Consider the following 61,391-nt stretch of genomic DNA (forward strand, 5'->3'; position numbering starts at 1 on the left):
TTACAAACACCTCTGGAATGGAGGTTGTTCGTAACTCTGAAATGTTTGTATTCTGATCAAAGCATTATGGTGGTTCTTTCAAAAGCTTACAACTGAACATTGACTTAGTACAGCTTTAAAACTTTACTATGCAGAAGAAAAATGCTGCTTTCCTTTATTTATTTTTATTTAGTTTACATTTAACACAACACTGTTCTGTATTCACCTTTTTTGGGGGTCTCTACAGCTGCCTGAGTGTGTACTTCCGGTTCCAAATGAGGTGTGTGGTTGACTGGTCAGTTGGTAACTCTGGTGTTCATAACTCTCAGGTTCTACTGTAGGTCCTAAGAACCTAGGCAGATGGGGTTAGAAAATGTTCTTGTATGTGTAAATGATCCTGCACATCCGGTGTGTGTGAGTTCATGACCTCGTTCGTATGGTGTATGAGAGGTTGCGCTGTGCAGAGGACACCATTTTGTAGAGCTGGTCTGCTGCGGGGACAAATACGTTCGGGGACCACATAGAATGGCCCATGAAACTGGCCCATGGTCCTGCCGGTGAATCTGGCAGATATGCAGATGTCAAAGTTATGAGTGGGGATCTAAAGTGGGAACTTCAGCCCTGAATTCACAAGCCCGACCCCTTGCCTTAAAGCAGTGACTCCTTTGAGCTGTCATCAGTAGGAGCCAAATTTAAGTGAAGACACTTCCACAGCTTGGACGCTGAGCCCTGTGCTCTGGGCTGTGAGGACTTCACCTTGGGGAGATGTTACTGGGAGGTGGAGGTGAGGGATGGGAGATACTGGGCTGGGGGCTGGCCAGAGAGTTTATGAGGAGAAAGGGATGGATCAGGTTTAACCCTGCAGAGTGGATCTGGGCTCTGCGGCAGTGCAAGGTTAAGTATTTTGTTCTCACCTCCCCTGAGACCTGTCTGCATCTGAGCAGGAACCCCGGTAACATCCCGTTTCTCTGAACTATGAGGGGAGGCAGGTGGCATTTTATGATTCTTATAGTGAGGTTCCGATCCTCACCTTGTCCCTGGCCTCTTTCACCGGGGAGAGAATCCTCCCTTGGCTCCGGGTGGGGCCAGGATCCCAGCTCCGATTGTAGGCATGTAGGCGTTGCTAACTGCACTGGAGCAAGTGCGGCCTAGCACAAAAGGCTGTTGAGTTACTGCTGCGTGTGCTCACTGCGGTCATGTTGGCTGGAGTGAAGGTGAGGGCAGAGATGACCCGTGCCTGTCAATTGTGGAGGGACACAGTGAGGGCGGCCGGCTTCAGCAGTGTTACTGTGCGTGCTCACTCTGGGTGAGCATGTTCAGTACAAACTGAACAGGAAATTGGAGGGGAGAGGGAGACACGTGACCCCATATGCTCCCCCCCACCACGTTGCCTCTGGATGGGGGCATATCCCTTGGTTCTCAGCACTGCGCTATTCCAAGCCACTCCTTCCCAACCCTCGCAGTAGGGTTGCCAACTTTGTAATATATAAAAACCGAACACACTAGCAGGAGTATCAGAACCTGCCCTGCTTCACCCCTTCCCCCAGGCTTCACCCCTGCCCTGCCTCTTCCCCCAAGGCTTTGCCCCTGCCCCGTTCCTTCCTCCTGAGGTCCCATCACCTGTTCACTCCTCTTTCCCCTTCCCCTTTATGCTCACTGCTCTTCCCCTCTCCCCGCTCCCTGAGTGGGTCAGGAGGGATTCGCCTGCAGCCGCCTGATGCAGGTAGGAGGCAGCTTCGGCTGAGTAGGGGCTGGTGTGGGTGATGACTCAGTGCCTCCCCTGCCTGCAGTAACTGGACTTCAGGTGTCCAGTCAGTAGATCTGACCGGACACAGTCAGGTCTCCTTTTTGGCTGGACTTTCCAGTCAAAAAACAGACACCTGGTCACCCTACCTCACAGTGCATTTTGGGAAAATATTTTGGCCCTTTATGGTTATGTGCCCAGAAGTGGAGTTGCACATGAAGAATTTTGCAGCAGGTCATTTCTGGCTGCACTCTGTTGGGGAATCACGGATTCTCCCCCCACCATTTTTCCCCCTGTCCTCCCGCATGAATGAAGAAGGTTGCAAAATCCTGACATTAATGCCGCTGTGATTTCAGCGAAGGGCGTCGTGTCCCAGGGATGAAACATGCTGAAGGGCCTTTCGCTGGTGTCATTCCAACAGGAGAAGGCGGGGGTAGGCTCTCATGAGGAGATTGGGCAAGGAGTGGAAAGAAGATACAAAATGGTTGGGCTGTTGTTCTTTTTTCAGTGGGAGGCTACCAGCAACCGAGCAGCTCCTAGCGGATGAGAGATCCATTCTTCAATTCCTTGGGTGTGACCACTTCCACGAGGAAGTCCCAGGAGCTGGAGGGAGGGGTGCAGAGGTCTGACGGGGGCAGAGAGAACACTCCACATCAGTGGAGTTTACGTGGCAACCCTGTCACCAGTTCAGCTTCAAATGTATTTCTCCCATTACAATAAGATGCAGTGGCTGGAATGCTGTATCCCGTTTCCTGGTCCCGGAGCTAGCGTCTGCAGCCAGGACCTGCTTCCCCATGGCAACTGCATTTCTTCTTCCAGGTGCAGTTTCACCAGCCCCCCTAGAGCAGTGGCTCTCAACCCTTCCATACTACTGTACCCTTTTGAAGAGTCTGATTTGTCCTGCATACCCCCAAGCGTACCACTTAAAAACGTACAAAATCAGACATAAAACCACAAAAGTGTCACAGCCACACTATTGCTGAAAAAGTGCCGACTTTCTCATTTTTACTATATAATTATAAACTAAATCAATTGGAATATAAAATATTGTACTTACATTGCCGTGTATAGTCTATAGAGCAGTATAAACAAGTCACTGTATGAAATTTTAGTTTGCACTGACTTTGCTAGTGCTTTTTCTGTAGCCTGTTGTAAAAGGAGGCAAATATCTAGAGGAGTTGATGTACCCCCTGGAAGACCTCTGAGTATCCCCAGGGATACACGTACCCCTGATTGAGACCCACTGGGCTAAAATACCAGAGAGATGTATTCTCCTCTCTAGGACTGAAGGGGGTTGTCCACCAGCACAATCACACAGCTCCCAGCGCAGCCAGGGTCACCAGAGCAGACCAGAGCTGGGAGTCTCAGATACAGCTCAGCCAATGAGAGGGATCCAGGAAATGAGACTTGCAGCTGGGCTGTACCAGAGAAGTGAAACTAACCTGGTCCCACACATCTGCAGTGCAGGGAGCGATGGCCGCTGTGCAAAAACTCCAGGATGAAGCCACGTGTTCCATCTGCCTGGAGTATTTCAAAGCCCCGGTGTCTATCCACTGCGGGCACAACTTCTGCCGGGCCTGCATCAACCAGTGCTGGGGGGAGTCGGAGCCAAACTTCTCCTGCCCCCAGTGCAGAGACACCGCCCAGCAGAGAAACTTCAGGCCCAACAGGGAGCTGGCGAACATGGTGGAGCTAGTGAAACAGCTGAAGTTACAAGCGGGGAAAGAGCCAGGGGGGGAGCGAGTGTGTGAGAAACACAAGGAGCCTCTGAAACTCTTCTGTGAGGAGGAGCAAAGCCCCATCTGCGTGGTGTGTGACAGATCCAAGGCTCACCGAGACCACCCTGTGATTCCCATCGAGGAGGCTGCCCAGGAGTACAAGGTAGGAAAACGCCATCGAGGATTTGAAACTCAGATGGCGGGAATTAGATAAAATCTGACCTTAGAATTACTAATCTGTGTTCTTTACTGTAAAGGATTTATTTTTGGTGTACGGGGTCTGTTAGGGTGACCGGATGGCAAGTGTGAAAAAGCAGGGTGGGGGGTAATAGAGTCCTATGTAAGACAAAGCCCCTAATATCAGGACAGTCCCTATAAAATGGAGACATCTGGTCACCCTAGGGTCTGTGAATTAGACCTAAGTCATGCTGCCTTTTGCCTGTTTAACAGCTTGCTCTCTAACCAGGTTCTGTAGGAGCAGGACAGATTAAAACATTAATTAAAGCTAGTGTTAACAAATTTCATAGTACACAGGTTAAGAAAAGTGTGTCTGTTCATCTGGGTATAGTGCTTAGATTATCCACGAACACAGAGTTTGTTTTAAAAGTCAAACGATACATATAGTACATAACCAGCAATAACCCAAATTTAGGTGAATAAATTTAACAACACAGTTTAGATGTTAGCATCCAAGTATTTGGGTGCATCACTCATGAAAAGATATACAGAGAGTGGGTTGTGGAAAGCAAATATATCAATGAGTGAAGATTGTCCCTCAAGAATTGAGGATTTGGGGTAGGTTGTCCATTAGAAAATACAACCATCAGGGAAGTATTTCAGTCACACCCAAGGAAAAGAAGAATGAATCTCTCATCTGCTAGTAGCTGCTCAGCTGCTGGTAGCCTCTCACTGGAAAAAGAAAAACAGCCCAACCAGAGAGAAATTTATTCTGCCTCTGTCTGTGCCAGTCGTTTCAGGCTCCAAAGAGTAATAACCCAATTCTTCCTTCCAAAACATCCTGGCCAATCATAAACCAGCACTGTGGACTATTCAGAGCCTCTGGGTTACATGGATTATCCAGACCAGGGTTATAATATTGCTAACCAATAAAGCAATCCAATAAATTGTAAGATGCAAATCTGGTTACATTCAAAAGCTCCAGGAAGTGAGTTTTCCTACAAACAGCACCAGCAACTCCTATAAAGTTGAATACATTGTGTCAATTCTTTCTAAAGTCTGAATCGGATCCATAGGTTTTGTTTATTTAAATTATTTTCTGTGAAGAAGACACCCAGGATGCCCCTCCCAGCAGAACAGATCACATACCGTGTTTCTTTGCTCAGGAACAAATCTGGACACAACTGCAGACCCTGAAGGAAGAGAGAGAAAAACTCCTCAAATACAGACAGGCCGAGGAGGGGAAAAGCCAGGAATACCTGGTAGGTGCCTGTTATGAATCTGTAGATAGGAGGTGGTGGTATGCTGTGTGGTGTGGTGTAGTGGGGTGGGGTGGAAGGGCGTAATAACACGACTACTGCTTACTGACTAGGGGTGTCTCTAAAGCCCCCCGGCCTCCATTTTTCCCTCTCTTCAGGGTCAGAACTCACACAGGCTTTCTCTGGTAAATGGTACCCCTAGTTTCATACCAGAACCAGTTTACAACAAGCCAGAGTCCCAAACTAAAGTCCATTAGAACAACACAAAGAAAAAGTCCATACTTAGCTCTAGAGAGAGAGATAGAAAGTGGATGAGGTAATATCTTTTATTGGACCAACTTCTGTTGGTGCAACATACAAGCTTTTGAGAAGCTGGTCCACTAAAAGTGTCACCTCACCTACTGTGTCTGTCTAATATCCTGACCAGCTATGGAAGATATTTAGCTCGGGCACTTTCTCTCACCCCCCTCAGGGCTCTTCTTCTATTCTGGTCTGATCTCCCAAACGTTTCCCCTCACTGGAGCCAGGGGCGGCTCTAGACACCAGCGCGCCAAGCAGGCGCTTGGGGCGGCCGTTTCCCGGGGGGGCGGCATTTGGCTCCGGTGGAGCTCCCGCCGGCATGCCTGCGGCAGGTCCACCGGAGCCCGGGACGAGCGGACCTGCCGCAGGCATGACTGCGGCGGGTCCCGTCTTCCCGCGCTCGGTTGAGCTCCCGCAGGATGACTGCGGCAGGTCCGCCGCCCCGGGCTCCGGTGGACCTGCCGCAGGCATGCCGGCAGGAGCTCAACCGGAGCCGCGGGAAGAGGGGACCCGCCGCGGGACCGGGGAAGGGCGGCGCAGCGCTCCGCGCTGCTTGGGGCAGCCCAATTTCTAGAGCCGCCCCTGACTGGAGCTCTGACACCCACTCCCAAACACAGTCAGCATTTCCCAGCGCCCTGAGCCTCCTGCTCACTGGGCTTTACTCTCCTAGCTTCCTCGTGGTATGGTCCTGCTGGAGCCTTCCTCTGCAGCTATGTCTACACTGCCGCCTAGGGTCAGCAAAACTTCTGTCGCTCAGGGGGGTGAATATTCCACCCCCCTGAGAGACGTCAGTTACACCGACATGTTCTCGGTGCTTCTCCCGCCGACATAGCTTATGCTGCTCGTGGGGTTGCTTTTCTTATGCCGACAGGAGAGCACAGAGCACTGTACCTGTAGACATGGTCTTCCTCTTTGCACTAGCCATTCCCTGAGCACAGCCACCTCTATCTGCTCTTTGTCGGCAGTTGCCTGATTCCCCTTGGGTGGGGCTTATTCCCAAGTCTGGATTGGCTTAGCCCAGTGGTCCCCAAACTTTTGAGGGTTATGCCCCCCCTTATCCCTGTCCACGCCTGCCCCTGCTGGGAGTGGGGCCATGGCTCTGGGTGGTGGGGGAGAGAGGACAGGGTAAGGGGGCAGAGGCTGGGGCCACAGCTGGGGCTGAAGCCATGGCCAGGGCCTAGGGGTAGGGCCGGAAACAGAGCTGCACTGAAGCTGGGGCCAGGTGTGGGGCTGGGAGCTGGGGCCGCGGCTGCAGGTGGAATTGGAGCAGAGCTGGGGGCAGGGAGGGGCTGGGTGGCGCTTCCTCCCTGCCCCCCGTGGGGGCCAGCCCGCACCATGCTGTGCCCCCTGAAGGGTCCTCCCTGCCCCCCAGGGGGGAGTGCCCCACAATTTGGAGACCTCTGGCTTAGCCCCACAGTCTTCAGCTCATGGGGCAAGTGGCCCTGTTCCGGGATGTCTCTTGGATTTGCAAAACTGCCCTGTTCCTCTCTTTCTCTTTGCATGCATGTTTGCAGCCGTGTGTGTGTCACAGTTGCCCACGTTCACGTGGTAAATAAGCACCCTGACTTTCACAGTAAGCCAAAAATCAAGCTAATCACGTTTCAAAACAAGGCCAAAATAAGCCAGTCCCTAAGAACCCCAACGCTCTGTGTGACTAGATCCCCCCGGCCTGCAGTCTGGGACTGTGGTGGGCCCGCTGTGCACTCCTGACTCTCTCTATTCTATTATTGTTTAACAGTGCGATTAAAACTGCGATTATTTTTAATCTCACAATTTTTTGAATCGTTTGACAGCCCTAGTTTATTTACATCTGGTGCAAGGTATCCCACGACATGTCCCCCGGCCCTGCCTTTTCCTTATTTGTGTCTGTCCATTACAGGCGAAGACAGATGCTGAGAGACGGAAAATAATGTCTGAAATTCGTCAATTGCGCCAGTTCCTGGAGGAACAAGAGCGACTCCTGCTGGCCCAATTGGGAGGCCTGGAGAAGGAGATTGTGAAGCTGCAGAATGAAAATGTCACCAAACTCTCAGCAGAGATTTCCCGTCTCAGCGAGCTGATCAGTGAGATGGAGGGGAAGTGCCAGCAGCCAGCGAGTGAATTCCTGCAGGTGAGACCCCTGGTGCTTGCAAGGCATTTGGGGAAGGGGTAGAAGATGAAACTCATGAGTCATGGAGTGCAAAATTCAAACCTCAGTATAGAACTCATAGTGTGTATTTTTAAAACAAATTCTCTGTGTTGCTATTAATGAATTTTCCTCCTCCTGTGAGTAGGGAACTGAGACCCAGAGAGACTAAGGGTACATCTCTGCTGCCAGCAAGGTTGTGACTGCAGCTCATGTAGACATGCCTGAGACAGCTTTGATCTAGCTAGCTCCAATAACAATCGCCGTGAAGCCAGAGCAGTGCAGGTGGCACCATGGACTCACTGCTCAAGTACATACCAAGGGTCCCGGCTGAGGTGTATAATCTGTGTTGCTGCAGCAGCTTCACTGCTATTTTGATTGGAGCTAGCTCGATCGAAGCTAGTTCAAGTACGTCTCCACATGCTGCAGTCACACCTCGGATTGCAGTGTAGCTGTCCCAGTGCAACTGTGTCTGTGCCCAAGAGCTGAATGGAGGTTTCCTGCACCTCAGTCGAGTGCTTTGCTACAAGGCCGAACGTCCTCTCCTACAGACATCATTGCCCGTTGCTGGCTGGGTAAAGAACCCAGGAGAAGGGCTTAGAAGGCAGATCTGCTAAACACTACAACACCAACTCAGCAGCATTGGGATGGTGTGTAGCCAGATACCCAGTCCTGTGTGGCTACTTCATTCAAACACAGATCTGGGCTGAGGATGATGATAATTAATTACTGTTACATTTATTTGTGTTCCAAAGTGATTGTGACACGGAAGTACAGTTAACTAAGCAGTTAGGTACAGAGGATATCCATGAGATTACACTGTTAAATAGAATCATAGAAAGTAGGACTGGAGGGGACCTCAAGAGGGCATGTAGTCCTGTCCCCTGCATGAAGGCAGAGCCATGTATTATCGAGGCCATCCCTGACAGGTGTTTGTCTAAACTGGCCTTAAAAACCTCCAGTGATGGAGATTCCACAACCTCCCTAGGTAATTTGTTCCAGAGCTTAACCACCCTGCCAGTTAGGAAATTTTTCCTAATGTCCAACCTAAACCTCCCTTGCTGCAATTTAAGCCCATTGCTTCCTGTCCTGTCCTCGGTGGTTAAGAAAAATGTATCACCCTTCTCTTCATAACAACCTTTTACATACTTGAAGACGGTTATCATGTCCCCTCCTCAGTCTTCTCTTCTACAGACTAAACAAACCCAATTTTTTTCAATCTTCCCTCATAGGTCATGTTTTCTAGACCTTTAATCATTTTTTTTGCTCTTCTCTGGACTTTCTCCATTTTGTCTACTTCTTTCCTGAAGTGTGTTGGCCAGAACTGGACACAATACTCCAGTTGGGGCCTAATCAGCACGGAGTTGAGCAGAAGAATTACTTCTCGTGTCTTGCTTACAACACTCCAGCTATTACATCCCAGAATGATGTTTGCTTTTTTTTGCAACAGTGTTACATTGTTGACTCATATTTAGCTTGTGGTCCACTATGACCCTCCCAGATCCCTTTCCGCAGTACTCCTTCCTGGGCAGTCATTTCCCATTTTGTATGTGTGCAACAGATTGTTCCTTCCTAAATGGAGTACTTTGCATTTGTCCTTATTGAATTTCATCCTATTTAATTCAGACCATTTCTCTGGTTTGTCCAGATCATTTTGAATTCTAATCCCGTCCTTCAAAGTGCTTGCAACCCCTCCCAGCTTGGTATCGTCCACAAACTTTATAAGTGTACTCTTGTTGCCATTGTCCAAATAATTTATGAAGATATTGAATAGGACTGGATCCAGGAGAGATCCCTGTGGGTCCCCACTTGATATGCCCTTCCAGCTCGAACCATTGATAACTCCTCTCTGAGAACGGTTTTTCAGCCAGTTGTGGACAGATCTTAGAGCAGGTTTGTCTAGGCTCTGTTGCTCTAGTTTACTTATGAGATAAATAAAAAAATAAATGGGCACCAAGATAATTTATTAGCTCTGATTCATGTCACTGTGACACTGAGCTCCTTTTCTCTCTCTCTCTCCCCCCTCTAGGATATCAGAAGCATCTTGAGCAGGTACGTGGCTCCTCACTCCCTCTGATCCCTCGCTATGCTTGGAAAGGGCTTGCATCTTCCCAGCCACTAACCTTCCCTACTTAAAAACGTGATAGGTAGAGTTGATTGGGAGACCGGGAATGGATCACTTGATGATCACCTGTTCTGTTCATTCCCTCTGGGGCACCTGGCATTGGCTGCTGTCGGAAGACAGGACACTGGGCTAGATGGACCTTTGGTCTGTTCCTGTATGACTGTAATTATGTTCTTATGATTAAAAAAAAAAAAAAAGGGGAGGGGGAAATACAAACATGGCAAAATCATTTTCGTTCCACAAGCTTAAAAAAACAGCATTTCCTTTTCCTTAATTCACCCATTGTCATTTATTTACTTAGGTTTCGAGAGTATTTTGCTTTTTTTCCAGTTGAAAAAAAAAAGTTGAAAACAAAAGATTGACAAAACTGTTTCCAAAAGTGCCCAAGTGACTTAGGAGCCTGAATAGCACCAGACTTAGACTCTTGGGGCCTGGAACCTCAAAGGTATTTAGGCTCCTAACTCCCATTGATTTCAGTGGAAGATAGGCACCAAAAAATATGTTTGACAGTCTGGGCCTAACCCTTTCCCCTCCTCAGTTGGAGGAAGTACTTGAACTGAGGGTTTCCAGTATCCCAGGTGACTACTGTAATCACTGGGCTAGAAGTTCTGAAGTTCTTCTCCCCACAGCCATTTTGTATAAGTTCTCCAATAGGCATGGGTGATGTGTATAAGAGGCCAGGGAAGGCTGAGCCTCCCAAAAAGGCTGGCCATGCAGGGGGGAAATGTCACGGATGCAGCACGGGTGACCCATCCAGAGGTGCACTGGCCAGCCACTGCCTTTGGAGAACCAGAAGCAAAGCTCCATAGAAGTGTAGAGGGGTCCCCCTCTGGTGCCTGGACCGTGGCCCTGCCTGCGCTCCGCCCCAGCTCCACTTGGCCTCTTCCCCCATGGCCCTGCCCTTGCTCTGCCTCTTTCCGCCCCTGCTGTGTCTTTCTTCCCCCGAGGCCTCTCTCTGCCCACCGTTTGCTCCTCTCTGCTCCGCCCACCCTTTCTCTTCCCCCCCCGACCGGGTCGCTCGCCTAAGGCAGGAAAAAGTGATGGGGTCATGGCAGAGCCAGGGTGGGGCCTCAGGGTGAAGAGGCCAAATAGGGGTGGGAACTCAGGGGCATGGTCTCAAGGGTGGAGCCATGGTCCAGCTGTCAATGGCCCCCGCCCCACTTCTAGGCAGCTTCCGGCAGTCACATGTGAGCCTCCCCAAATGAAAAAACTCACGTGCCACCTATGCCAATAGGGACCCGATCCAGCAGAGGTGATGTCTGAGCAAGGTTACCAAATCGGGCCTCACGGGGTTCTTAGGCAGAGGAATGCATCTCTTCCCCCAGTTAGTGGATTGCTCTGGGGCTTGGACATCTGGGCACCTGGTGAGAAGCAAGAACATAGGCACCTACTAAAATGGCAGTGCTGAGCAAATTTAGGTGCCTGTAGAGTTTGGCAGCAGCTGGGGCAGGTGGATTGTGGCACCTAAAATCGGGACGTGGACACCAGAATCTGGGGTTTTGTTGCTCAAGTAACTTTGTGGATCTGGGCCTACTTGCCCTGAGTAGAGCAAGTTATCCAGCAGGCTGCTCGACTCCACAGCTTTCACTTCCAAGATGATCAGAACATAACGAACGCGAAGGAGTCATGCCTAAAAGAAATAATTACACTGCAAACTGTGATTCCTTAGCAAAGCCTGTTTCTTTCTAGGTGTGAGAAAGGGAAGGCCCAGGCAGTGGGGGAGAGTCCTTCCAAGCTGGAAAAGAGAATTGGTGATTTCTCTGAGAAAAGGATTGTTCTGGAGATGAGTCTGAGGAAATTCAAAGGTATCATAGAATATCAGGGTTGGAAGGGACCTCAGGAGGTCATCTAGTCCAACCCCCTGCTCAAAGCAGGACCAATCCCCAGACAGATTTTTGCCCTAGATTCCTAAAAGTGGCCCCCTCAAGGATTGAACTCACAACCCTGGGTTTAGCAGGCTAATGCTCAAACCACTGAGCTATCCCTCCCCCCAAGAAAGGCACATCAAAATGTCACTGTGGGAGGATGTGGGTTCTGGATAAACAGTGTTGATGTCAAGCCCAACTCAATAAGAGTAAAAGACTAGGTTATACATTCCTGGGAAGGGCCAAGGGAAGAGAAAATACAATAGAGAACCAACAACAATAAGAGTGAAATTTATTATTCACGCTCTCTTCCTTTGTTTCTCTCTCTGGGTATCTGAGCTCCCTTCCCCTGTGTTTGTGTCACAGAAATAGAGCACATCAGTTGTAGGAAACCTTGGCATAATTATGAGCATATGAAAACACATCTCTTCTCCCCCGTCTTCTCTCTAGACACGCTGGTATTTGAGCTGGAGGTGGAAGGGAGTCAATTTTTGGCAAAGGAGATGGAAAACTTAGGTGAAAAGGGTAAGTTTTCCCAGGGATATCGTAACAATGAGAAGAAACAAAGAGGAGATGGGTTTGCAGATCCGGATTCACTTGCAGAAGAAAATTCTGGGATCAAACAGAGTCAGTTTCCCACCTCTGGAGACTTGTAGGAAAAGGGCTGGGTGGAGAGGCCATTACTGCTGTAAACAGTAGGGGTGATGTACAGATGGGCTGGGAGTCAGTGGTGTGATGTCTCTGCTCTCTTTTGGGAGGGGGCGGGGCTGGTCTGGTCAGCCTGATCAGCCTCCAGTGTCTCCTTGGGGCATAACTCCCATCATTCTCTCTCCTCCAGTCCCATTGCTTTCCTGTCTTTTTCTCCTGGACTCAATGCCGTATTCCCACACTTCCTGCCCTTCCACGGGCTAGATGCTCTTCTACAGGGTTCCCACTGCCTTCCTTCCCCATAGGCGGTGGGTCTCTCCATCCACCCAGTGTCACTTCCATTTTCCCATGCTGCCCCTCCTCTTCCCTTCCTTCTGGGCTAGCCAGAGGGCTTCCCCGGTGGACAGCTGAAAACGCTCCCTCTTTCACTCAACTTTGCCCCCACTCCCGTCCTAGCTGTGGGAGAGCAGCAGCCCTGGTAGGAGCAGAAGCAGAGTCAATTCTTACAGCACTTTCGCATGGCAGAAGGGAGCTGCCATGAAATGGCTGCTTAGCCCCCAGCAGGGACAGTTCCCTGGGACCTGAGACAGGCAGGAAATCAGGGAGGCTCCCAGCCAGGACAGGGCTACTGGGGAATGTGAGAAATGGTCCCAGCCTCCCCCAGGGCCGAGCTCTGCCCCTAACGCTCTGATTCTCTCTCTCCCCAGTGAATGTGACTCTGGATCCAGACACGGCTCATCCCAAACTCATCCTGTCTGAGGACTGGAAACATGTGAAATATGGATCTGCCCAGCAGGATCTGCCCCACAATCCCAAGAGATTTGATTCTTCTCTCTGCGTGCTGGGCTGTGAGGGATTCACCTCGGGGAGATGTTACTGGGAGCTGGAGGTGGGCAAAGAGGGAGGCTGGGCCGTGGGGGTAGCCAAAGAGTCAGTGAAGAGGAAGGAACCGGTCAAATATAGCCCTGAGGGAGGGATCTGCGCTGTAGCTCTGCGCAGAGGTGAGTACTGTGCACTCACCTCGCCTGAAGAAATCCCCCTGTCTCTGAGCTGGGTACCCCAGAGGATCCAGGTTTCTCTAGACTATGAAGAGGGGCAGGTGGCATTTTTCGATGCTGATCACAAGTCCCTCATCTTCCGCTACCTGATGGCCTCTTTCACTGAGGAGAGAGTCTTCCCTTTTTTCTGGGTGGTGGGAAAGATGTCCTGGCTCAGACTGGCTCCTTCAGAAATGAGGTTTCAAAGCCACGTCTCCAACCGTCATTTCCCCCAAAAAGGTCACAATCACGTCCGCGTCGCACCCCCAGGGATTCTCCACAGTGCAGAAGGAATGAGCAGCACTGAACTAAACCTAGCCGCTGCCTCAGCAGAGCGTGCAATTCCCGCCTCCGGCAACTCTCGGCCCAGTACCTTCCAGCAAGGGAAACCGAAGCCAAACACTTATCACCTGCGCAGGCGGGCCCACCGCAATCCAGTCCGTGCCACCTATCCTGTAAGGGGAACAGAGCCCCATTCGGCCCAGGCAGCCACCCCCCAGCCCACAAATTTTTATTCCTGGCCCGACTTCCTGAAAAGATATAAATAGATTCCAGCTGCCCTGCTCCTCACTGTCCCTGTGCCCCGAGGTAATGATCTTGAGTCCCCAGCCGCTCTGCTCCTCTTTGCCTGCTAGAAACTGTCTCCCAGTGAGAGCCCAGAACGAGCCACTTTCTCTCCCTGGAGAGAAGCTTGGAGCTGCAGAGGGATCTAGGCCTGTGTGGGCCCTGGCAGCTGGGAGTGGCCAGCCAGGGAGGAGCTGGAATTCTGTTCCTCGCCTTCCAGCTGAAGAACTAGCCTCTCCCCTGCTGCCCTAGGGTCACTCCTTGAGTTACGGGAGTGGTCAATAGCGCTGGGCAGGCTGGGAAGTTGTGTGACTGGAGGGGAGCAGAGAGGGCAGAGCCCCTTGCAGTGGGAGGCTTTGGAGTATCGGTCACTTCGTGAACAGGGCTGAGGTTTCTGTACTGTACAGATTAGTCTGCTTATTTTAGGAGCAAGGGGCCAGGTTGCGGCTATGCAGTGGCTGCTTATTGTGCTAAACATGCTGATTCTTGAGTCCATCCTACTTTGTGTCCACCTGCTTTCTCTCCTTATCTACAAGACTATGAACTCTTCAGGGCAGGGGATGTCTTGAAATACAGCACCAGGGGCCCCAGAGCCCAGACTTGTACCGGCACGTGCTACCACAGTTCCAATACTACACAATAACATCAGTGAATGACTTGCCACTTGAAGCATTTCTCTTTCTTTACAGCACCGTTTTGTATTTTACAGGATTTCCCGCCCATTAGAAATTAAGAATCCGCAGCTACAAAGAGGGTTTGGTGGACATTAGCCAGGGTTATTTTAGCAAATTCTCTCTCTCTCTCTCTTTTAAATGATTCACACAATCTGGGCCCAAAGAGTTTTTAGAACAGGGTCTCTAGGGGATGCTAAAGGGCTCTCTTGTCTGGGCCATGTAGCATTAAATACAGAAATAAATTCGGAAGTGATCAGAAAAAGTGTTACTTCTTCGTTTGCCTTTTTTTTTTAATTGAAATATTCTTTACCCTCAAGATGGGTTACAGGGAATGGTAGCTGCAGCCAGCCAAACAGTGTCCCCCTTTGTCAGTTTAGAAATAGGAGATGTGGACAAACCCTCTTTAAATGGAAAATGAGGCAAACACCTGTATGCGACTGGTCATCGGGCTCAAGCGATAGAGCATGTCATATCTGAATGTCCCCTTCGTTCTTTTGCCCGGGGACCTGAAGGACTTTAATCAGCTCTCTACTGTGGCAATGTGCTGGCTATCAAACTTAGATATACCTTTGTAGTTGTTGCTACCTACCCAAGCCATATAAAAGAAGCAGTTTAGGAAGTATCCTGCCCTGTTGTGCTCTGTTTAGCCTGCTAGATCCAAATCTCGAAGCCTCGATGGAGCATAGTCAAGGCCCTGTATATGGGCCTCGGGACAGACATGGTTATTAATAGGGATCCAAACTAGGACCTTCAGCCCCCAAATTACTTGCTCGTACCCCTGGGATAAAAGAGTTAGGCCCAGATCCCCAAAGGTGCCTAACTCCCTTTGGTTTCAATGGGAGTTAGGTGTTTAAATACCTTGTGGGCCTTACTCCTTTATGGGTATGTTTGTATCTCCACTACTCAAAATCTGAGCAAATGCGGGGGAGAGGAAAATGTGTCGAGATTCTCCCCTCAAATTGCATCAGGGATAGAGAGGAGAGGGGCTGGGGTCACTCCCACAAGATACCTTCATCCTGTACACCTCTCCCATCTCCTCTACTGTGACCACAGGACTAGCTGGGAGCTTGCTGCAATCACTCAGGTTGTCTCAGAGCTCCTGCTCCAGCATCCTCAAAAGTCCATCGGTGCCTAAATCACATAGGAGTTAGACACCTAAATATCTTGGGCCTGGAGTCTTTCTGTAGACTTCAGCTGGCTGCAGCTCCGATCCCCAGACTGTTCAGGAGTGGGGAAAGTGACTGTCTTGAAGTGAGAAATCGTATTTGAATGGCAGAGATTAGGAGATACGCTTATCGCAGTCTGATTTGCCTTCAGCAGATCTTGCTTCTGATGTTTTTTACTGATACTTTGCTTTAACCACATTGATCCAAAGCGCTGGTTGGGCAGAGGTCCCACTTCCACAGTGGATTCCAAGTTCCCTCATCAGTTGGGGAAGGGACCATTTATTGTGCAGAGCCAAGGATATGCTCCAGGCTCAAGGAGAAATAACAGTGAATCATCAGGGCATTTCCCTGTGATGTAGGTTGTATTTTCAACTACAGAGTAACAGGACGTTGCCCGATTTATAGATCATACGGGTTATAGTCTCACCAATTCATCTGATCAGAAGATAATAAGGTTCTTGGCCCAGAATCTGGCTACACAGAATTTCCAAGGACCTTCTATAATAAACCTATTGTAATAATAAAGAACATACTTTTAATGTAACAAATGGTCAAACTCATAAGAAAAGATATATGGGCAAGCAATCAGAATAGCCCTATAGGCTGCAAGCCCGAATGGGATTAATTACATAACTCAGTAAAGCATTCCTGAGCAGGAAATGTGCTAGAAATGAAGATACTTTGGTTTATTTTTGAGGGAAATCTCCAAGATTTCCTAGGATTGGGTAGCAGTACCAGGAAACGCTGGTAAAGATTGACAATCCCGGAGTGGGATTTAATCCTGTAGGGACCAGATCCTCAAAGGTGCCTAAATCCCTTGAGTTGGGCCTATGTTCCTAAAGGGAATGCTTAGATCCTGTCTTTCCCGCAAGCTGACTCCACACCCACCAGCCAGGCCCATTTTATTCTATTCTGTTTAATTTGTCTGCATGAATTTCCTGGTAGCGAAAGGCTGTCAGACCCTGGGAATCCTTATTGGTCTATACCACAGACCCAACACAGGCAGCTCTATACGCTTAGCACCTCCTTCAAACTCCAAGCTGGAGGAGTGAAGGACATGCCACTGAAGACTTGGAGGCGGAGCGCCGCCTGGTGGGTACAAGCCCCACGTGTTTTTTACATGCAGTTTTTTTTTTTTAAGTCATCTCTGCCGGGGCCCCGTTGAAACTGTTCAAACTGGGCCCCGCGCTTCCTAAAGCCGGCCCTGTTGACATACTCTGAGTGCATGGGCGGCGCGTGAACTGCTGGCTGGGGGAGGCTAGCCCCTCCAGCCCCACCCCTTCCACACACCCCAGAGCCCCCGCCCCAGGCTGGCTAGTGCCTACAGCCGCCTCAGCCCCAGAGCGCTGGGAGGGAGAGTGCACAGTGCTGTTGCAGTGCTCCACAACTCCCCAACCCCGGGGAGGCGGGCAGCGTGCCCTCCAGCCCCTGGAGCCCAGAGGCACAGTCAAAGCAGGGGTCTGGGGGCAGAGTGTGAGAGGGGTCACACCTGGCTGTTTGGGGAGACACAGCCTCCCACAGCCTCCCCTACCCGCCGCCCTTGCCCTTGCCCAGGTGCTATAAAGTCTGCATGCTTCCTCGGATTGTCTGTGCCTCTTGTGGGTGTGTGAGTGAGGTGCCAGCATCCAGCTGCCAGAGAACAGCAGGGGCGGGGTGGGAGCCACTTGGGAACGAAGTAGCCAGTTCATGTTACAGTCAATCCTTCCACAGTGCGGTTAAATAGCGGCAACATCCTCTTCAGCGACTGTCTGATCTCTGCTGTCATGAGATGTCCCCATTGCCTTCAGTTACTCACAGGAGTAAAGTTAAGCCCCTGTGTGCAAGTCTGCAGGATCAGGGCCTTAGAGAGCTGCTGGCAAGGGGCAGTAAGGCCCAGAGCCCCAAAGGCATTTAGGTACCTAACCCATGGGAGTTAGGTGCCTAAATACTTAGGATAATCTGGGGCCTAAGGGTATTCTTTCCAAGGCAGCAGTAACTGCACTCCTTGCCCCCCCTCCTCTATACAATACCAGAGGGGAGCAGGGCAGGAATTGTTTTTCTCAGAGGGGATGTCCCCACAATCACACCCCTCCCAGGCCTGCTCCAGATGTGGGACAAATCACGCACCAGCTGAGTCTTAGGCGGGAGAGACACAGCGGTACAGAATTGGGGTTCCCACCTCTGAGATGCAACCAGGGGCGGCTCTAGGCACCAGCGGGCCAAGCACCCGCTTGGGGCGGCGTCCTGGGGAGGGCGGCATTTGGCTCCGGTGGAGCTCCCGCCGGCATGCCTGCGGCAGGTCCACCGGAGCCCGGGACGAGCGGACCTGCCGCAGTCATGCCTGCGGCGGGTCCCGTCTTCCCGCGGCTCCGGTTGAGCTCCCGCAGGCATGACTGCGGCAGGTCCGCTCGTCCCGGGCTCCGGTGGACCTGCCGCAGGCATGCCGCGGAGCTCCACCGAGCCAAATGCCGCCTCCCAGGATGCCGGAGCCGCGGGAAGAGGGGACCCGCCGCGGGACTGGGGAAGGGCGGCGCAGCGCTCTGCGCTGCTTGGGGCAGCCTACTTTGTAGAGCCGCCCCTGGATGCAACCCCTCCCACCCCCCCCCCCCAGGGGTATCGAGGATGCTCCTGAACCCGTAACGCTGGACAGCTGGCAGCATACAATGCGCAGCCTTACGGAGTGCCCAGGGCTGCACTCTCAAAAGAGGGACAATCTCGGGAAATCCTGGAGAACTGGCAACCCCATTCAGAACAGCCACAGCCACACTTCGGCAGCAGGGAACGAGGACCTGGCAGTGCCTGCCCTCTGCAACTGCTGCAACTGGCTCTGCCCCCTCCTGCATATCAGCCACTGGCACAGCAACTCCTCCATTGTCTCCCCCATACTGAGATCCAGTGTACTTCTCCCGGGGTCCCTAGCCTCTGTTTGCCAGAAGCTAGGAATGAGTGACAGGTAGGGTGACCAGAAAGCAAATGTGAAAAATCGGGACAGGGGGTAGGGGGGTAATAGGAGCTCATAAAAAAAAGCCCCAAATATTGGGACTGTCCCTATAAAATCAGGACATCTGGTCACCCTAAGTGACAGGAGATGGATCACTTGATGAGCACTTGTTCTGTTCATTCCCTCTGGGGCACCTGGCATTGGCCACTGTTGGAAGACAGGATACTGGGCTAGATGGACCATTAGTCTGTCCCAGTATGGCCGTTCTTATGAAACTACCCCCTTAAAACACCAAAATGAAATTTGTTTCCCTGATCACCACCGCTGGGCAATTGACATAGCTCCCTGCTAGGGTGACCAGGTCATCCTAGTCAAATATCGAGATGGGAGGGGGGGTGGCAGAGGGGAAAAAATGGCAGCAGAGCAAAAACCAAACCACCCCACCCCCGATTCCTCCTCCCTCCGCAAGCGCTGGAGGGAGGCCCGGGAGCGCGGGGCCGGGGTGAGTGTGAGTCCGGCCTGGCCCAGAGCAGGCAGGACTCAGGCGCGATACCTGGAGGATGAGCAGGGAGGAGGCCTGCGGGGCCAGGCGGCGGCTGTTCTCCCCCCACTGGGCAGCGGGACTCGGGAGCAGCCGCTGCTGCAGCTCCCCCTGCCGCGGGGGAGGAAGCGGCCGCTGGCCAAGCTCGGCGGCTGCGGCTCTGGGGCCCACGAATTCCCCCGAGCCCGGGCCTGCTGCGGGGACCCAGCGCGCACCCAGCCCCTGGGCAGTCGCGTCTGGGCTGGCTGCCCAGCTGGTGCAATCCCACGGGCGGCCCCGGAGTGGGGGCAGCAGGTCCCAGCCCCAATCCCGCTCGGGTCCCGCAGGGGAACGAACGGGGCTGGGCTGCCGATGCCTCCGCCGCGGGATTGCACCAGCTGGGCAGCCAGCCCAGACGCGACTGGCCAGGGGCTGGGCGCAGCGTGCGCGCTGCTGGGTCCCCGCAGCAGGTCCGGGCTCGGGGGGTTCGGGCCCGGGCACCAAAGCCGCCGAGGGCCACGTGCTTGGCCACTTCCTCCCCCCGCAGCAGTGGGAGCTGCAGCAGCGGCTGCTCCCGAGTCCTGCTGCCCGGGTGGGGAGAACAGCTGGCACCGCGGGCCGCCCCGCTACTCTCCCTCCAGGTACCGCCCTGCCAGAGTCCTGCCTGCTCGGAGCCAGGCCGGACTCACACTCAGCCCGGCCTGCGTCTCCTGGGCACGGCGTGCTTGGCAAGAGGCGGGGATTTGGGGAGGGAGCCAATGGGGCAGTGAGGGGCGGGGATTTGGGGAGGGAGCCAATGGGGAAGTGAGGGGGCGGGATCCAATGGGGGAAGGAGGGGCTGGAGTTGGGGCGGGGGAGGGCGCGAGCCCTTCCAGGCTCTGGAGCATTTGCTTGTTTGTCTAGTTGTCCCGACCTAACATTGGTCCGGACGCGGGACAAACAAGCAAATATCGGGTCAGTCCCGATAAAATCGGGACCTGTGGTCACCCTGCTCCCTGCACACAGAGAGTCACGTTTCTCCCCAGACTAGAGCCCTCCCCAGACTGACACTCTCAGCCACAGCTCACGGGAACAGCAGCGAATCAGCCAGATCGCAGGGGGCCGCCCCATAGGCTGAACAGAGGCCAAAGACAAGGAAATGAAACTAACCCTGTCACGCAGCCATGGCCGCACACAGCTCTGTACTAAGTCTCCAGGATGAACTCTCTTGTTCCATCTGCTTGGAGTATTTCCAAGATCCGGTGTCTATCCATTGTGGGCACAACTTCTGCCGGGCCTGCATCAGCCAGTGCTGGGAGGAGACAGATACAAACTTCTCCTGCCCCCAGTGCAGAGAAACCGCCCAGCAGAAGCTTTTCAGGCCCAACAGGGAGCTGGGGAAAGTTGTGGAAATAACCAGGCAGCTGAGTTTCCAGGTCACAGTAACCGCAGGAGGGGAGCAAGGGTGTGAGACACACCGGGAGGCCCTGAAACTCTTCTGTGACACGGATCAGCAACTAATTTGTGTGATCTGCAGAGAGTCGCAGGCGCACAGAGCGCACTCTGTGTTCCCAGTAGAGGAGGCGGCCCAGCAGTACAAGGTAAAGCCTGGGTGTCTTGTGTTGTCATCTAAAAGAGTTTTGTTTTGACGATGGTTATTTTCTATATTTTGGCTGCCATAGCGCCCCAGTGAAAGTCCCCACCTGAGACTGTCCCCAGAGTGGGCAGCAGCCGGCCTGCGCCGGACGCTTGGCGTGAAGTGAAAAAAACAGCTGTGTAGTGGCTGAACCAGTGATGAGCTGGAGATGGTTCCCACCCGTTGGCAGGAACCGGTTGCTAAATTTAGAAGCCGGTTTAGAACCAGTTGTTAGGGTTACCATACAGCCAGCAGCCACAGCTGCTGCTAGGAGACAAGACACCTGGGCTCTGTGCAGCTAGAGCGTCATTTGCCCGAGTGCTACCTTCCCCCCATTTGCCCCGCAGCCCCTTGAACCTTGTCACCCCCGGTTCCTCTCCCCTCCCTGATCCTCGTCACCCCCGGATTCCTCCCCTCCGAGTCTCGTCTTACCTTGGGCTCCAGCAGGCTGATTGAATCAGCTCCGGCAGGCTGAGCTGCAGAGTGATTCAATCAGCCTGCCGAAGCCCAAGGTAAGACGAGACTCAGAGGGGAGGAATCCCGGGGGGAGAGGAATTGGGGGTGATGAGGTTCGTGGGGCTGTGGGGCGAACCGGGGGAAGGTAGCGCTCGGCCAAAGGATGCATCGCTCTTCAGCTGCACAGAGCCGAGGTGTCTTGTCTCCCAGCAGCAGCTATGGCTGCTGCCAGGGGAATCAGACTGCAGCTGGCAGCCTGCGGAGCCCAAGGTAAGAAGGGGAGGGGAGGAATCAGAGAGTGACGGGGCTGGGAGGGGGTGGAGGAATCGAGAGATGACGAGGCTGGTGGCGGGAGGGGAGGGGATCCCCGGCGGGGGCAGTGAGTTGCCTGTCTGTATGGTCTAAATAATAGCTGCTGTTCCCCTAGCAAAATCCTCTCCTCTACATTTCCTTTCTATTTTTGCCTCATTTTCTCTAGTCTATAGTTCTGTTTTTAAAGCCTATATTATCTATTCATGTTAATCTGTCTCTCTGTTTCAGACAGGGTTAAATATGTAACTTGTTTTACATAGAAAAATAGCTGGAGAGATAATGGTAAGACTATATCACCCAGCATTCTAAAGAGGCTCTGTCCTTTACACTTTGTGACTAGGAAAAACAAAAGTTGTCTTTGAATTTTATTAACCAATGTAATTGCTTTTAACACTTTAAGACCTGTTTGTATAATAATGGAAATACTGTAGTTTCTCACTGGCTAGCTGTTAAAACATCATTTCTTTTGTTTACAGCCATTGGCAGTAGCTATATAATCCCCTACCCCACGATGGTGTTCTGTAACATTTGCCATGGCTACTGTCTCAGTGCTTGCCAAGCTTTTCATCATATCCACAGAATAGAGATTAAATTAATGTAACTGCTAGCTTCAATTCATACTAGTGCTTGTAAAAACTGCTTCATCAAAGCACTTAGTTCAATTTTGCAATAAATATCAGAATCCAATAAAGACGATTAAATCTGACTTATTGGCTACATATGTATTATATTTGGAGATGCAGTCAGTTATTATTCAACAGTGAGTTTCAGGAGGCGGCTGTCAGGGGGCAGGGCTGTGGAGGGGGACGGGGCAGTCAGGGGACAGGGAGCAGGGCAAATTGGGTAGGGGGTGGGGACCTGCGGGGGTAGTTAGGGTGGGGGGGATCTTGGGAGTCAGTGGTCGGGGACAAGGAGCAGGGGTGGGGTTGATGGATTGCAGGTGGGCAGTCAGGGGCAGGACATGGGGGGGTGTTGGATGGGGATGTTAGGCCTGAATGAAAATATAGCAGACAAAACAGTTATGCTAACCTGACTGAAATCAGGCTAGCAAAGGTTTTTGTAATCCCAGAGTGAAAAAAAGCAAAAAGCAGCATTTTTAACAGAGCCTGGGAAAACGTGAGACAAACCTGAGATATAAACCAGATTGCATGGCTGGCATACCATTAGCTGTGCTAAGGACAGTGTGTTTGAGTGAATGAGGAACTCCAGCATCCTCCTTTTCAGATTCTTCTTTTGGGTTTGTTATAGGTTTGTTTAAAAACTCTGTATTTTAATTTTTGGGTTTGTTAAAGATATAATTAATAATCTAAAGTTGTAGACATATAGTACAGTATATTGTGTATATGTATTTTGTAAAGTTTTAAGTTGTTAAACAAAGGGGTGGGTTTTGGTCAAGTTGCTCAAGTGAGATAATATAAAATGCTATATAGGCTAATGCTAAGCTGTAAAAGGGCTGGTTCCTCCTGGAGGATTCGCGCTCTTTGTTGAATCAATTGATTGATCACAAAAGGCTTTTTTGACTAGGCTTTTGCTGGTGTTGACTGTGGACTTAGCTGAACTGAAAATTTTAAACAACAAAGAAGGGAGGACAGCTGTTTTGGGAGGCACAGCCTTCCCTACCTGGCCCCTGATACAATTTTGCAACCCTGATGTGCAGGGCCAGCTTTAGGAAGTGTGGAGCCCGATTTGAACAATTTTGACAGGGCCCCGGCAGGGATGACTTAAAAAAAAAACACGTACAAAAACACGTGGGGCTTCCTCACCGGGCAGCGCTGCAAGACTTTGGCGGCGGGTCCTTCACTTGCTCTGAGTGTTCAGTGGCACTGAAGGACCCGCCACCGAAGCGCTGCTGAAGACCTGGAGCGAATGAAGGACCTGCCGCCGAAGACCCGGTAGGGAACCAGTTGTTAAGATTTTGGCAGCTCATCACTGGACTGAACCCTGACAGTGTCACTCTGGCTGAAGACAGGTTCTAGGTCAGAGGTGGGCAAACTACGGCCTGAGGGTCACACCCAGTCTGTCCAGCCCCTGAGCGCCCGGCCCCTGTCCTGCTGTTCCCCACCCCCACTGCAGCCTCAGCTTGCCATGCTGCCAGTGGTCTGGCCCACCACTTTTGCTGGGCAGCGCGGGCGGCGTGGCTGCGAGCTCCTGCTGCTCTGAGCAGCAAGGGAAGGGAGAAGGGGGTTAGGTAAGGGGCAGGGGTCCTGGGGGGCAGGGAGCAGGGGACAGTTGGATGGGATGGAGGTTCTGTCAGGGGGGGTCAGTCAGGGGATGGGGAATGGGGGCATTGGATAGTCGTGGGAGTCCCGGGGAGGCCTGTCTGGGGGCGGGGGTGTGAATAGGGGGCGGGGCAGTCAGGGGGACAGGGAACAGGGTGGGTTGGATAGGGGGTGGAGTTCCAGGGGGTGGTTAGGGGTGGGGGGTCCCAGGAGGGGTCAGTTAGGGGACAAGGAGCAGAGGGAGTTGGATGGGTCAGGGGTTCTGAGAGGGGCAGTCGGGGCAGGAAGTGAGAGGGGGTGGGAGCCAGGCTGTTTGGGGAGGCACAGCGTTCCCTACTCGGCCTTCCATATAGTTTCCTCAACACCAATGCCAAAAGATTTGCCCACCCCTGTTCTAGGTAATGCATATTCATGGGTCCTGAGGACAACTAGCGGAGTAGCATTGGTGGTGTAGCAGTTAGCATGGCTAAGTCTGTCTGAAATCAATGCCAAACTAGTGTGGTGTTTTCCTCAACTCTTTCCCTGCTTTTACCACAGCAAAGCAGTGCTGCCAAGTAAAGAGAGGAGTGGAGCTCCTTTATTCTACTGATGGCTCTGTGGTGTAATGGATAGTGTGTTGGCCTTCTAGAAAGCAGTTCTTGGTCTACCTCCGTTAGCCAAGTCATTCAAAGGTTGTGGGTTCAAATCCCACCAGAGTCAGTTTAGCTGCTGCCATTGTGGTTTTTATGCAATAGGTAGGGCCTTACCAAATTCATAGTCCATCTTGGTCAATTTCACAGTCAAAGGATTTTAAAAATTGTAAATGTCATGATTTCAGCTATTTAAATCTGAAATGGTGGTGTAACTGTAGCGGTCCTGAACCAAAAAGGAGTTGGGGCGAGGGGTCACAAGGTTATTGTGTGTTGGGGGGGAGGAGAGGGGAGGGTTGAGGTACTGCTGCCCTTACTTCTGTGCTGCTGGTGGTGGTGGCGCTGCCTTCAGAGCTGGGCAGCTGGAGAGCGGTGGCTGCTGGCCAGGAGCCCAGCTCTGAAGGCAGAGCCGCCACCAGCAGCAGTGCATGGCATGGCATGATATGGTATTGCCACCCTTACATCTGTGCTGCTGCCTTCAGAGCTAGGCCATCAGTCAGCAGCTGCCACCCTTTGGCCGCCCAGTTCTGAACTCAGTGCAGAATTAAGGGTGGCAATACCGCTACACCCTAAAATAACCTTGCAACCCCCCTGCAACTGCCTCCTGGGTCAGGACCCCCAATTTGAGAAACGCTGGTCTCCCCTGTGAAATCTGTATAGTATAGGGCAAGAGCACACAAAAGACCAGATTTCACAGGGGGAGACCAGATTTCACAGTCCATGACACATTTTTCATGGCTGTGAATTTGGTAGGGTCCCAGCAATTGTCAGTCACTTGAGTGCAGCTAAATGGGGCCAAGACAAGGCCGAAAGGTGCGCCTGGCTAGCAGTAGGTAGAAGCCTCTATCTGCATCTCTGCTGCGCAGGGAGACGTGTTTAACCCCCTCGAGAATTAAGGAAAAAATGGGAAGGTGAAAAAGAAACGAAAGCCTCTTCCAGTGGCTGAGGCCTGGTACAACCCTTCTGCAGCTGCTCCTTTCCAGCCCATCTGGATGCCCCCTTCTGGCCATGCAAGGGTTGGGGCGCTGCCACTGAGCGGTGGGCAGCCGGGGTCCAGCAATCCCTGGCCTCACACTGAAGAGACAAACGTTTAAGCCTCTCCACTAACTTAGGTGTTGACTCTTAAGCCGCTCCACCTTGTGCTGCAGCCGCAGTATTTAGCCTTCTTGTGTGGGTTCTCCTGCTGGGGAGAACGGGCCCTACAGGGCTCCATTTGAGGAGGAAACCTGGGCCGGAAAGAATTGCGGTCAGCAGGTCGAGCTCGTGTGTCCAGAGGGCTGAGCTGGTGGCCCCAGAAGCTCAGGCTGGTGTTCCGACGAGTCGGGGAGGCAGCTGAGGAGGGTGGCAGGACCGTGGCCTGGGGCCTCAGGCCCATTCATCCACCTGCACTTCCCAGGACCCCAGAGAGGCGAAAAGAGGAGGTGGCCAGACACTTGAACTGGCAGGCTCGCCCTACTCTCCTCCTCTCATATGCACCCTTCTTCCCTCAGAGTGGCCATGCCCACCTCTGGCACCTTGATCCTCCCCCCGGGATCACTCTCCCCACATCCCGAGCAGGGAAGCCCCCTGCACCAGGCACTGCAGGGCCCTTTCCCAACCTGTTGGAGGGCTCCGCCCTGGAGCACAGGTCTTGGGGGAAAAGGCCAAGGCTTGTCTCAAAGGCTTATTTTCCAGAGATGGCAGCCAGGGAGCTGCTCTGCTTGGCACCCAGGCTCTGCTTTCACCCCCTCTATTAGAGTGAAGATGAAGATTAAACCACCTTTAGCCCTTCGGCTCCACAGAAGGTTTCTGTCCACCCTGAGCTGGCTGTAAGACAGCTGGGCGAGGATGTGGCTGGTGTAGCACCTAGTGAATGTCCCCACCTGACACTGCGCCTGGAGCGGGCGACAGCTGGTCTGTACCAGACTTTTGGAGCCAGCCACCAGAGTCCCTTGGGGGGGCTTGCTCCCAGCCTCAGGAGGGAAGTGAAAAAAACCGAAGTATAGACGATTGAACCCTGCCAGTGTCATTTTGGCTGTAGTCTGGCCGAAGACAGGTTCTGGGTAATGCATAGTCATGGGTTTTAAGGGCCATTAACAAGGCAGCATTGGTGGTGTAGTGGTTAGCATGGATGACTTCTAAGTAGTTGGTCTGGGTTTAATTCCCAGCCAGTGCTGTGTCTTCCTCATATCTTCCCCTGCTTTTACCACAGCAATTGCAGTGTTGCAAAGTAGAAAGAGGAGATGAGGTAGTCAACTCATCCAAGGGTTCTCTGGTGCAATAGAACACATGTTGGACCGCTAAGGAACAGTGCATAGTATGGTATGAGACAGTCAATCAAATGTTGTGGGTTCAAATCCCACCAGCGTCTCTTTAGCTGGCTGCCAGTGTGGCTCCTACAGAATAGGCAGCCACTTGAGTGCAGCCAACTGGGGCCAAGACAAGGACAGAAAGGTGGACCAGGCTAGCAGGTGGTCAAAGTCTTGGCAGTGCGAGGAGGTGTGCTTTCACCCCTAGCGTGGGTGTCTTCAGTTGAGCTAAAGGTGGTTTAATCATCTTCTCTCTGAATAGAGGGGGTGAAAGCAAGGCCTAGGTGCCAACCTGAGAAGCTCCCTGGCTGCCATCTCCAGAAAATCAGCCTTTGAGACAAGCCTTGGCCTTTTCCCCCGAGACCTGCACTTTAGGGGGTTGGGAAAGAACCTCACAGCTCCTGGCGCAGGGGGCTTCCCTGATCGGGAGGTGGGGTCCCAGCGGGAGGGTTCAGGTGCCAGAGGTGGGCGTGGCCACTCTGAGGGGAGGAGGGTCCAGGCCAGTTGGTGCCGGAGGGAGATCCTGTCTTGTGTCCAGGGTTCTGTAGGGAGGACAGACTCCTCGATCCCTGCTGAGGAAACTGCCCACAAACAAACACAAAAAGTCAATTCCAGCCACGCTATTTTTCTTTGCTCAGAAACAATTCCAGACCCGGCTGCAGACTCTGAAGGAAGAGAGAGAAAAGCTCCTGGGGTTGAAAGTATCAGCAGAAGGGAGAAGCCGGGAGTATCTGGTACGTGTCCAATGTTATCAGCCAGCAGAGACATGGGGTAGGAGTCTGTCTCCCTGGATGAGTAGGGGGATGGGTTTGTGTGTGTGTCTCTGACCACGTTTGGTGGGATCACGGGGAACCAATACACAAGTCAGTTCCTGCCTAGGGATGGTCTCACATGGCTTAAACGGACCTTTGCCCTCCCTGAATTCTGGGCCCTCCGTGCAAGTTAGAGCAGCCTCGGGGCTGCACAAGCTGGCTCTGGCTCCCCAAGGGGCCTGAGTAGCAGAGACCAGCTGGGATGCAGTGGGCTTTTTCCACACTGCTGTTGCACCTCTTATCCCATGGGCCGGGAGCAGGACTATTGTGGAACATAAAGCCATTCTCCCCTGATCGAGGGAACCCACAGCACAGGGTTAGTCTCAGCGCAGTTTAAAAAGGCCTGAGAATCGGGCTTCCTGTGTCTGTGCATGTTGCCCTCTGTGGATATTCCTGTCTCTCCATGGGCTGGATTGTGCCAGTGATTTCTGCCCTTCAGTGGGGCTGGACCAGATCCCCAGGATCCCAGAACAGCCCTGAGGGAGCGCAGCAGCTGCTGCAGCCAAGGGAGGGATGCAATTGCTTCTCTGGCCAGTGCAGGTTGTGGGGCTGTTCTGGGCAAAATCTTCTCTCTGACAACTTGGAGAAAGTTTTTCTCTAAATGGCAAGTGTTGAAATTTGGATCTGTAATGAAATTCGCCCCACTGCACACTCAGGGCCCAGGGAAATATCCCCCAACCTTCTCCACGTCCCTGACCTGCCTTTTCACTCTTTCATGGCAGGAGAAGACAGATGCCCAGAGGCAGAAGATCGTGTCTGAATTTGAGCAGCTGCGCCAGTTCCTGGAGGAACAAGAGCGACTCCTGCTGGGCCAGCTGGCAGAGCTAGAGAAGGGGATGACAAAGATGCGGGATGAAAATTTCACCAAACTCTGCAAGGAGATTTCCCGACTCAGTGAGCTGATCCGTGAGATGGAGGGGAAGTGCCGGCAGCCAGCAAGTGAATTCCTGCAGGTGAGATCTTGGCTTCTGGTATAGAATTTTGGAAAACAACATAGAAGTGAGACTTGTGAGATGGGATTGTGAGTCCAGGATTCAAACCTCCCCCTGTAACTCACTGTACATATTGCTTATATGGAAATCTTCTTTATCACTTCCCTTTGGTCTTCATTTTATTGTTCTGAATTTTATGACTCATAGTTTATCAGGGGACCAAGATCAGGGAAAAGGCGCTGCTTAGTCTATAGAGATTTTATTTCTTCATGCACATGTATCTAGAAATGTTTATGGCCCACATCGCTGTGGAGTCTAAGCACCTGAATAGTGAACGAATTTATCTTCCACTTGGAAGGCTGGGAAATATTACGTGAATCACACTATTGCACCCATTATAAAGCTGGGGAACTGAGGCACAGCCAGATGATGTAACTTGCCCAAGTCACTAGGGGTGTCTAGGGCAGTTCAAGGAATAGAGCCTAGATCTCCTGCGTCCAAGTTCAGTGCTTTAACCGCAAGTCTGCTGGCTGGAACAGGAGCCCGGGCTCTGTCTCTGCAATGTGGCGGTGCTAACCGTGACACTGCTGACACACCTCCCTGGGAACGTGGTGTGTGCCCCCTCCACCCGTGGGACATAGAAACAGATTCGATGATTAGGCATTATTCATTCTCGCTGTTATCACTGTGAGACTGAGCTTCCTTTCTTCTCTCTAGGACGTCAGAAACACCCTGAGCAGGTACGTGGCATCTTCTCAGTCCCCTCTCACGCTTCACTGTGCTTGGGCCCTTGTCCAACCCTCATCTCCTTCTCAGACAGCAGCAAAGCATGCAGGGCAGGGTATTCAGGCTTGGGCTGAAACTTGGGCTTGGTGCTCTTTAATTATTAACCTGAATATAGGAACATGCTATAAAAACTCCATGCTCCACCTGTGCCAGAACAACTGGCACTGCCTACACCAGGGGTTAGGTCAGGGGTATGGATATTTCCCACCCTTGAGTGAGGGAGTTATACCCATGTAAGTTTATAGTGTAGACCTGGAATTAATCCAAAGAGTGACAGAGCTGTAGTGATCTGTCAACTCAAAGTGTCTGTCAGGGTGAACCCAAAGTGTATTTCAGGATTCTGGCCCCATCAGATATCAAACAGCAAAGAGATGGAACATTTTCCTGTGACTTTGCTTTATTTCCATCCTTCAGCTTCCAAGCCCACAGGACTGAGCTTTCTTGCAGGTAGCATTTCCAAGGTGCAATAGGGCGTTAACCAATCCTTTGTATTGTGATGTTTCTTTATGGCCCATCTGATTTTGACAACTCTTCTGTGTGGGCTGGGAGGACCATTCCCATGTCTGGGTTCCCAAATTCACAGCAAACATTCTCAAAGTTAGAGAGCAAAACCTACATATTTTTATAGCATGGAATATCGACATTACAAGTGAGATTAATGCATGCAGCAACTTACCAGCATTTCACAGAATCTAAATACTAAATACATTCTTATAAGACTAATAGCTATTGTGGGCAAAACTAACACACAAGTGAACTGGTCTGGTCTCAAGCTTTGAGTTTGCCAGTTCTTTGCTAATGCCTGCAGCCTGGGCAGCAGCTGGCATCTGGCCTGCCAGCGTCACAGGGGTCACTGTGACCATTGGTTGGGCTGGACCTGGTCTGAGGTTGGGTTACACAGAGAAATGTGCTCATCTTAACAGCTTTCACAGCCCATCGGCTTCCACTGACATGCGACTGATATTAAATGATGAATGCCAAAGTAATGAAGAATAGCGATTAAGTAATCAAATGATGAATCAGAACAGCTTGTCTCCTAGGTGCAAGAAGGGGCAGTTTCAGCAGCCAGTGGAGATTTCTCCTGAGCTGGAGAAGAGACTCTGTGATTTCTGTCCGAAAATCTTTGTTCTAAAGGAGACTCTGAAGAAATTGAAAGGTAGGACCAGGAAGGGATCTAGGAAGGGAAATAAAAACTTGTCTCTAGAATTGTGGGATTTGCTGAGCAGTGACCAATCAGCTGCTAATTTAAAAATAACAAAAAAGAGATAGATCAAAATTCTTGAATGAGGGGACTGGGCTGGAGAATTTTCTAGGGCAAATGAAATTCTGATTGAGAAACAACCATAATATGAATGTGAATCGTCACCTTAACTTGTTTGCCTGAATTATAGAGGAATGCAGTCTCTTTGGATGAAGCAAGCCTTACGGCCATACAGAGTGCTCTGATCATAGTCCTGCCTGGGTTCAGTTTCAGTCTGGCCTCAGTAGAAATTCTCTGCGGATAAATAAAGTTCATGACTGATAAGAGAGGACAAGTCTGGTGCATGAAGCTGTCACAGAGTTCCCGGGCGATGCTCTGGAACTGCTCCCCACAAAGCCAGTCAGGACTTTGGGGAGCCTCCTCTCCCTTGGAGCAGACTGTCTTCAGGGCAAGAAGCTCACACGGCTTCACCTTCCTGGGTCTGATCTTGGAGCATTCAGCGTATGCCTCTCCGTGCGCTTCCCACAGCAAGTCCGCCCAGGCGGGGGTCCGCCCAGTGCAGAGGGTCCTGCACGCACCCCGCACTTAGCAGTCAGATGTGACTCTTCCAGTAAAACAGAGGTTTATTAGATGACAGGAACATGGTCTAAAACAGAGCTTTTAGGTACAGAGAACGGGGCCCCTCAGCCAGACAACCCCGTCTGCCCTTATTTCCCATCCCCAGCCTGCTCCATACTGAAAGTACCTCCAGCCCCTCCTTCTCTGCTGAGTTCCTTTCCCGGGCCAGGAGGTCACCTGACCTCTTTGTTTTCCCACACTTTTAGCATCCCCTTGCAGGGGGGAAGGGCCAGGGCCATTAGCTGCCAGGAGACAGAGTGTTGGCCAGAAACTGAGGCACCCACACAGTATTCAGAGGAAACATTAAGAACAGTCCCACTTTGTCACATCAGTCCTCCTTACACCATATTAAGTGGACTTAAGTCATGCATAGGTTGGTCATTCTACATGGGAGAGGGGAGACATTTCATATTCACTCTTAAGCCTTGTCTACACTGCCACTTTATAGCGCTGCAACTTTCTAGCTCAGAGGGTGAGAACCTCCCCTGAGCGCTGCACATTTCAGCACTGTAAAGTGGCAGTGTAGACAGTGCTCCAGCACTGGGAGTTACTCCCCTCGGGGAGGTGGGTTTTTTAGAGCACTGGGAGAGCTCACTCTCAGTGCTGACATACCCTTAGTTTCTCTTTCTATCTGGGTATCTCTGTCCCTTTCCTTCTGCGTTTGGCCCAGTCCTCAAGCACATGTATCCTGATTATTTGTTAAACCGTGACACCAGTATTAAAACTGGTCAAAACATTTAATTCAAAAAAAGTTTGATGGAAAATCCCCCCTGCTCAAAAAAACCCTTCCAGATCCACAAAGAAAACAAACAGAAACAAACAATTTTGTTTGTTTCTCTCCCCCCCCCCCAAATTCTCTAATTTTTGATTTTCCAGGTTCCCCCCCATCCTTTTTTTTTGGCACTGACTACAAGGGGGGTATTTTTGTTTTGTTTTTTCACTTTTACATTTTTCTTTCCCTTTTGCCATCGGGTAATATTTCAACACTTCTTCTCACCATGTCCCCAAATTCATCCCAGCTCTGGCTATGGACAGCAGAAATCACACCGTAATGTGACAGCATAATATCTCATCTTTCTCCTCTCTCTCTAGATACCCTGCCCTCCGAACTGGAGAGAGAATGGGGTGAGTCTCTGGGAAAGGTGGGGCTGGGGAAAAAGGCTGCAAATGGGAAGAGATCATAACAGTTTGTGTTGGTGACCCTGGATTCACTTGCAGAAGAAGCTTCTGAGATCAAACAAAGCAGAAGCTGTTATGACTAGAGAATGGGCATTCCAGAGAGGGGGACGGCTTTAAACACTCCAGCATATTAACTCCTTAACTGGTCGGACCGAGCCCCTTGCTGTCTCCAGTCATCCTCTTCCATCTCTCTCCCTCTTGCTGGGTTGTGGGGTCTCCCTTCACCCTGTCGTTGGGAACTCCTGGGTGCTGCCCCATCTTGTCCACCCTCTCTGGCTGGTGCCTCCTTCTCTTCCTCCCCTTGTGGGCTGGGGGCTCTTTCTTGTCCTTGCCATCCGTCCCCCGTTCGCTGGTGTGTGTGTGTGTGTGTGTCTCATCATCCCCTCCTCCGCCTTCCACATGCTGCTGACCCCTCCCTCTGCCCCACGCCGAGTGTCAATCCCCAACCTCTTCCTTCTGGAGTGGGTTTTGCACACTGTCCCTCCTGTGTAGAGTCCTACCGAATTCACGGTCACAGACTGTGAAATGTGATCTCCCCCGTGAAATCTGGCTATGACAGAGGAGGAGCAGGCCTGGGCTTCCACTGTGGGCCAGGCTCCAGTGGCTAGTCCCAGTCCAGGCTGGGGAGGGACAGGACTTCCTCTTCTCCTGCAGGGGCTGCCCCAAAAGGTGGGTCAGACCCACCTCTGGGAACCTCCCCCAGCTGCAGGAAGCTCTGCAGTTGCTGGCTGGGACAGCTCCTGACCCAGTCAGGAGGCTCCGGCTCCAGCTCTCAGCCTCTGACCCAGGCAGGGAGGCTGCGGGGAAAACCCAGATGGATGATAACTCACCCCACCCCATACCCTGTAACCCTCACTTCTGCGCTGCTGCTGATGGTCGCACTGGTGGTGGCGCCCAGCCAGCAGCCGCTGCTCTCCGGCTGCCCAGCTCTGAAGGCAGCAGCAGCGCAGAAGTAAGGGTGGCAATCCCACGACCCCCCTGCAATAGCCTTGTGACCCTCCCATGACCTCCTTTTGGGTTGGTATCCCCCACCGTTACAACACTGTCAAATTTCAGATGTGAACACCAGAAACTGTGAAAACCCCATGACTGTGACATTGACCAGAGTAGGGCCCTACCAAATTTATGGTCCATTTATGTGCCATCTCTTGGTTCCTCCCTCCTGGCTGGTGGGGCTGGGAAGGCATCTCCCAGCTGCCCTCCCTATAAGCACCAACTCCGTGGGTGCTCCGGGGCTGAAGCACCCACAGGGAAGCAGGAGATGGCACATAAATGGACCATAAATCTGGTAGGGCCCTAACGCTCTGATTCTCCACCCCCCAGCGAATGTGACTCTGGATCCAGACACGGCTCATCCCGAACTCGTCCTGTCTGAAGATCGGAAAGGCGTGAAGCGGGGACACACGCGGCAGCATCTTCCTTACAATCTGGAGAGATTTGACGCTGAGCTCTGCGTGCTGGGCTGTGTGGGGTTCACCTCGGGGCGACATTGCTGGGTGGTGGAGGTGGGGGATGAAGGGGGCTGGGCTGTGGGGGTGGCTAGAGAGTCTGTGAGGAGGAAGGGAGAGTTCATCTTTCAACCCGAGAAGGGGATCTGGGCTGTGGGGCTGTGGAGGACTCGGTACTTGGTTCTTACCTCTCCTGCGACACCCCTGTCCCTGAGCTGGGCGCCCAGGAGGATCCGGGTCTCTCTGGACTATACACAGGGGCAGGTGGCATTTTTTGACGCTGATAGTGAAGCCCCGATCTTCACTTTCCCACCGGCCTCATTCATGGGGGAGCGAGTCCGCCCCTGGCTCTGGGTGGAGATGGGATCGCAGCTCAGGCTGTGCCCCTGAAACACGAGGTGAAATTCACCGCTGCACCTCTCCTCCAGGCAGAGGCTCCCCCGGCACCTGGCTCCTCATCTCTGGGACGCTGGCCAAGTGCAGGGAGCCTCTGAACTGACACAACTTTAGGTTGCTGGGTGTGATTAGGGCAGAGAGCCCAATCCTATTGTCCAGACTGGTCCTATCCACTCTGATTCTGGAGAGCTCGGGCAGTCTGCTGGGCAGATGGAGGGAGAGGAATCCTGAGGGTAGGGACAAAGGTGGGGGCTGGAGAGCAGTTTTACTCCAGTGACTTCACTCCTGATTTACACTAGGGTGGGGGAGGGGAATCAGCCCCAGTGACTCCTGAGGGGGTCACTCCTCATTCACACTGGAGTGAATGAGGCCAGGAGGGAATCACTTCCAATGGGAGTGACTCCTGATTGACACTGGTGTGAATGAGAGGGGAATCCGTCCCAATTATTCCAATGGGAGACATGGCTAGAAAAGGTTAAACATCCCATGTTTTTTTGTATTTACGTATGTATGAGTAGGGTCTACAATGTAATCAACAGTCCCTGCCTATGCTGTATTCTGAGAATTCAGAGGTCAAAAGAAGAGCCTATCACTTAAATGAATTATAAACATGGGATATCTCAGTATTCATCTCTCTTTGAAATGTACTGCGAATGGTGGAGGAACAAGCAAATGGCCTTGTGTTAATTCGTATAGCTAAGTACCTGTGATGGACCTCCTTCAAAGTCATCCTAATTACCTTTTGTTCCCTGAGGAACTCCAACTTGTCAAAAGACATGAAATTGTACAAAAGATCCTTGGATCCTGATTCTGTCATCTCAGATCTGCTTAGACTTCATCAGGGGACGTTTGAGTCGCAAGATTGAGGTCCCAGTTATGCTGACACTCACCGAAGGTGATATTGGACATTGGAGTATAATCTTTGAACTATTAATGAAAGAACTCTTTGCAACCACAGAGCTCACCATCTCTGCCATGAATCTGCACCTCAATAAATTGAACTCATGTCTGTCTGTATATTGATCTTTTAACCATACTCTCTCTCTTTTGTTTTTTTAATACATTTTAGTTTTGTTAATAAAAATTGGCTGTAACGTCTGTTTGGTAAAGATCTGAAACATGCATTAACCTGGGACGTAATGTGTCCGATACTTTGGCATTGGTAGAACCTTTTCTTTTATATGACGAAATAAGATTTACAGAAATTTTCATCATATTTGACATGAGTACGTGGATGGAGGCCTGAGGCTGGATCACTTTAAGGGAACTGTGTTGTTTGGATTTCTGAGTAACCAGTAAGGTAATAAAGAAGCTGTTTTATGCTGGCTTGGTAAATCTAAGTATTGGAATATCCACCAGTTTTATGAGGATTGTCTGCCCTGTTCTTTGGAGTTCACCCTAATCGAGTGACCATAGCTGGCCCCCACTAGGACCCCGGTCATACTACTCCTGATTGACACTGGTGTGAGTGAGAGGGGAATCAGCCCCAGTGACTGCAATGGGAGAGACTCTTGATTGCTGTACTTTTCTTCCTTCTCCTGTTCTTCCCTGAGCGACCCCCCCACCCTTTTGTGGTCATTTGTCTTGCTTTGTGCGATTAGTGAGAGAAAAAGGGATGAAGCAGCGGAGGGAAGATGAGAGTTTCTTTAATTTTCCTCCTAGTTGGAAATGTCTGCTTGATGGACATTCCAGGCACGTGGGCCTTCGGTTTGCATAAGAGGCCAGGACTACCCTACAAAATTAAGTCAACCTAATTCACATTGGTGTACAGCCCCCACAGCAATTACACTGCACTTTGCTCCTTGTGTCAGCAATGCGCGTCCTCACCGGGAGCAGTTGTACCGATCGTACTGTCAGCATGGGGCATTGTGGGATTGCTCCTGGAGGCCAGTAGCAGTCCATGGAAGCAATGAAGTGTCTACACTGACACTGAATTAACCTAACTACATCAGGCCTGACTCTATGCTGCCCATGGAGGTGGAGTTATTAAGTCGCCATAGCAGGGCACTTTAATCAGCGGGAGCGAAATTTTAATGTAGACACTTTCATAGTTAGGTCAATGTAAGCTGCCTTACGTAAACTGCCTAACTCTGTAATGTAGACCAGAGAGAGACAGAGAGAGCGCATACTGCCAGCGTCTGGGTACCATGCTGGAGGCTGAAAGCAAAGAAACTATTATCTCCTTTTGTTTCTGGTTCCTCCTGTGTTCAGAGAAACAGGATTTTGTATGTCCCTTCTCAATAAATAAAAGTACATCGGCGAAAATACCAGACTCCATCGTCAGTGTCTACTCCCATCCGGAACCTCCCCAGGCCCATAACTTCTACTGTGGCCAGTTGCCAGTTATGTCCATCCAGACCCACAGGGCCCCAATCTGACCCTGATCTGTTCACATATTGCAAACCTTCCCCACTCTGGCCTAGGGTTACCACCCAGCACCCGTCCCCCCCACCCGCAAAGGCAAGCCCACAGCAACCCCAACCCCTAACCACAAGGCAACCTCACACCACCCCCTTCAACAGCCACTTATAGTATCTAGAGGAGAACACATATAGATAAGATTGTTATCAATTAACATCATTGATAACAAACAGGCCTTTGTTTTATCAGCACATTTTGCCAGCCAGTCTTTGTAGTCAGTTTCGTTTAGCCGGTTGTCATTGAATGTGCTATTTCTGAGGCCAGCTTTTTTTCCGCCTGTCTCCTCGCTGACTCAAACCCTCTCTCGTACACAAGCGCGTGGTGCGCTTGCGTGTTGGTGGGCAGACAGTTGCTGTGTTGATCTGTCGCTTAAATTGTGGCAGTGGGAACACTGCAGCATCTTTAGCCGGGCACGGAAACTTTTAACATTAGACAGCCAGTGTATTGTGAGAATAATGCAAAGCTTTAGACCCACATAAAACAAACCTGGCAGATTAGATTATTTTTCCTGGCAACAGGCATATGCATAAAAAAAAATGCCCAGGCTGGCATAGGCACAGGATCTAGGGGTGTGTGTGGGGGGGTGCTGCAGCACCTGCAGGTTTTACATGGGGCTCTGCTCCTGGCCCTGCATGTAGGTCCTGGCTGCCAGCCCTGCACCCGGGCTCTGCTCCTGGCCCCACACCGAAGGCTCTGTTTCTGGCCCCCCACATGGGGTCCTGGCCCCACTCCTGGGGCTCTGCTGCTGACCCCACACCCAGAGTCCTGGCCCCGCGCCCAAGGGTCCTGGCTGCCTTGCCGGCCCTGCACTAGGGGTCCCAGCTTCCAGCCTCAGCCCTCTTACCACTGTCCGGGTGCCTGCCTCCTGGAGACATGGCCCTGCTCTTGGTCCCACCTCAGGGGTGGGGGGGCACGAAGGGGGGTTGCAGACAGGGGTAAGGGGGCTGGCTTTCGGCACCTGCGCTATTAAACAGCACCACTGCAGGCTGGTCAAATACAGGCCAAGTGGTAACCCCACTCTCCCCTAGCGTGACCAGATGTCTCAATTTTATAGGGATTTTGGGGTCTTTTTCTTATATAGTTTACTATTACCCCCCACCCCCTGTCCTGATTTTTCACATTTGCGGTCTGGTCATCCCCACCATGACAAAACACCAAACGGATTCCTCCCACAGTGTCACCACCCAGGGATTTAAGGTGTTAAGGTTCCCTGCATAGAGAGGAGTCACATGACTCTCCACTACCCTGGGGGCTGGAACTGCTATTCAGGACTCATTGCAGCCCAGCCAACCAGGGCTGGCCCAGGCATGGAAACACCCCTTTCCTGCAACAGGCAGAACATGTAAAAATGTCACAAAGAATTTGCCCTGCTAGCTAGATTTGCTGCTGCCTGGAGGAGCCCTCAGCCACTGTAGAGAGTCTCCAAAGAGAGCTGACTTGTTCCATCTGTCGGGATTATTTCAAAGAGCTGGTGTCCATACACTGTGGGCACAATTTCTGCTGACCCTGCATCAGTCAGTGCTGGGAGGGATCGGGTAGGTAGAAACTTCTCCTGCCCGCTGTGCAGAAAAACAGCCCAAAGAAAAAACTTCAGGCCCACTGGGGAGCTGGGGCATGTTATTGAAATAGCCAGAAGTCTGAGTTTGCAGGCAGCCAGAAGCTCAGGAGGGGAGGGAGGATGTGAGCAATGCCAGGAGGTCCTGAAACTCTTCTGTGAGGAGGATCAACCGCCCATCTGTCTGGTTTGCAGAGAGTCCAAGGTTCCCCGAGCTCATGTAGGTAAGAACTTGAGAATGGCCACACTGGTCAGACTAAAGGTCCATCTAGCCCAGTGGTTCCCAAACTGGGGTTTGTGAACCCCTGGGGGGTTGTGAAATGTTACAGGGGGTTCTCGGGGAAAAAAATCCCAAATGGTGGACAGAGCTGTCCCTAGAGACCCCAGGCAGTATGGGGCGGAGCCCCTAGACTTCCAAGAGCTAAGCAGATCAAAGCAAGCATCTCCATCACACTGAGGAGATTTAAACCTCAAGACTCCGTATAAGAAATGGAAAGGGAGTAGATATTTTTTGCTGTTTTTAAAATTAAATAGGCAGCTAGTGTTGTTTTAAAAATTATTATGAAGAACAAGTTTAAGCTTAAGGTACCTTAAATACCTTCATGCTGTTTCACATCTGATACTCCTTGATGAAACATAGGAGCCTTGTCTTATAACAGGCTTATGCAAAGTGATACAAGCTACGAAAGTGAGATCTTGGAAGATTGTTGCCATTTTCATAATGTAATAAAAATACTGTAATGATAAATAATAATAAATAGTGTGTAATAAGCATGTCACAAAAACAAATGTTATATTTCCAAGATCTCTGCTTTTATAATTTATACTCAGATAAAGGAGAAAATCCTTGGAAATATTCATTTTTAGGAGGGGGTTTGTGAGACTTGACATTTTAGTGAAAGGTGTTCACAGGTTGTTAAAATTTGGGAACCGCTGATCTAGCCCGGTATCCTGTCTTCTGACAGTTGCCAACGCCAAGTGCCCCAGAGGGAATGAACAGAACAGGTGATCCTCAAGTGATCCATCCCCTGTTGCCCATTCCTGTACCCAGAAAAGGTAAGATCCTTTTCTACGGCTACAGAACTTGTACCACTGCCAGGTTAGGTTTGATCACTATTGCTTCCTCTAGTATTTCAGAGGGCAGGAGTCATCCCTGATGCAGAGGCCTCACAAGAGAAAGAGACCAACTTCCTCCGCCCCATGAAAAAATCTCCAAACTAAACTTGTGTGCATGTCGCACACCCATCAACTGACCCCCCCACATCTCTTTCTCTTTGCTCAGGACCAAATCCAGGCCCATTTGGAGGCTCTGAAGGAAGACAGGGAGGAGCTGGAGGAATGTAAAGATATGGAAGAGGGTAGAAGCCAGGAATACCTGGTAGGTGCCCATTGTAATGACCCAACAGGGACATGGGTGCTGGGGGTGCTCTCCCTGGGTGGGTGTCACCCTCAGAGTGTCAGGAGATTGTGTGTGTGTGTGTAGCATGTGTCACTTGTTGGGATTGTGCATGTGGGAGTATGGCCCTCTGTAGGGCTGTCCCTGTCTCTGCACTGTGGCTGGGTCTGATTTCCAGCAGCCATGGGTAGCCAGCTACAGTCACCAAGGGGGGGTGTTGTGAACTCTGCCCTGAGCAGTCCAAGGTGTAGGGCCTTTGTTTTGCCTCCCTCCCCATTGGGGGAAGGGGGTAAGTATTAATCTGGAGCAGGCTGCCACCTCCCTGAAGAATGACTAGCTTACAAAATCAGACATAAAAATACAAAAGCGTCGCAGCGCGCATGCACTCTTACTGGAAAATTTCTTCCTTTTTCATGTGTGCTATAAAATTATGAAATAAATGGTGACCCTAGGCCGAGGAACACTGATGTAATATATAGAGCAGTATAAACAAGTCATTGTTGGTATGAACTTTTAGTTTGTACTGACTTTGCTAGTGCTTTTTATGTAGCCTGTTGTAAAAGTAAGGCAAATATCTATGTGAGCTGACATACCCCCTGGAAGACCTCTGCACACCCCCAGGGGTACATGAACCCCTGACAGAATCATTGGTGTGGAGTCATTCTTGTGTGTTTTGGCCAGTCCCAGGATCATAAGCAACCAGTCAGCTGTACTATAGGCACCCTGGAGTCTGGAGAAGCTAATGCTCTTTTCTAAAGTCCTCTGAAACCTGCCTGCTTCCTCAGATTGTGCTGCAATTGGGTGTGTCTCATATAGGGTGGATTGATTCAAATCACCACGTGGGAAGCCTGGCTTTAAACCATCCGTTTGAATCAACGTTCTTTTGTACTTCACTTATTTTCTGAAGAAAGGGACATTCTCACTGTTTGAGAGCACCACTGAAACATGCAGATTTACAGCTCAAAAGAGCCTTTGCACTAGGTTTGGTACCTCATTTTGCTACCTAAGAGAGTGCACTCTCTGTACATTCATATATGCAATTGCATAGCAAGTTATTTTCAGATTCTTATGAATTGTACATTTTTAGTGTGTTAGAAAGTGGGGACTGATATATTGCTTATTTACTGGCTAATTAACTTTTTATTCACATGCTTGTCAAGCTGCATTAGGAAGGTAACTGGAATTTAGTTAAACGCACAAAACAGCATATGCAATTTATTTCTATTAAAACAAAACCACCTTACTTAAACATTTACAACTACATTATAATCAGTTTAGGCCTTAATATATTTTGTATTAAATAAATATTTCATTTAAAACAGGTTTATTAAAAATATGATTAAAATAAAAAAAATCCAGTTGAAATCAAAATCCATTTTTCCTCTTTATTAAAAAATTCCTCTTTATCATTGACTTTTATCCATTCTGGTCTCATGGGGCTGCAGGACAAAATGTGAGGTCACTTCTGCTGGGGGTTCCCCAGATTCAGCATCCCCAACAAAACAGCATTGCGTAAGGTTGACAGATTCTACCAGGCAATTATTATTTTATTTTACAGTAGTCAGGCTGTGGCTTGGCGAACTTAATCTGCAAACGGGGGATATTGGAATTTAAGATTAAATGTATAATACAATTTTGTGGCTTCTGTCCAAAGCTCATGGCACACAGCAGAGGTTCCTTGCATCTCTCCAGCCCCCCATCCTTGAGGGCCAGTCTCCTGTCCCCCTCTATTTCAGGGACTCCCTGCAACTCCCCCAATCTCCCCCACACCAGCAGCTTTGGGTGCACCCTCATTCACCCTTAACCCAATGGCAGGGTCCCTTAACCCCCCCCCCGCTCCACCAGGGGTTTGGCTGCACCCCTCTCCACTCCCCATTCTCTCCACCATGTGCTCTTTCTTCCTCTGCCCCAAAGTACTTTTCTTCCCCTCCCCCTGCATGGGAAGGGAGGGAGAGAGACAGCTGGTGCCTCTCTGCCTCACCTGGAAGGAGGCTTAAAAAAGCAGGATATTAGGAAGGAATGAAGGGAACCTTCCCTTATTTACAATCACAAATCCCATTGAGTTCTCACTACAAACCCTAATGGAGAAGTGTAGCATGGCCTCCTGGCTTCAGCTTTGTTGACTGTAGGCATTTCAATCCCTTGGATGATGGTGTTTGCTGGTTGTAAACTTGCTTATCCACTTTGTGCTTGAGTTTGTTGCTCTCCCAGTAAGGATGTTAAGGAGGCCCTGGGCTCTGTGCTATGTTAACTATGAAATGTCCTAGGATCAACCTCTCTATAAAATCTGAAACTCTAGGAATAATTTGGGAAACTAAACAAACAGGCTCAAAACATAATTGTTAGCAATTTAACAGGTTTACATGGGAAGAAAGGAAAGAACCAGCAACTGCAATATAAAAAATCACATGAAATCTATTTTTTAATGATGATTTTCATCCACCCTGTCTTTCTGAACTATCTTTTTGCCTGTTTTTGCTCCTCTTTGCAGGAACAGACTGAGTCTGAGAGACAGCTGATTTTGGCTCTGTTTCAGCACCTGCACCACTGTCTGGAGGAACAAGAGCGGCTCCTGCTGGCCCAGCTGGAGGAGGAGACTATGAAGATACAGGAGGAAAATATCACCACACTCTCGGAGGTGCTTTCCCATCTCAGCAAGTTGATCGTGAGATGGAGGGGAAGTGCTGGCAGCCAGTGAGTGAGTTCCTGCCGGTGAGACCTCAGATCTTTGCAGGGAAATATAGAGAAGGGGTAAAAGGTTAAAGTCAGAAGCCACACAGGACTGAAACTTCATAGATCTCACTATAGGTGGTTAAGTATAAACTCTCCCTTGTTTTCCATGGCTTTATATGATCATTATTTTAGTTCATTTTCCAGCTGTGATTTGTTGGGGTGGTGAGGTCCTAGGAGAGGGGTATGATTACAGATATTTTAAATTCTTTGCTTTGAAGCTTTCCTCTCCTGCTCCGTGTTGGACACAAAAAGAACTCAGAGCATGGGCGCCGACTCCATGGGTGCTCTGGGGGAAAAATTGTGCATGGTCAGCACCCACTGGTTGGCCCCACCAATTAGCTTCACCCCTCCCCCGGCAGTGCCTCCCGCCTGCCATTGATTAGCTGTTCCACAGCATGCAGGAAGCACTGGGTGGGGAGGGGGAGAAGCAGGGGCAGGAAAAGGTGGGATGCGTTCAGGGGGATGGGGCAGAACAGGATGGGAAGAGGTGGGGCGGGAAGTGGTGGAGTGAAAGCGGGGTGCATTTGGGGGCGGAGCCATGAGTGAAGGGGTGGGGTGGGGCCTGGGGAAGACTGGGGGGGTCAAGCATCGCTGGGGAAATGAGAAAGTCGACGCCTGTGAGTCAGGGCCTTGCTTGCACGTGCTATCCCTGACACCACCAGCCTGCCTACACTGGCATTGTACTGCAGGCCAATGGCTCACCTCTTGTGTACATGCACCACTGCAAAACAGAGGTGGTGTTACTGTATAGCCACCGAGCTGTGCTTCAAAGGGACAAGCTGGCTGCAGCTCAGTGAACGTCCTGATGGTTGCGTGGTGCCGTGTGTAATTGGTCACTGTTATGATTATTATCAGCTTGGGAATGAACTTCCTTTTCTCTTCCTCCCTCTTAGGACATTGGAAATGCCTTGATCATGCACATGGCTCCTTCCAGCTCTCCCACCCCGGCACTGTGCTGGGAAGGGGCCCAGGCATCGGCAAACTGCCCGGGGCAGTGGCATAGTTCATACCCTCATTGACCTGGGTGGCACAAAATCCTGGTGTTGAGGCCCTGTGATCCATCCTTCTAAAGCAGTGGTCCCCAACCTTTTTCACTTGCGCCCCCCTTATCTGGTCCATGCCCCTCCCCCACAGGAGCTGGGGTAGGGGGGTGATAGAGCAGGACGGGGGAGGGGGAAGCTCCATTCCAGAGGTGGGGAGGTGACTGGGACAGGGAGGGGGAGCCACACTCGGGGCAGGATGAGGGAGCCTCCAGCCGGCTCTGCATGCTCCTCCAGGCTTCAGCAGCAGCTGCTGGTCTTCCTACCCCCTGGTGGTGGAGGCCGGTTAGTAACCGGACTTTTAGTGTCCTGGCAGCTGGGACTGGGGGGCCCGGGCCGGAGCGGAACTGCGGGCAGAGCAGGGCTGGGTGGCTCTGGGCTCCCTGGGCTAGCCTCATGGGCTCCCTGTTGGCTCTGGGTCAGTGACTGCCCACTTTAAGGCCCCTTCACACTGCCCGAGGGGTGAAGTTGAAAAGAGGCCTCGGTGCACATAAACTTCGGCCCAGCTCCCTTGTTTCATGCACGGGTTTCAGGAACGCTCTCACCCGCCCTTCAGCTGACACAAGAGTCCGCCTCCACGCTGGAGCGCAGAAAGCACCACGAAGCACTGAGGACCAGTGCACAGACCTGAAGCTCCACAGTGAGTCAGCAGCGATGCCCTGAGGAGAGGCAGGCTGGTGACGGGCTGCAGAGACGGGAAGTGGATGCCAGGACGTTGTGAGCGGATGCCAGGCAAAGCCTCACGTATCTGCCTGGGCAGCAGAAGAGGCAAACTGGTGAGCGGAGGCTCTGAGTGGAGGGAAGTGATTTTGGAACAAAGTGGCCTGTTCGGAGCCCAGCGAATCCAGCCCCAGTGGGGCAAAATGGCTGCACTATGGTATTATCCAGCTGGCCGCGGCAGGTGGGGGGGCGGTGCACAGATCCATTGAAGGGCTGCAGCAATTCTCCCCCCCACCCCAGCGGGCAGAGGGTGTGTGTGCAAAACGCATCCCCCAATAACACCCCTCCCAGGGCTGCTCCCAGCTGGAGCAGTTCACGCAACAGCCTGGGCTCAGGGTTGGGGGGCCTCCAGTGCCTGGACTGTGGCCTGGCCAGCGCTCTGCCCTCGAGGTCCTGTCCTTGCTCCCCCTCTTCCCTCAAGTCCTCATCCTCGCTCCACCGCCTCCCTCACCTGCCCCTTGCTCCTTCAGAGGAGCAAGTGGCAGGTGGGCAGGGCCTCGGGGGAGGAGACGGAGGGGAGTGGCGGGTGGGTGGGGCCTCAGGCCCTGCTGCCTCCCCAGGCTCCCCACCCATCCCACCATTGTCCCTGGCCCTCACTGCCTCTCCGGCTCCCTGCCCATCCCCCCAGGCCCCTGCTGCCTCCCTGGGCTCCCCACCCATCCCCCCACCCCATCAAGCCCCTGCTGCCTCCCTGGGCTCCCCACCCATCCCCCCAGACCCACACTGCCTCTCCAGGATCCCCCCCACCCCTCAGGCCTCTGGGCTGGGGCTGGGTGCTGGCTCTCTAGGCTCCCCACCCATCCCCCCTGGCCCCCTCTGCCTCCCCAAGCTCCCCACCCATCCCCCCATCATCCCTGACCCCCGCTGCCTCCCTGGGGTCCCCACCCATCCCCCATCATCCCTGGTCCTGATGCCTCCCCACCCAGCCCTCATTGCCCCTGGCCCCTGCTGTCACCTCATTCATCCCTCCATTGCCCCATGTTCCCACAGCCTCCCCGGCTTCCTCCTCCTATCGCCCCTAGTTCTCACTGCTTCCCCATTGCCCAAAGCTCCCTTCCACAGCCTCGCACTGCAGGCCTACCCTGATCCTTGCCTCTTGACCACGGCATTCTGGGTGGTTGCCCACCCGTAAGGCTGACCCTGCAGTTTTCTCTTCTCAGTTTTACATTTCTGGGGAGATGAACGTGGGTAACATACAGTTTGGGTTGTGATGGGTCCCCAGAGTTCCATTCAGCTGTTGAAAACTGGAGCTGTTTTCCCCACACTTTAGGAAAGGGTCCAGGGGATGGATCACTTGATGATCACCTGTTCTGTTCATTCCCTCTGGGGCACCTGGCACTGGCCGCTGTCGGAAGACAGGATACTGGGCTAGATGGACATTTGGTCTGACCCAGTCTGGCTGTTCTTATCCTGGCTCTGAATTAGCCTGGAAGCTCTTTAGGGCACGGCTGCCTTAGATTTTTAAAGGTATTCAGGCCCCAAACTCACATTGAAATCAGTGGAAGTAAGGCCCCTAACTACCGTGGAGGAGTGTGGGGCTTGTTCTGTGTGACTAGGGTTACTAACTTTCTAATTGCACAAAACAGAACACCCCCGCCCTGTCCCTTCTCCGAGCCCCGCCTCCCCGCTCACTCTCCTCCACCCTTACTCATTTCACTGGGCTGGGACAGGGGGTTGGGGTTGGGGTTAGGGTGTGGGAGGGGGGTGAGGGTTCCAGCTGGGGGTGTGGACTCTGAGGTGGGGTTGGAGATGAGGGGTTTGGGGTGAGGGTGAGGGCTCTGGGCTGGGACAGGGGGTTGGGATGCGGGGGTGGGGGTAAGGACTCTGGCTGGAGGTGCAGGCTCTGGGCTGGGGCTGGGTTCTGTGTCCTGATTTTATCTACCAATAAGAAAGAGGCCAAAGCAATTACGAGGTAGGGCGACCAGACAGCAAGTGTGAAAAATCGGGACAGGAGGTGGGGGGGTAATAGGAGCCTATATAAGAAAAAGACCAAAAAATTGGGACTGTCCCTATAAAATAGGGACAACTGGTCACCCTATTACCAGGGGTGGGGGACGAACCCCCCCTTTGGGGAGGTTAGCTCACTGGCTCCATCTCTTGAGCTCAAGCCCCCACCCACCAGCTTGAGCCCCAAGATGCCCCCCCCCCTGTGATCGGAGGAGCCCTGGCCCACCAGCCTCAGCCCCCAGGTAAGCTGCCAACACTCCCAAGCACCAGGCCGGCCATGAGCACCAGACTGGGCCACTAAGCTGACCCCCTTCCTGGGCCAGCCTAAGTGTTGCCCCTGGCCGCCGGTGGGCCTGAGCTCCAGTCTTCTGGCCGGAGCTGAGCCCCCGCTGGCTTCTGGGTAGAGGGAGAGGGAGGGTGGGGCTCCCAGGGAACATCGGCGGGGCCACAGCCTGGGTCAGGGGAAGCTTAGCCTGCCCTGGTCCTTAATACCTGCCACCTGTGGCAGTTACCCCAGAAGCTCCCTGTCACTCAGTGGAAAGGACTGTGTTCGCTCCATTAGGAGCCAGGGCCGAGCAAGAATCTCCCAAGTTCATGTGCTCCAGTCAATAAATAAAAAGCCTACACTGCCTTGTAAACCCAGGTCTCCTCTGACTCGGGTCTGTGGCTTGAGCTGTGTCCACACTGCACCATGACAAGGCTTGGACCCGAGCCACAGCAGGACTCGGGTTCTGAGCTATTCCCATAACGGGGCCCTAGACACTCACTGACCCGAGTCACACTGATTTGTGTGTGGACGGAAATGGGGCTTGGGCTCAAACCTGAGTTACAGCCCAAGCTTAGTGTGCGGTGTAGACATACCCTGTGTGGCATCAGCTCTCCCCAGTCCTGTTGAGGCCTTTCCGCATTGTACTGAAACCACAAGGGGGTCCAGGTGGAGCTGTGGCCAGCTGGGTGGGAATGCATATCAGCTCCACTATGTCTTTTAGAACTTACTTTAGAACTTGAAGAATGCACAGGTCTGGGCCATGGTACCCTTCCCACTGAGTGCGCCATCTGGGTGTCTGCAGGCAGCTGTAGCCAAGGGAGATCCCTAGTGGTTCCAGCCTGGGGGTCTGATCCAGTGCAGGGACCCCGGGACATTACATGGATAGCCCTGCTTTCGTGGGCATCCCCTAATGTCCATGCGGGTTGCCGTGAGTCCCACGGCTCCTGCTGTCTGGCCTCTGCCATAATTCTTCAGGGCAGGAGATGCAGGGGGGCGAGGGATCTGACTGGGGATCATTGACTTTCCCCAAACATCTGATATATTATCACTAAGACTTAAGATTTTGTCATGGGCAATAAAAAAAATATGCATGGAAGCCCCCCGTGACCTGTCTGTGACTTTTACTAAAAATACCCCTACAGTTTGGGGAGCCCAGCTGCAGTCCCCACACTGCCTGAAAAAGTTAGGCAGCTGCAGGGGCTGCTCCAAGCTCTGGGGGCCCCCACCACCTGTGGGGGCTTGGAGCTCCAGGGTCCCTTCACTTGGAGCTCTGGGGTACCCCTGCCACCTGTGGCCGCTGGGAGCTTTGAAGGACCCTGGTGCTTGCTGCGGCTCAGAGCTCCTGGGGCCCTGCTGCCATCAGCAGCTCAGAGCTCCTGGGTCCCCTGCCCCATGCGGAGGCTGGGAGCTGCAAAGGGTCCCACCGCCTGTGTCGGCCAGGAGCTGTGCCGGGAGTCCCACTGCCTGCAGCAACTTGGAGCTCCAGGGGGGCCCTCGCCGCTGTGGCCAGGAGCTGAGGTTCTGCTGCCCGCAGTGGCTGGGAGCTCCGGGGGCCCACTGTTACCCGTTGCCATGGGGAGCTGTGGAGTCCTCCTGCTGCAGCAGATGGTGGGGGGACCCTGCAGCTCCCGGCCAACAGGGCTAAATTCATGAAGGTCACAGGAAGTCGCAGATTCCGTCACTTCCGCAACCTCTGTGAAAAAATTGAAGCCTTAATTATCACTGAATGTTTCATTACCACTTTGTGTGCCTTTGTGGGCACAGATTGCACTGACTCTGAGCCTTAACGCCCGAGGCAAACTTTGCAAATGCAGTAGATTGACTGAACAGGTTTAAGATTTTGCTTTGAAGTCCTGCTCAAAACTTCCTTCATTAGGAGCCTCTCCTCACCTGACACAGAAAGGATGGTGGGAGAGGAGGATGGAGGGTCGGTAGGAGGTAAAGTAGAAAGGGCAGAGCTTAGGTCAGGGGTCGGCAACCTTTCAGCAGTGGTGTGCTGAGTCTTCATGAATACACTCTAATTTAAGGCTTTGCGTGCCGGTAATACATTTGAACATTTTTTAGAAGGTGTCTCTATAAGTCAGTCTATAATATATAACCAAACTACTGTTATATGTAAAGTAAACAAGGTTTTCAAAATGTTTCAGAAGCTTTATTTAAAATTAAATTAAAATGCAGATCTTATTAGTTTAGTGTGATCCTTGCCCTTGCTTTTCCTTGCTGAGTTTTCCAATGTCTGGTGGCACCGATTTAGATACTTCAATCTGCACACAGGCTTCTGAGTTATAAGTTGATAACCGCCTGACAGGAGGTCAGCGGCTGGAACCCCAGATCAGCAGCTGAAGTGAGTGGAGCTGGCGGCTGGTAGGGCTGAGCAGGGCCGGAAGCCTGGACCCTGTCTGGCAGGGGGCCTGTGCTGGAACTCCAACTGGAAGCAAGGTTAGGGGGGCTGTGGAGGGGACCTCGGCTGGCAAGGGGCCAGCAGCCAGAACCCCAGAGCAGCAGCGGGCTGAGCGGCTCAGCCTGCCACCACTCTGGGGTTTCCACCACTGGCTCCTGCCAGCTGGGGTCTCAGCCCACTGCCGGCCTGGGGTTCCTTCCCCCAGGCCAGCAACGGGTGCTGAGTGGGGCTGTGGCACAGGGGGGACCCCGGCTGGCAAGGGGCCAGCAGCGGGAACCCCAGAGCGACAGACTGAGTGGCTCAGCCCGCCCTGCATGCTGTCAAAAATCGGCTCGCGTGCCACCTTTGGCACGCAAGCCGTAGGTTGCCAACCCCTGGCTTAGGTTATGGCTTTAACTGTGCATTTCAATTTTGCCATGTTTTGGAAGGAGTTTGCCTTGGTATGTAAACAGGATCAGGGCCTAATTTATGTTTGTCAGTTTCTTATATTAAATAAACAGTAACCTCTAGTGGGCCCATATGTCATTAGGTTTAAATGGCTATTTTATATATTTATTTCTGAAAAAGCGACAGTGTTCTCTCAGGGTTTTTCCTCTTAAAGAAACACAGAAAGATTTATCACTTCCCCCCCCACTTCAGCACTGCTCTTTGCCTGGGGGAATTTAATATCGGTCCCTTCACAGAGAGCTTTGCATTTCTCTGCACACTCTCCAGAGCCTGAAAATCAAACAGGCTTCCCCCCCAGCTCAGCCAATGAGAAAGACCCTAAGTGAACAAACACCCAATTGCGGCTGCAGTCTAAAGGCAGGAAAGTGAAATGAAACCTGTCACTTTCCCCTGCTGGGAGCCATGGCTGCAGACAGCCCTGTACAGAGGCTCCAGGATGAAGCTTCTTGTTCCATCTGTCTGGAGTATTTCAAAGACCCGGTGTCTATCCACTGTGGGCACAACTTCTGCCGGGCCTGCATCACCAACTACTGGGAGGAATCGGATACCAACTTCTCCTGCCCCCAGTGCAGAGAAACTGCCCAGCAGAGAAACTTCAGACCCAACAGGGAGCTGGCGAAAATTATCGAAATAGCCAAGCGGCTGAGCTTACAGGCAGCCAAAGGCTCAGGAGGCGAGCGAGTGTGTGAGAAACACCAGGAGACCCTGAAGCTGTTCTGCGAGGAGGATCAAGCCCCCATCTGTGTGATCTGCCGAGAGTCCCAGGCTCACAGAGCTCACACGGTGGTTCCCATAGAAGAGGCTGCCCAGGAGTACAAGGTAGGGAAGCCCAGTCTGTTGTAACAGGCAGGAGTTTAAATAAGTAAAGCATCACATAGAATGGGATCTTCCACTGTGAATGTCTAGACTTGCACATATTTAGGTTTCTCGCTAGTTTAATCTGAATGCCTCATTTCCTGTGTGTGTATATATACACACACACATACCATTAAGAAGACAGGAAATGACACTCTTACATTAATTGATCTCTGTTCTCAACCTCTTGCTGAATAACGTCTGGGAGTTGGATCAAAGTGACGCTGAACTTTTGCTACCTAATAGTTCTGTTCAAAATGACATTGCTCAGGAGTTGAATAAAACCGACAGCACTAATACAGGGCCCGATTCAGCAAAACGCTTCGGCATGAGCTTAACTTTAAGAGCATGAATTGTCTGACTGAAGACAATGGAGCTATTCCCTTAATCTAACGCAGTGGTCACCAGCCGGTAGATCACGATAGACTGGTCAATCCTGGAGCCTCTGCCAGTCAATCGCGATCTCTGGCTGCTAAAAGTCTGGCAGCACAGCAGGTCTAAGCAGGCTCCCTGCCTGCCCTGTCCCCACGCCACTCCCAGATGCATGTCTCTGTGGCATCTGAGGGGAGGGGGCAGTGGGTCTCTGTGAGCTGCTGGCGCCTGAAGCACCGCCCCCGCAGCTCCCATTGGTCATAGTGCCCGGCCAATGGGAGCTGTGGAGTTGGCACTAGGGGGGCAGGGCCAGTGGCAGTGCAAGGAGTTGCCTGCTGCCCTCTCCCCCCTGGGCCGCAGAGACATGCCAGCTGCTTCCCAGAGCGGTATGGTACCAGGACAGCCAGGGAGCCTCCCTTAGACCTGCTGCACAGTCAACTGGGAGCCACCTCGCACCCCTTCCTGCACCCCACCCCCTGCTCCAACCCAGAGTCTCCTCTTGCACCCAATCTCCCTCCCACCCCCTGCCCCAGCCCTGAACCTGCACCCAAACTCCCTCCCAGAGCTTGCACCCTCACTCCCTCCTGCACGCCAATCCCCTGCTCCAGGCTCAATCTGGAGCCACCTTCCCAGGGCCGGCTTTTGAGTTAAATCAGCTGTAAAGAGTTTAAACAAATGCAGTCATATCCGTGCAGCTGGGTTGTAGGGACTGGATTCTCCCTAAGCTGCTATCCAAAGAAGGGAAAAAAAGTTGAACACCCAACATTATTTCTTTGCTCAGGAAAAAATTCAGATCCAATTACAGATTCTGAAGGAAGAGAGAGAAAAGCTGATGGGATTGAAAGTGACCAAAGAGGCAAGAATCTGGGAGCATCTGGTAGGTACCAGTTGTTATTATCCAGCAAGGACGTGTAGGTGCATGTCCCTCCCAGGGTGGGTATCACTCTGGTAGTGTGGGGGTCCTGGGGATGGGAGAGTCTGGGTCTCATGCTGTGACCACGTGTCACTGAGTGAGATCCTGTGTTTCTATGTTCCCCTTTGGGGATGTCCCGTCTCTGCCGGCTGGATTGTGGCAGAGACTATGTGTCTTGTACTCAGGCTGGTGAAAATGCTCCTGGACTCTGATATGTGAAGGGGGAGAGATGCAGTGTGTGATCCTGGGCTGGCTTGCACCAGGCATGAGGCCATGGCCTGGCTGCCTCCCTTCCCTCTCCTGAGCAGCCAGAAGCATCACATCTGCTCCAGGGGCACAAGGCAGCTCGTGTGATACAGAAAGTGCCTGTTCTTCCCCCATCCCTGCCAAGTCCAGGCTCAGTCTGGGTCTGTGTGTCTGTGTTTGGACATGCCGGGAATTTCTGGGGGTTCCTGTTTGCACCCCTAGATGTCTACATGTTTGGGCATCTCTGGGAGCTGGGCAACTATCCGGATTTCCTGAGTTAATGTTTTAGCGCAGGGGTCAGCAACCATTCAGGAGTGCGATGCCAAGTCTTCATTTATTCACTTGGATTTAAGGTTTCACGCGCCAGTCATACATTGTAATGTTTTTAGAAGGTCTCTTTCTATAAGTCTATAATATACAATAAAATATAATATACATGATTGTTGTAGGTAAAGTAAATAAGGTTTTAAAAATGTTTAAGAAGCTTCATTTAAAATTAAATTAAAATGCAGAGCCCCCCGGACCAGGGGCCAGGACCCGGGCAGTGTGAGTGCCACTGAAAATCAGCTAGCGTGCCGCAAGTTGCCTACCCTGTATTAGAGGGTTAAGCTGTCTGTTGAGTTCTCTTTTGTTTCATTCTTTTTTGTTTGTTTGCTTCCCCCAGCCTCTCTCACTCTCAATGTCATCCAGGGTCTGTCTACAAAGTAACTAGACACCCATGGCTGGCCCGTGCCAGCTGACTGAGGTTCGCCGGGCTCAGGCTGTGGGGGTCTAGGACCCTGAGAAGTGAAGGGTCCCAGAGCTCAGGCTCCACCCTGAGCCCTGAAGTCTACACAGCCATGAAACAGCCCTGCAGCCCAGAAGCACCGACTTTCTGTTTTCCCTGTGGGTGCTCAACCCCCGCTCTGCCCCACGCCCACCCTCACTTCCCCACTTCCCCCAAGGCCCTGCCCCATTCCACACCCTGCCCTGAGTGTACCCCAGCCTCGTTCCGCCTCTTCCTGCCTCCGCTTCTCCCGCTCCCTGCCCCAGCGCATCGTGCATGCCACTGAACAGTTGATCACTGGCATGTGAGAGGCGCTGTGTGAGGAGAAGGAGCTGATCAATGGGGCCGCTGGTGGGTATTGAGCACCCACTCTTTTTCCCTGTGAGTGCTCCAGCCCTGGAGCACCCATGGATTTGGTGCCTGTGCTGCAGCCCAATCCCTGCAAGCCCAAGTCAGCTGGCACAGGTCAGCTGCAGGTTTTTCTTTGCTCTGTGGATATACCCTCAGAGTCCTGTCTTAACTTCTCCTTCAGGGACCTACCTGAAAGGTCACAGACTCTCTCGTGTCAGGCACATAGACTCACCAGTCAGATTACAGCCAGCAGGGAACTGTAGGAAAATCTTCCCCCTAACAATACTGGGAACTAGATAAATTCCTGGAGAATTGGTCCATCAATGGCTATTAGCCAGGATGGACAGGGATGGTGTCCCTACCTTGGTTGCCAGAAGCTGGGAATGAGTGACAGGGCATGGATCACTTGATGATCATCTGTTCTGTTCATTCCCTCTGAAGCACCTGGCATTGGCCATTGTTGGAAGACAGATAGTGGGCTAGATGGACTTCTGGTCTGACCCAGTCTGGCCGTTATGTTTTTATGGGAAAGTTTCTCTCAAGCACTATTTAAGATTGCAATAAAATACCCCTTCCCCCTCCCCATTGAATACCCAGGGTCTCATCTGGAGCTGCCATGAATTGGCAGAGCTGCCTTGATATTCGTAGAGTTAAACCAGCTGAAGATCTGGCCCCAGGTGACTCACTCTGTGGGGCCTGCCCTGTCCTTTCCCTTCCTCATTACAGGAGCAGGTAGAAACAGAGAGGCTGAAGATTCTGTCTGAATTTGAGCAGCTGCGGCAGTTCCTGGAGGAACAAGAGCGACTCCTGCTGGCCCGATTGGAAGAACTGGACAAGGAGATTGAGAAGAGAAGGGATGAGAACATTGCCAAACTCTTGGAGGAGATTTCCTGTCTAAATGACATGATCAGCGAGCTAGAGGGGAAGTGCCAGCAGCCAGCGAGTGAATTCCTGCAGGTGAGATACTGGATCCTTGATACGCAAGAGCCTTGAAGTCCAGGAGTCAAACACTAGAGTAGAACTCCCGGGTTATGCAGCTGACATATAATTTTTTACTCTTTCTATCTATTAGTATTGTTATTTGCTTCATTGTTCGGAGAACCTGGGTATTTTAAATCAAATATAACCTATCTAAGTACTCAAATGTCCCCCATGACCATCAGATCTGCATGCCTCCCCAAAATTAATGCATTGATCCTCTTCTTAGGGAAGGATTATTAGCTGCAATTTACAGATGGGGTGGACTGAGGCAAAGAAACCTGGATCCCAAAGGGACTTGTCATTGCAAGGCCTAACTTTTGGGTCCTTAGAAAATCACTGTAACAACAGTGGGATCCACAATGTCAGGCCCCCAGGCTCCCTGCACGAGGCACTGGCAGAGCTAGGCACTGAAGGACGGGAGCCACAAAAGCCAGCATGCTAGGCAAGGAGCCGCCGAAGCCGGCCGATGGGAGATGCCGAGGAGAGGGGTGTGTCTCACGCCCACCACTCTTACAAAGAGAGGTGCCCAAATCTGGACTGCAGGGGAGGTGCCTGGGTTTTGCAAATGGGAACCCCTTACCTGGAGACTGGTGGCTTCTGGTGCTTAAATCGTTCTTGTGGGAAAGAGTCAGGTGGGTAACTAGTGCCCAACAAAGCCACGCTGGTGGCAGAGCCGGCTTACTCTTGCAACCTTTAGCTGAGTAATAAGGGTACTCGGTCGGGAGGTAAGAAATTCTGGTTCAGTCCCTGTCTGATGAGAAGAGATGTGACAGGGGTTCCCCACCTTAGAGATACACACCCTAACCCCTGGCCTAAAGAGCGGATTTCAGTTTGCTTCTCTTCTAGCCTACTCGAAGGAAGGGGCACAATGGACTAAGCAGTTAGGTACAAAGAATAGCCCTAAGGTTATATCCTGAACTCATCTAAACAGCTACCGAGATTGGTTTGCGTTGCATCTCGTTGATTTCACTAAGGTTCCTTCTCTCCTTTCCCCTTCTAGGATGTCCGAAGCACCTTGAGCAGGTACGTGGCTCCTTCTCACTCCCACTCACAAGTTTCTGTTCTGTTATTATCGGCTTGTATTGTGGTAGTATTTAGGGGCCCCAAACCACAGACTAATAGGGCTCCATTATGCTCAGCACCCACCGGTGGCCCCGCTGATCACCTCCTCCCCCTCCCTCCCAGTAGCTCCCGCCCACTGCGGATCAGCTGTTTGGCGACGTGCAGGAGGCACTAAGGTGGAGGGGGCAGAGAGAGGGCAGGGCGCACTCAAGGGAAGGGATGGAATGGGGTGGGAAGAGGTGGTCCGGGGTGGGGTCTTGTGGGAAGGGATGGAGTGGGGCAGAGCGTGGGTTGAGCACTCCCGGGAAATGAGGAAGCCAGCGCCTGTTCTGCCATACACCTCACTGGGAAAGGATCCCTCCTTCCTTGCCCTTTTGACTAAGACAAGCATCGGTGTCCTATGCTCCAGAAAGCCTTACCGTGCAGGTCCCTCCGAATGAGGAGACCCGGGTGCTTTCCTCCTCCTAGAGGGAAGGCAGAGTGAATTTCCAAACACACAGTGGCTCTCGTAGTGAAACAAGATTTATGTGAACATAGAGCAAAAAGATCATTTTTAAAAAAATGATGATCTCCACTTATCTATGTTTATATCTCTACTGGCTGAGAGCAAAATTCTTGGCTACCTGATAACTTTTGGGTGATGCATGAGACAAGCTGGAGCTGTGGTGTTCTCTCAGTCCACTTCCAAGCGCTTAAATGGCCACATCACAAAGATGTACAGCACAGACGTCATATTTTTTGCCCACTTATTGGTAAATCACAGCAGGAAAGCCAAGGATCGAATTGGCCGTGGGTTCAGATGGGTTTTGTCTGGTCCATATATAAAGCACAGGAATAAAACTCTGTTAGGGAAGCTTCAACTGAGGGCTTGTCTACACGGCCACCTTACAAAAATGAAACTTGCTTGGTCAGGGGTGTGAAAAAACACACCCAGTGGTGAGCTGGAGCTGGTTCGCACTGGTTCGCGGGAACCGGTTATTAAATTTAGAAGCCCTTTTAGAACCGGTTGTCCTGAGCAGGATACCCAGTTCTAAAGGGGCTTCTAAATTTAACAACCGTAGCAGGTAACCCATGGAGGGGGACACACAGGGGAACCGCTCCCCGCCTCAGCTCACCTCCACCTCCCTGGGCCTGAGCGTGAAGCCACTGCTTGCTTCTCAGCCCTCCCAGGCTTCCTGCATGAACAGCTGATTTGCAGGAAGTGGGGGGGCTGCAAGCTCCGCCTGACCCACTGTTCCAGGCGCTGCGCAGTGGTGTGGCCCGGCTCCAGCCGAGCGGCATGGCTGTAGCGCTGCCAGCCACCTCCAGGCAGCACGGTAAGGGGGCAAAGAGCAGTGTGTGTGTGTGTGTGTGTGGATAGGGCAGGGGAGTTCCGGGGGGTGGAGGGAGTGGATAGGGGTCGGGGCGGTCAGAGGGCAAGGAACGGGGGGTTGAATGGGGACAAGGGTCCCGGGGGAGCAGTCAGGAAGGAGGAGGGGTTGGATGGGGCGGTGGGAGGCAGTCAGGGGCAGAGGTTCCAGGGGCGGTCAGGGGACACGGAGAAGGGGTGGTTGGATGGGGCAGGGGTCCCGGGAGGCCATCAGAAATGAGGAGGGGTTGGATAGGGCAGTCAGGGGACAGGGAAGGGGGTGGGTGGATGTGGCAGAAGTCCTGGAGGGCGGGGGCGGGCCACGACCCCCTTGTGGGGTGAGAAGGGAACCAGTTGTTAAGATTATGGCAGCTCATCACTGAACACACCCCAATGAGTGATGCAAGTTTCAGCGCTGTAAAGCGGCAGTGTAGATAGTGCACCAGTGCTGGGAGCTACTCCCCTCGTGGGGGTGGGTTTTTTATAGCGCTGGGAGAGAGCTAGAGCTGGAGCCGCGTCTACACGGCCACGTTAAAGCACTGCCACGGCAGTGCTTTAATGTTGGTAGAGAAGACATACCCTGAGGCTGGGATACACAAAGGCAGTCTAGGGGCAGAATCCTGGCCCTCCTGAAGTAAAAAGAAATTTTGCTATGGACTTCACTGGGATCAGGGTTTCACCTCAGTCCTATCAGGACAGCGGGGTTCCATAGCATAAAAGTCATGGGGAAAGATTTTTTTTTTAAAAAAGCAAACAAACAATGGAGAATAAGGCATAAACTAAATAATGAATTAGAAGAGTCTTACTTTCCAGGTGTGAGCTGGGGAAGGTCCCGCAACCGGAGGAGGTTTCTCCTGAGCCAGAGAAAACCCCCAACAGCATCTCTCATAAAACTATTGCTCTAAAGGAGACGCTGAGGAAATTCCAAGGTACAGAGAAGGGATCTGGGAAGAGGGGAACTTGACATAAGACAGTGGGAGGAGATGGACCAATTAGCTGTTCATGTAAAGTCCAGACAATAACAGTAAACCATGATGTTGTCATTACTGAACTCTGTAAGGGCCTAGAGCAGAGGTTCTCAACCTTTTTTTGGCTAGGACCCGCTTTGAAAATATTTGAAAAAATGACGACCCCCTTCCACACTGCGCCTTCCTTACTTCTGTGCTGCTGCTGGCGGCGATGCTGCCTTCAGAGCTGGGAGCCACACTCTTGTGAGCCCCCCACCCCAATGGTCTTGCGATCCCCTTTTGGGTCGGACCCCCACAGTTTGGGAAATGCTGGACCAGAAGAGATTCCTTGGGACTAGAACGTAGGATGAGAGCTGGTTGGAAAGTGAGAGGTGTTTTCTTTCTCTCTCTCACACACACTTACTTTTGAAAATGTTTCTTTACAAATAATTCATAAGTATTATCGAAATTTCTTTTTCCCATGGGGCAGTTCTATCCTCCCCAATGCCCTCACCTACCACCTCTGATCCCTCCTTTCACCCTGCACCCCCCCGGGCTATCCTTTTCTCTACTTCTACCTCTTGGCTGAGGAACCCACCCAGGCTGCTGATGCTGGTGTCCCTCCTCTGAGGGCCGGCCTTAGGGAAAATGGTTCCCTGGGCGCATGGGCGGCAGGTGAACCCCCCCTTTTGGGGAGGGTAGCCCCCAGCCCTGCCCTCCCTGTGCTGACGAAGCCCTGAGCACCCCAGCTGCACCTAGAGTGACCAGACAGCAAATGTGAAAAATTGGGATGGGGTGGGGGGTAATAGGAGCCTATATAAGAAAAAGATCCAAAAATTGGAACTGTCCCTATAAAATCGGGACATCTGGTTACCCTAGCTACACCGGCCCAAGCTGCCCCAGCCAGCCCAGCCCCTGGCCTCCAGTCCGAGCTAAGTCCCTGCCAGCTTTAGGGGAACATGGGTGGGGCCCCAGCCTGGGTTAGGGAGGCTTAGTCTCCCCTAGCCTTTGATATCCACTGCCTGTGCCTGGGCAAACTTGTATTTTGGTGCCCCTGGCCCCCACAGGTGCCCCACCACCCTATCGCCCCGACCCCACTGGTTCCCCCCATCCAGGCCCCGCTGCCTTCCCTCAGTGCTTAATTTGTATTGAAAGAGGTGCTGGTGCTCAACCCTGGCACAAATTAAGCACTGGCTGTCGGCAGGACAGGGGGTAGGAGGTACCAGTCTGGTGTCCCCTTAAATACCACGCCTTGGGCGGCGGCCCAGCCCACACACCCACCTCTAAGGCCAGTCCTGTCTTCACTCTCCCCAGCTCTGTGGCTAGGAGTGGGGCAGCAGGGTGGGAAGCAGAGAGGCAGAATCTGCAGCCAAAACTGCAGCTGTGACAGCACCTCTAGTGCCTGGGAGGTGGGAGCCACAGTGAAATCCCCGCTCTGCCCCAGCAGAGGCAGCTCGCTGCAATCCGGGACAGAGAAGCAGGAAATCAGGGAGGGTCCCAGCCAGGATGGGGCTGCTGAGAAATGGTCCTAGCCGCCCCCAGGACTGAGCTCTGCCCCTAACACTCTGATTCGCTCTTGGTCCCCCCTAGCGGATGTGACTCTGGATCCGGACACGGCTCATCCCCGCCTCGTCCTGTCTGAGGATGGGAAAAGCGTGAGATGGGAAGACACGCGCCAGCACGTGCCCGACAATCCCAAGAGATTTGATTCGTCTCGCTGCGTGCTGGGCCTGGAGGGCTTCTCCTCGGGGAGGCATTACTGGGAGGTGGAGGTGGAGGATGGGGGAGCCTGGGCTGTAGGGGTGGCCAGAGAGTCTGTGAGGAGGAAGGGACGGGTCAGTGTTAACCCGGAGGAGGGCATCTGGGCGGTGGGTCAATGTGGGACTCAGTACCTGGCTCTCACCTCCCCCAAGATCCCCCTCTCCCTTGCTGAACGGCCCAGAACAATTGGGATTTATCTGGACTGCGAAGAGGGGCGGGTGGCATTTTTTGATGCTGATAATGAGGCCCCAATATTCACTTTCCCACCGGCCTCTGTCCCTGGAGAAAAAATCCTCCCTTTACTGTGTTTGGGGAGAGGATCCCAGTTCAGACTGTGTCCCTGCATCACAGGGTATAATGTAGAGCCTTAGAAATATACATGGTTAGCCTCACACAGCCCAGTTTGTCCTGGAGGCCAAAGGGTATTTGTGCATGTCAAACCCAAGAGAAAGGGGAAAAGGCATCGACCTGTCTGTGTATCCCAACACTGATTCTGCAGGATTCTAGCAGTTTGCAGGGACATAGACCGGGACGGGGGCAACCGGAACCAGAAATGGGGCATTGGAGAAGGGTAATTGGGTAGTGGGGAACGGGGAGGAGGTGGATACTGGAGAAGTGAACCTGAAAGGGTGGGAGCTAATTAATAATCTCCAGTTTTGAGTGGGATTTTACAGGTGCATTTTTAAAAAAAGCGAATGGATTCTACATTCTTATGATCCATGGAATAATTGTATTAAAGTGAATTGTAAAGTCCCCAAGGTCCTTTTTAATCTCCTGGTGGGTTTAAAAAGAAAAAAAATGGATTAAGTGAAACTGCAATAAGGGAGGCAGTGTGGTCTAGTGGATACAGCACTGGATTCAGGATTGCTGGGTTCTCTTTCCAGCATAGCCACTAGCCTGTTGGAGGAGTTTGGGCATGGCTCTGTATCGCTCTCTCCCCATCTGTGAAATGCGGCTGATACTGGTCTCCTTTGTAAAGTGATCTGAGATCCTTGGTTAGAAAGTGCTGTCTGAGAACTACATAGAGGCTTGCATCAGTGTGACTGAATCTGTTTCAAGCAACACCCTTTTAGTTGAGCCTGTGAAATGCTGTGTGTAGACAAGGCCATGCGCGCATCACGCTTGTTAGCAGAGACTGATACTGGGCTCTTGCACAAACACAGCACTATCTTCACTGGGGGACAGGAGCTGGTTGTGTCTGATGTATTAAAGCGGAGCTCCAGACCTGTCCCCCTCCCCTCCCAAGGTCTTTTCCATTGGATGCAAAACACAGACTCCCAAACGGGTGAAAGCTTGTGTTCCAGGGCCAATCAAGAACCTCCAGGATGAGGAAGCAAGAGATTGGAGATGGATGGCATGGGAGAAAAAATATCCCTTGGATTTCAATGTACTGCTATTCTAGCTCTGACAAAGGAAGGAAGAATGGCCGTGTAGTTCAGATGTTAGCTTTGGACTCAGGAGATGCAGGCTCCTTTCTTGGCATTGCCTCAGGATTCCTGTGTAATTTGAAGTGAGTCATTAGACCGCTCCATGCCTCAGATTCTCCATCAGGAGTGTGGGGATTGCACACTTTCCTGAACTCACAGAGGTTGTGGGAGGTTAGATTAGTTCGTGAACGTGAGCTACTAACACACTACAAGATGAGACAGCAAATTGGTCACACGTGGTTTGAAAGTGTGAGTTCTCCACCTCGTCGCAGCGATATGGGGGTTATTGGAACAGGAAAAATGTCCGAAACTTCCAAACGGAGTGATAGAAAAAGACAGAAATTAGAAAAATTCCCATATACATGGTTGGGAAATGTAATTCACCTACTGGATGCATACGGGTATTTAGCCTGTATATAAGGTGTCTATGGCTAATTTGGATATATCGGATTGTGCTTGCACATTGGCACTAGAGTCTCAAACACACACTATGCTGATGTTTCATTATGCATATCTCTTAAATTTATAGTTATGTTCACAGGCGCCAACTTTCCCATTTCCCCGGGGGGTGCTTTATCCCTGCTCCGCCCTAGGACCTGCCCTCACTCCACACTGTCCGCCAAGGCCCCACCCACCTCTGGACCCAGAGAGACAAAAGATTCTTGCCTTATGCCAAAGCTATAAAAGGGGGTGAAGGAAGACAAAGGGGCTGCCAGTCATGAGAAACCCCCTGCTTACCACCTAAGATGTCTGCTGGAAGTAACAAGGACTGTACCAGGGGAAAGGATTGGGCCCAGACTAGGAAGGAGTCTAGTCTGTGAAAGAAGCTGTGAAAAGTGGAAAAAAAAAACACCTTGGGTCAAACTGGAATTATGCTTCCCGTTCCTCCGTCAGGATCACCAGGGAAACACACCAAAATCCCAAGAGGAACAACTCTTCTCTGTTTTATTTACCCCCAACGCAATCCTCTCCGCTTCTTCTGCCTCCCTCGAGGCTCCTCCAGGGACAAAAATCATTGAGCTGATAGGATTTGGGGGATAGAAACGGAGAGAGGGGGTTTGATACCTCCTGAGAGGATGTGGCCACGATAGAACAGCTCTCTCGGTTTTAGAAGCCTCCTAGCCTGGCTCTTTTGTTGTCAATTCTGTGCCATCAGGAAGCAGCGAAAGCAGGGTAGTTAGGGCAACCGGTGATGTTGCACTCCATACGTTTTATGAAAGGATGCTTATAAGTGTGAGTATGATGTAACTGGAATATGCTTGATGCAAAAGGTCTCTTGTAAGGTATCATAACAAAGGTTCTAACCTACTGAATATATGCCTCCTATTTGTATGCATGTCTCATTCTTGTATCTGAAGCTGGAAATATGAAGTCTAACTCTGAGGTCCTATTGTAATTATGCAAAGCGTGGGCCACTAATGGTGGTTTAAAACGATCTTGGGTGAAAGTGCAATGTTGTTATAATTTGGGTAAGGCTAGGTAAGAAGGAAAAACTAAATTGTTTGCACAAGTAAGTGTATTTGTGTAAAAGGGTGCAGAGGCTGGGCTTTAAGGGGCAGCTAGCCATATTGTAGCAGTTGGAAGCTTTGCTTTCCCCATGGCCACCAAAGAGTTTTCAAGCCTTCTGAAGGAGGCCAGAAAGTTGCCTTCTTCCTGTTGAATTCCAAGTGAGGAAGGAAAGGTAGACTTTTGTTGAAGAGAGTAACTTAACTCCCTGACCGG

General features: G+C 51.8%; 3 protein-coding genes and 1 long non-coding RNA gene across 6 annotated transcripts in view; all 4 read left to right on the forward strand.

Annotated features, from left to right (window-relative positions):
• Positions 1-14,461, forward strand: part of LOC120383891 (E3 ubiquitin-protein ligase TRIM7-like) — a 16,369-nt gene extending 1,908 nt beyond the window's left edge. The window contains exons 1-7 of one of the 2 annotated variants that reach the window (XM_039502203.1): positions 3,139-3,604; positions 4,785-4,880; positions 7,057-7,287; positions 9,332-9,354; positions 11,117-11,232; positions 11,743-11,817; positions 12,648-14,461. In XM_039502203.1, the coding sequence (XP_039358137.1) occupies positions 3,197-3,604; positions 4,785-4,880; positions 7,057-7,287; positions 9,332-9,354; positions 11,117-11,232; positions 11,743-11,817; positions 12,648-13,525 (1,827 nt within the window). In that variant the 5' untranslated portion in view covers positions 3,139-3,196 and the 3' untranslated portion in view covers positions 13,526-14,461. Of the gene's footprint in view, positions 1-3,138; positions 3,605-4,784; positions 4,881-7,056; positions 7,288-9,331; positions 9,355-11,116; positions 11,233-11,742; positions 11,818-12,647 lie in introns of those variants that run through there. The other variant, XM_039502204.1, reaches the window with a different exon arrangement.
• Positions 14,462-19,707: 5,246 nt separating this feature from the next.
• On the forward strand, positions 19,708-35,967 carry LOC120383843 (zinc finger protein RFP-like). 2 transcript variants are annotated; one of them, XM_039502128.1, is made up of 7 exons: positions 19,708-20,401; positions 26,979-27,074; positions 27,875-28,105; positions 28,802-28,824; positions 29,899-30,026; positions 31,782-31,814; positions 33,192-35,967. In XM_039502128.1, exons 1-7 carry the CDS (start codon positions 19,985-19,987, stop codon positions 33,704-33,706), a joined length of 1,443 nt encoding a protein of 480 aa, XP_039358062.1. In that variant the 5' UTR covers positions 19,708-19,984; the 3' UTR covers positions 33,707-35,967. The 2 variants fall into 2 exon arrangements, with proteins under 2 accessions (XP_039358062.1, XP_039358063.1); XM_039502129.1 differs by having other exon boundaries at positions 29,911-30,026.
• Positions 35,968-38,684: 2,717 nt separating this feature from the next.
• Positions 38,685-42,197, forward strand: LOC120384028. Its single transcript, XR_005588608.1, has 3 exons — positions 38,685-38,744; positions 38,971-39,066; positions 41,576-42,197. It is a non-coding gene; the product is annotated as an uncharacterized LOC120384028 (long non-coding RNA).
• Positions 42,198-48,746: 6,549 nt separating this feature from the next.
• LOC120384026 (E3 ubiquitin-protein ligase TRIM39-like) lies at positions 48,747-59,438 on the forward strand. The gene is made up of 6 exons (XM_039502344.1): positions 48,747-49,459; positions 50,649-50,744; positions 52,870-53,100; positions 54,125-54,147; positions 56,348-56,463; positions 58,072-59,438. The coding sequence occupies exons 1-6, from the start codon at positions 49,043-49,045 to the stop codon at positions 58,611-58,613; spliced, it is 1,425 nt and encodes a 474-aa protein (XP_039358278.1). The 5' UTR covers positions 48,747-49,042; the 3' UTR covers positions 58,614-59,438.
• Positions 59,439-61,391: the final 1,953 nt, after the last annotated feature.

Source organism: Mauremys reevesii, linkage group 15 (genome assembly GCF_016161935.1).
Source record: "Mauremys reevesii isolate NIE-2019 linkage group 15, ASM1616193v1, whole genome shotgun sequence".
NCBI classification, from domain to species: Eukaryota; Metazoa; Chordata; order Testudines; family Geoemydidae; genus Mauremys; species Mauremys reevesii.

Excerpts from the sequence above, each read along its gene's own strand:
- LOC120383843 (XM_039502128.1), top strand. The coding sequence starts at position 19,985 with ATGGCCGCACACAGCTCTGTACTAAGTCTCCAGGATGAACTCTCTTGT. Across the intron at positions 27,075-27,874 it reads GGAGAAGCCGGGAGTATCTG|GAGAAGACAGATGCCCAGAG; the intron begins GTACGTGTCCAA and ends CTTTCATGGCAG. Across the intron at positions 28,106-28,801 it reads CAGCAAGTGAATTCCTGCAG|GACGTCAGAAACACCCTGAG; the intron begins GTGAGATCTTGG and ends TCTTCTCTCTAG.
- LOC120384026 (XM_039502344.1), top strand. The coding sequence starts at position 49,043 with ATGGCTGCAGACAGCCCTGTACAGAGGCTCCAGGATGAAGCTTCTTGT. Across the intron at positions 49,460-50,648 it reads AGGCTGCCCAGGAGTACAAG|GAAAAAATTCAGATCCAATT; the intron begins GTAGGGAAGCCC and ends TTCTTTGCTCAG. Across the intron at positions 50,745-52,869 it reads CAAGAATCTGGGAGCATCTG|GAGCAGGTAGAAACAGAGAG; the intron begins GTAGGTACCAGT and ends TCCTCATTACAG.